The sequence below is a fragment of the Acanthochromis polyacanthus genome, chromosome 9 (assembly GCF_021347895.1).
Source record: "Acanthochromis polyacanthus isolate Apoly-LR-REF ecotype Palm Island chromosome 9, KAUST_Apoly_ChrSc, whole genome shotgun sequence".
Taxonomy (NCBI): domain Eukaryota; kingdom Metazoa; phylum Chordata; class Actinopteri; family Pomacentridae; genus Acanthochromis; species Acanthochromis polyacanthus.
In genome coordinates, this window is record NC_067121.1 from 22,304,622 (window position 1) to 22,356,813 (window position 52,192).

The following is a 52,192-nucleotide window of genomic DNA, read 5'->3' on the forward strand; positions in this document are numbered from 1 at the left end:
GCTATTGACATTTCTTTTAAAAAACTGTATGCAAAGTAGTCTCAGTTACATATTTACCATGTGAGATTGAGTATAATGTAGTTTTAGTGTATAAACATTTGCATAAATTGAGCAGACCAAATAAAACAGCCATCACTGACAAAAACTTGGCCAGTTTACAAATAAATGCATGCAAAATTGGCTATATTTAGAGATTTTACGTAGTTCAGTGGTTTTGTTTTGGAAAAGGGAAATGTCTACAGAAGTTCAAATAATACTTGTTTTATAGACAAGTACCACAAGACACTGAAGGCCTTATGATTGAAACTGAAATCTCAATGCTAAAAATGTTGGAAAATGTATCCAATTTCTCACACATGACAGAAGGCCTAGACTACCGTAGAAGCATCTAGATAAAAGATCTTTGGTAATTTAATCCCACCTCTGCGATAAATTAGGTCTTTATCTCAGTCCATTGTATTGTATTCTTGAACAAAATGAGCCTAACTTCATCTGAAACACGTTGGAAACACCTCAGTGCTGCAAAAACTGCTGCTCTTGAACGCAGCTCGCCTTCTCCGAGCGCAGCCCCTTGTTGCTAAGCAACCTGCACAGAAGATTGACAGCGACTTCAGTTGATTCATGGGGACAAAACTTTAATAATGAGCAACTTTTCAGCGGGCAGCTGCAGCGCTGAAACACGGAGGGACGGCGACTCACTCCAGGTCAACTTGCAGAGAGGTTGCTGCCAAAAGTGTATTAATACAAGTAAGTTGATAGCCAACCTTTTTCGCTTTTACTTTCTGCCATGACAACGACCCCCCCTAGCTCATTAATTTGTCATTAGCTAAGTTAATTAAACGTTCAGTTAACGTTAGCTAAGAGAGCCACATCCGGAGATGAGTGAAGGTGTCCGTGCTGTAACTTTAGCTAGCGTTTGCTAACTTTTTCCTAAAGTTTACCGACAGAAAACTATTTTTGGAGTGTTAAACTAGCTGAAATATTAAGTAATATTTTCATTTTTTTCCCGAGCTTCTGGTTTAGCTTAGACGACGCAGGTAAACTAACGTAAACGTACCTTTCTTTTTTCTACAGGGCGGTGAAAAATAGCGTGAAAAACTCACCATTATTCCCATTTGGAGAAGTTTCAGCAATGCCAGACATTGAACCCCTCAGATTCCCATCCAAGGAAGGACGACCCAGTCAGCAAGGTAAGAAGGACAGCGTTAACTAGCTTAGTTAGTTAGCTGTTAGCCCTACACGTGTTTAAATAGAAATAGATAACATTTCAAGAGTTTTGGTGTTGATTTATTCAAAAAGAATAAATCATCCTTAGCTGTACACTATACATAATTCTGAATCTTTGTCATGTAACAAATAGACATTCTCAACTAAAAAAAGTGTTTGTATGACTCCATGAGCTCAGCATCCTGTATAATGTAGAGACATGTTATGTGTGTATACAGTCCGTAATCCACCAAAGCACACAGAGCCATTAAAAATAAACCATGGACCTTATTATCATATTGATATTTAATGATGCTGAAGAAGAGTCACTATCTGATATCACTTGCAAAACAACACTGCAGGTGGTGATTGGCCGTCAGACTCACATGGGCCTGCTCTGTGGCTATAATACACCCTGCCAGTATGATTTAGAGCTAATTCAGCCCACTACTGACATACTGCCTTAGCACCTTCCCACCCCACATGGCTCTTTCGCAGTGGATTATTCATCTGAGCTGTTCAGCAGCAGATGGTCTTCATTTTAGTTTTCCCTTCAGTTCCTCTGACTGTGTTCTTGGCCTGAGTCAACCCGGTCACTGGCCATTCTACCAATTAAGGGAGCATCACGGCAAGAAAAGTGTTCTCCGTCAGGTGGGGAAAGGTTCCAGATGTCGCTGTCTTCGCCTTTTTACTGAGACAAGTAGACAAACACCCTGAGGCCACACACCACCTTGTGTAATATGTACAGATGTTACTCTGTTGGTGCATATGGACTTGGCCCCTTTGTCAAGGGCCAGTGCTCACATGAAAAGAAATGGAAACATTATCCAGACACGCTTTTGCCCATCTACAACTTGACTTTCCATTTCATCACAGTGCACTGAAGAAGATCTCACAGGGTCTCTCAACTGAGGGAGAAAAAAGGTGCAACTCAGAAGCTTCTTTGAGCCTCTCAGACTTGTTTTGCAGACTGACAGTGGTGCAAGTCAGTGGATTACAACAGCTGAACGATGCGTCTGCTGAGCACAGACATGACCCAAAGGAGAGAGAAGATTTTTTTATTCCTCCTCAACAAGTTGGACCTCGTGACCTTGTTCCTGAACAGTACTATTTGTTTAGCACGCACCAATTGTTAAACACAAAACAGAGTGAAGGAGCCTCACCCATTCATTCGGTTTACCTCAGAAGCAAACCAAAATGTTTGTGAGTTTTTTGAGTAGCCACTGAAGCTATTGCCACTGCTGTTTAATACACAATATTGTGCAAATGGAATATGCACGAGTAAACTAAGGGGGCTTTTAAAAAATAATAGGATGAATAGATTTTGATTCTCAATTCATCTCATACAAAGTGCAGTAAATAGAGAAAACTTCAACCAAGTCTATAGTAGGTGTGATCAATTATTTCAAGTTTCAGAACAGCACCAATTTTCCTACTTGAACAACGTTTTTTAAGATACATGGCAAATCCATTGTTCTCAGAATCTTGGAGAATCTCCCACAGCACTTGTGTTGGTCCAGTCTATCGGTGTCTCTTTTTCGTATAATCCATGATTGACACAATCATGTTGAAATCAGGTCTCTGTGGGGGTGCTGGATTAAATTTTTCTGTGATGTATAAAGTTTTTAATCATCTAAAGTGATTAAAATGCATGTATTGCATATATTTCATAATCTTAGCTGTGCTTGTGCGCACCATCAGTTTAGACAAATAAACCAAAAAGTGGACCTAAATGACATAATGGAAAATTGAATAAATTAAATTAAACCAATGTTATTCTCATGAGTAAACATTTTATAAAAATTACATATAATTTTCTAAAATGTTGAGTAGTTCCTCTTCTACTAGTAGTTGGTATTTAGTTGGGATCATTGCTGTGTTTTATACGGATGCTGAAAAATTTAGGATTTAGTTTCACATATGCAAATGATTTTACCTCTGTCATATCCAGTTTTGTTCCAATCCTCCCACATGACTATCAAGGCCACATATTGGAGTTCTGAGTAGGAGCATAATACAGTAGATTTATGCAAAATGATCCTTATTTGTATATTTTGTGACAGATACTAGATATTATACAAAGCCTGGGCTTATTAAGGTACTTCGTGACTGAATTCAAAGCAATATTTGCAGTAGAATTTGCTGCATGGCCAGAGGTTATTAGCATTAATTTATTTTTATCTGTTAATAGCATCACTTTGGTCTTCCTAAATCTAAACTAGTTTAATTAAAATGCCCAATTTTTCTCAGACATTCATGTACATGTTTATGAATTGCACCAGTTGTCTTTTCCTTTTTCTGCAGCCAGATGGCGCCCTTTCACCACTCAGAATTGTGCCCTTGGGTTTGTCTTGAGACTCTCAAAAATTAGTTGTCTCTGTTCTCTCACTGATGCCTCCAGCATTTTGCAGTCTGTGCAACTAGAATCAAAGTGCAAGTAAAGAACCACAGAACATCTTTCACAGCCAAATAAATTTTAGTAATTACTTTTCAAAATATAATTAATGAAGTCGGGTTAGTGCTTGATAGAACTAAACTCTGTTCTTTTGTGATATTTTTTTCATTAAGAGATGGCTCATCGTTATGTTATTGGGTTTTAAGAGCTGTTTTGTTGTAATCTAATGAATCTAGGTAGGTTGGTTTTTCATTGACTACGATATGTGATGCACATGAGGAAAAATAGATATAAGCAAAGTTTCCAGATCTTAATGTTTTGTCTGTTTCAAGATCAAGCAGATCTCCAAACCGTCTGTACTGGTAGACGTCGCACTTGTGCTCTGCTCAACAGTCCCTCACCGTGTGTCAACAGTGCTATTTACCATATCCAAGAGATGAAGCTGACCGTGGAAAATTGGTGTCAACAGGTAAACTAATGCCATTTATGGTCAAACTTGTAAGGGATTGCAACACAAATGGCTTGATAAATGTAAGAAAAAAAACATTTAAAAGCACGTTTCCCCTATTTATCATATACTAGTCTGGAAAATATCAATCACAGATCAATCAGGACAAGCACCAATACAACAAAACTTTAAGGTAAGGTCTTGCTTTTTTCTCCTATTTGTTTTTGTTATATTCAGTATAAAATATGACACTAGTTCAACTTATTTATGGCAGATTTCAGTCCAGAGACTCAGATCCTGAATCCGTGATGACTACAGAGTTGTATGTTGAAGGCTTTGCAATTAGTGCAAGAGGTAAAGACGTTTTATTCTTAAATAACATCAAATTTTTTCTAAGGTGTCTTCTCTTAATTTCTGTCATGCCATAGAAAAGCAAACATTATTCCCTAGTGCACATGCAGATAATAGAGCTGCAGCACCCAGAATGCCTTGGTGAAGTTCTTAGTTTAGATGTTGCTGGATCACACCTATTGTCTCCATAATAACTAATTACATACTATAAAATCTGAACTCATGCTAATAAAATATCACGGATGAGCTTTACCTATGCTCTGCTGTTGGTCAGAGTATGTTAACGTAGCTTTGGAAAAAAAAATAGTATATCTCGGTTTTGAAGTGAATATGCAGTGCAGTGCAATACAGTGTGCTAATCTTGTAAAGTTGTCCATCCTTCAGAAAGCTGTCCATTATCGCCGCTGCTGAAGAAAATAAATGATGTCATTGGTGAGGTTGTGTATTTGATTGAGCGCTTGGAGGCCGACCGGCAGTATGCAGAGGAAGCTCTCCACAAGGAGAAGAGAAGAAAAAGATTTCTGGAGAAGAAAGTTCACAGTATTTCACTGTGGAAGCAAAAAGAGCATGCTTTAGTTGTCCAAAAAGGTCAGTACTTGTGAAGTGTCACATCTTCTTATATCTGTTAATTTCCTGTGAAGTAGGAAGATTCTGTTTGTCCTTTTAATCCAATGGTTCTCAACCCTGTTCCTCAGGACCCACTGTCCTGCATGTTTTAGATGCTTCCCTGCTCCAACACACCTGATTCAAATGATCAGCTCGTTATCAGGCTTCTGCAGAGGCTTGATGACGAGCTGATCATTTGAATCAGGTGTGTTGGAGCAGGGAAGCATCTAAAACATGCAGGACAGTGGGTCCTGAGGAACAGGGTTGAGAACCACTGCTTTAATCCTGTGAGGAAACTTGTTAATTCTTTTTTGACATTTGTCTTTCCCTAGAGCATGAGGCTTGCATTAGAGACATCACTGAATTAAAGTGGCAGCTTAAACTGGAAAGAGAGAAACTCGACCAAGTCCAGGAGAAACTGATACACGCTGAGGTGTTGAACCAGAACTTACACGAGGAAATCAACTTTGCCAAAAAACAAATTCCTTTTGTGAGGGAAAACCTGGATCTACAGAAAGAAATAATAAATCAGATCAGCACTGCACAAGCAGAGGTACACTCGATAATTGAATGATTGTATTGCTATGAGTATAGTTTTAAACTCACAAAATCGTTATATTTTAAAAACATGGTTAAAAGGTGAAGAATCGTTGAGCATTTTTCCAAGAATTTTCCTGCTGACATGTAACAGTCCAGTTACAAAATACAGTGATTTAGTTAAATCCAGTTTTAACCACAGGCTTTTTTAGCTTTTACTTAAACGTGATGAAGAACTTTCCATTGCAGCTTTTGATGATTTTATTGATAAGCTGTATGTAGTCACTGGAGCTTGGGTTTGCAACTGTAGTTCTATACATATAGGTGCTAAACCACAGCTTTTCGGTGAATTCTCTACAGTGTATTTACATTTTTATGGAACCATGTTAGAATTATCACCAGATACAGTTAATTTTTTACCAAGTGTCGCTCTCAGACACTTGCTCAATCGCAGTCACCCACTCACTCTTGTTTAGCTCTGTTTGTAACTCGCAAGTGGCATGGCACTCGGGATTGTATTGTTTGTGGATGTATTAGTCCACTGTTCCTTCAACTCTTTATTCAGGTCTGTTTTAACAATTGACTGGATTTCCATTAAATGTGGTGCAAATGTTCGTGGTCCCCAGAGGATGAATCCTAATAACTTCAATAATTTTCATTTAGCTTTTCTTAATCTCTTTAGTTTATGACAGGACACATTAAAAAGACCAAATTCAGACTTAGCTGTGCTTTCAGCTTAAAGTTTACATGCAAATATGGTATGAACATGTGTAGCAGCAGATTGAAGAGTGATTGGCAAGAGACATAAGGCTCAATATGCCACAGGTCAACTTTGACTCACCATCAGTGCAGCTGAAAAGGAACACCAGACTGACTCAAGTGAAAAAGAAACAAATGAAATGTTGGTTTTTAATCACATTTCAACAAGTCATTGGTTGTTCCGAGGATGTTACCCCTGAGTAAACCCTGATATTCAAGTGTTTGGAAACTTTAATACCAGGCTTACTGAAAGCACAGGGTTAATATGTAGCCTTGGGCTTTCTGCATTTTCTAAGATTTGTCTATAGCTTGGAAAATAAAAGCCCTTGTAGTGTGAAGTCACTGTGAGAGTAGTGGGTTACTGTGGGTATAAGATTCAGAATATTTAGTGTTAGTGGAGTACGGTTTAAGAACAGGGTAATGCTGTCTTCTTTTATATTAATAGTTACATAGTAATACCAGAGAAAAACAGTAAGCCAATGACACCTGCTCTTTTTGTAATAGGCTGATGAAGTTTGCTCAGAGACCTTAAGCGATCTCACACTGGTTGAGAAGGAGTTAAAAAAGATGGAGCTTGATGCCAACAATAAAAAATATCTTTGGACCATGTACTGTTGGCGATGAAGAATCAGCTGGCAGAGAGATTGTGAGTATCTGTCGAAATGTTGTGAAAACAAATGGTTTCACCATCAAAGAAGTACAACTGAGACACTAGGCGACATCTTTCATAAACAGCTTGAACAGCTTTCATCAGTTCCTCTTAAAATGACTAGTTAAATTACTGGTTAGTCGTAAGCCAGGTTTTATTCTTGCAGTTTTCCAAATGCATTTTCACCATGATATTTTTTAGGTCCTAACCACAGTGCTCACACAACACGGTACACAGTTTTACAAGAGCCTTAGATTGTTGCATAAAACAGAAAGTCAAATGTGCATATTTTCCTTGTGACCACATGCTGTAGATGTGTGTGTATGTAGATACACTACCAGTCAAACGTTTGGACACATCTTCTCATTCAGTGGTTTATAATTAATTATTTTATACATTGTAGATTAATACTGAAGACATCAAAACTATAAAATAATACATATGGAATTATGTTGTAAACAAAAAGGTGTTAATCTTCAGTATTAATCTACAATGTAGAAAATAATACAAATAAATAAAAAGCATTGAATGACAAGATGTGCCCAAACTTTTGGCTGGTAGTGTATGTGTGTAGTAAACATTGCAGCATATGTAATTCTCATGTTTGCATTTAAACTTAGGCCGTGTCAGTGTAAAACATTTTTAGCACTGCATGTAAAATCATATTACAGGATAATTTAACACAGGTTCTATTTCAGTGCACAAGCCAAGGTATATTGAACTGTATGTAACCATAGCAACAATATTTCTGATTGATGCTGCATTACCAGCATTATCTCTCATTGTAACCATTTGTTAAATGACCACGAAGAAGCTTTTGATAATGATTTGAATGCAGGAGACGTGGTACACAAAGAAAATGGATTCTGCATTATTTCAACATTAAGATTTTAGAATCAATACATTTGAGAAAGGGTCTTGTTTCCTACAACAAAATGACAAAACTGTTTATCTTTCTTTAGGGAAGATTTGAACCAGCTGAAGACTGTTGAGAAAGGTCTATGTGCTGAAATACAGGATGCTGAAAAGACCATTGCTCTTACAGAAGAAAAGTGTGCACTTATAACTCAGCATGTCTCTGAAATGATGGAGCTTCAGAAAACTGAAAGAGAAAGGGTAACTCATACTCTTCCTATTTATTACAGTTTTGTGAAAGGTAGCTTTCATTAGTACAAAAGAATAATTCAATTCATGGTTTCCTCTTTTTTTCATTATAGATTTCACTACTGAATCTTCAAATTGAGGATGAAATGCTAAAGAATATGAAATTGAAGGAAAAAGTAATTGCACTGCAAGAAGACACTGAGAGAACTGTAAGATCACAACAGTGTTTAAAGTCACAACTACCCAGTTACTGGACTTCTCTTCAGCCATATTAGTGCTGCTTTTGCTACTTATATGAGCCTTTATGGTTCACTGGGTAGAAAGTGTCAAACAACTGCAAGACTAGTATTTGAGTCTTACTGGAGCTATATATGCTAATAATGTTTAAAGCCTTGACGTGTTGAGGTGTTCTGGACAGGTGTATCTACAAAATGACATGCTGTACATAATGTTATCCACAGAAACTTGAAGGGGAAGCAGAGGTTTCCTGCTTAGAAGAGCAGCTCCGATCAAAACGTGCAACTTTCTCAACTCTCTGTAAAGAAAACATGGAGTATGAAGAGAACGTCGAAGACTACAAGACAAAAATCTGTGAGAGGTGCCGTGTCAAACCTAAACCAGTGAAGAAACATGAAGCATCTCCCTACTCAATGTCACTACTTTGTATGGTAGGCAATTTATGTCTGTTTACCATTTCTTTACTGTGTGATTTTTGTTAGCGAGAAAGCAGTGAAGCAGATGCGTGAGGAGAGGAAGCAGATGCTCCAGAAAATCACTGACAATGACGAGCAGTGGGAAAAGGCCAAGGAGGAAGTGACTCAAGTTGTAGCCGAGCACAGTGTCACTCTGACTAAGCTGGAAGAACAGAAGCAGCTTACCTTCATGGAAGAAAAGAGGGCCAGGGTCAGCGACAACATATGTACATTTTCTATGTATACTTCATGGGCTACAGTGTGCAAGGAAAATGTGAAATAACAAAAGCGTTCTCCACTGTTACTCTATGTTCTTTCTATGCTCTACAGAAAGAGATTGAAAACTTGAGAAACGATCTGACAGGTCAGATGGCTGCCCTGGAACTACTAAAGGTAATTTCATGACGGGTATCGGATTTTTCACTCTGATAGAGCATATTTTCCGCCGTCAGACTGAAAAAAAATGTAGCTAGATCACTCAGGTTCAGTTAAATGAAATCGTCAAAATATATTACTGTTTTTTTTTTTTTTTTTGCAAACTTGTGCAGTTTGTGCGGATCACTCTGACTGCATAAGCTTAAAGTTATGTTGCTAGGAGTAAAGTGATGCTTAAAAAAGCACAGTCTCAATAAAAATCAAACATTATTGTTTCACTTAACACACTGCTGAACTGAACTGCATCATTTTGTGTATTCCCACTCCTGTTTCCTGTCTTTCTTTTTTCTTTTCACCTTTTCTGCATATTGTAACATTTTGGGAAAATGGCATTCCTCCTTGTATTTTTTCATTTTTATCAGGTTCAGTGTGAAAATGTCAATGAAGAATTGAAACAACTGCAAAGCAGTTCGGAGCAAACCAACCAACAACTTCGGAAAGAATTTGAAGATGCATTCGCAGCAACAAAAGCTCTGGAGACAAAAATTGTGGTACTTGAAGATAAATTCCAAAAAAGACAGCAATTTGTAAAATAATGTTTTATAAAGTTCAAGTCAACTACCTTTTTGATTTCTTTTTGTTTTGTCTAGAGAATCAGGAAATTGACAGAAAATTTGGAACAGATTCAGTGTGAACACAAGAAAACATTAGTTAACCTTGAGAAGGAGAAAAAACTCAAACGTGATCACCTGAAAGCTGCTCAGGTAAGAAGGAAAAAGTTGAATGAAGCAGAACAAGATGCTAAGTTAGGCTACTCAGTGAAGCTCATCGAGGACAAAGCTAGTCACAGCTATTTATCATGTTGTTTTTTTGTTGAACAAAATAATCTGTACCCCTAAGCACTTTGCATGAAATGTGTTTTACAGACTATTTTTATTGTATTAATACCACTCTTTGTTTACAGGATTTACACATTGCAACTATAAAGAGATCAGACAACACTCTGGGTAGGATCAGCGACCTTATGAATAAAAGTGAAGAATACCAGAAGGCTTCAGATAACATGGAAAAAAATCTTGAAAGCATGCCAGAAGTCATAGCAGAACTTCAGTAAGTTAGTTATCTACAACAAACAATATAATAATTGCTGCTCTGATCCCATTAATTATTGGCATACAGTAAGGAAAGTAGTATTGTTAGGGATGCCTGATAATGAATTTTTGCCTATATGCCGATATTTTCCTGCTTATTTGCCGGTACTGATGATTACACATAAAAACACAAAATCTTTCCTGTAGGGGAATTAGCAAATTACAGGGTTTTTCCTGGCTTCGAATAGGGCTTTGGGGGGTGACTATGCATGACGGTAAGCATGAGCGGTCTGCGTACAGTAAAGGAAATGAGTCCGTGTTATCTTATTTGACAGTAATCTACGGATTTTCCTGTTATTTCTCACCATTTGATAAGCAAAAAACTCTATTGCGCTTTATTAAATGTCACCCCAATTAATGAAACTTGTTAAAATATGAATTGCTATATTTGTTCTGAATTATTTTCGTGGGTCATATATAAAATACAGTACTTTTCAAATGAGCATTCACTTGGTAAAATGAGAAAACTACTTTAGTTTACACGTAAAACACGGCATATTTGTTTTTATGTAACATTTTAACAGACAACACTGTAACAAAATTGGTAACTTTTAGCTTGCTACAGCCCATTTTTATTTTAGATTTCTGCTGATGTCATTTATCAACCATTACCAATGATAATGCTGCTAACATCATGAATAACTTGTTATATAAAAGACTGGCATTGCCAATTTGCTGGCACAAAGAGATATAAAACCTCTTTGCTAATATTTAAATACACTACCCTTTCCTTAAAAATGAACTACAGTTATTTAGAAGCATAATATCGTTTATGTGTTTGTTTTCTCCTTCCAGAAGTGTTTTTGATGTGTTGGAGTTCAAAAACAAATCAGCTGCCCTCATAATGAGCACCTTGCAGTCTGATATTAATAACTGCCAACAACGAACACAGCGTTCCATGCAGACGCACACTGCTCATGTTACAGCAAGGAAAAAGCAAATGGAAGACACCAAGGTAAAAAAAAAAAATGAAAGAAAAAAGAGCATTCACAATAACTCTCTGTAAATACATGACTTTTTGTGTCAAATACTGTGAAATCAGGAACAAGCTGTAAAAAAACATCTCATTGTTTATTTGTTTGTGGATTAGTGTCAGCACATTGCTTGTCACAATACTTCCCTTAAGATACAGAGAAAAGAGCTGTGTGCAATTAAAATTACAAGCCATGGTCAATCTCGTTTAAGTGCTTTTCCCACAAATGACAACTCACTGTTGTTATAGTCTTTTGTCTGGACGAATTTGATGATGCATGTCGTGGTGAGATGCTGTGCCTATTTTGTTACCTGTAGGCCAACATTTTCAATAGCAATTTTAATGTAAGCATGCAGTTCACTATGCCAAATAAGCATATAATCTGCACTTTTTATTTCTATGTCATAAAATAAGCTCTGGTGAAAACATGAGTCTGCTGTGCACAGAATAGCATGCATTTGAACACTCCTTTGTAAGAGAAACCCCTATTTATTGTAAGGTTTTCATCTGCAGGATTATCAGCCCCTGCCAGAGCCTCTTTGCTGATGGGGGTTTCACATGGCTTATCTAATGTGAAATCGCCATGTGGTATATAGTTTCATTAAACGGTGATCAAGAATGCATTAGTTCAAAACAAGAAAAGGCAATGGAGCTTAAGCCGCCATGCATCCAAGTGCAGCAACTTTAAAGAAGTTGTTGGCGTGAGACAATTTAAGAATTAGAAGTCTTCCTCATAGACACAACTCCCATTAGCCAGATAAAAGTTAGCCATGCAAAAAAGGGTTTAGTCTTTTTCACTTGACGAAATAAGATGATATAACAACAATACTCCTCACCAAATAAAAATATCAGAGAGAGTCTGAACTTGTAGGGAAATTGGTCACTTTAATCACTGGGACCAATATAAAGTACACATAATGTCTACATTAGCATAACATAATAAGCAGAGTGTGCATTCAGAAATCACAGTGCATGAAGCGGAATGGTTAGACACCTTCAAGTATGAGATTTCTTATAAATATGCTGGCCCCGGCTCTTCTTTTCTGCATAATCTGTTATAGGTCAGTATAACTAATAGCTGTTGGAAGTTTATATGTGGCGATTATTCTAGATGTGATTTTTATTAAGATACCCAAATACATGATATATTAAGGTGAAATGCTTTGATTTGTCAGGAATCTATGGTGCTCTCTATTCACCCATACCTATCTGAGAGGATTTCAGCTTTCAAACGTGTACCTATTTTTTGATTTGATCAGGGCTTGTCGTTTGGCGAGGACAAAGTAAACAATGCAAACTGCCGACGCTATCAGTTTCTTATGGGCAATGAAGTGTAATTTGTTCCATTTACACTTCACAACAGCATCAGATGGGCTTTGTCAGTGCTGCATGGAGTAATTAAACCTGAAATCAATAGCAGGCATTTGTCATGTTTACAGCCCCTCTTTCTGCTGGGTTAAACTCATCACTTTAGTGCTGTTCTGTTTTACTGCAGAGACACACTTCATTATGTCTGCAGGTAGAGTTGAGATATTCACACATCCCCTTATCCAGTACTCGAGGAACATTGTTCAAATGAAAAGGGGACATGCAGAGAGACACATACTCAGTGTGATTTATTTGCTTGATTTCCCAGAAAAGTGTCCTTTGTTGTATGCCTTCTATTTATATTGCCTTATTTAACAGAATGCTTTTATCGTGTCCTGTGCACACACAGCAGGTCAGTGGTATCATTTGTATTTTTGAAATGGTCAATGTGGTAGCTATTACTATCTACAGTAGTATGCACATATATTGAATCTCCACTTCTATTTACTGTATAAAATGTGTTCCTGGTATATGTATATAGCTAATTGTGGGTTATGAAAACACTGAAAAATGTGATCATTGATTATATTTTGTACATCTGTAAAGACCATCATGCTGCCCCAGCACACAACTGAGCATTAGTCTCCTACATATAGTCTCCAACATTTTAGTAAAATGGCCATCATACTAAAGCAAGCATTGATTGAATTATTATTGCTCTAATTGTAACATTTTCATTTAACCGTGAGACGTCCCTGGTTGCAATCCTTCAGTGTACTGGTGACAGTTGCGGGCGCACCACTCAGGCACACCAGATTGGTATCAGCGCTGATAGCAGTCTTCTTAATCAGATCAATATTGACTATGACATGACTAAGCCACATTAAATAAGGTTTCTTTGTCTTTGTAATGGCGGAAATCAGGGTGTCTTTCTGTCAGGTAGAAAATTCAGTTTTTAGTGTAGCAACAGTCCTTGGTCTCATGTTGCCTTGTATAAGAAATGAATGCTGCAGTTTCAGTGTAGTGAGGTTACTGATCAGTTCCCAACACTGACAGATATTTTGAATTGATTTACCAGAATCAGTACTGGTAGGCTAAAAGTTTAGATTAGTGCAGCAGTGCAGGGATGTCACACTTGGTTACAGTACTGGTCTGCAGCCAACTTTGCTCTTGATTGTCTCTTAGTGGCTATTTAATAGCTAATGTAAGCCTAATATTTACCTTCACTGTCTAACCTAAACTTCTTCCTTTCACGTGTGTGTGTAGAAAGCGCTAAAAAATGCACTGGAGGAGAACAGACAGCTGGCAAGCAAATATGAGCGTCTTAAGAAGATCCTCATGGAGGCCAAACAGGAGTCAGTGTCTGCACTGAGCAAGAAAAACCATGCACATAAATCTTTTCATTATTACACTCAGGTACGGTTTATATAACCTGTGGTTGAGTTTACTATCTCTTCCTCTCCCTCTCTTTTTAATTATGTCTCATGACTTAAAATCTTTGCTGTTGTCTTATGTTCCCTACTGGTTCATTTTGTGGTATTCCTCTTTGCATGGGCAGTAATTCTAAGAAGGTTTTAGTTGGGCAACCAGTGAGGAGGTTACTGCAGCAATCTAATAATGAGAAGATAACTTGAGTGGAGGAGGATGATGGATGTGACATAATGTAATGATAGCTATGTAGTTTTGCCTCCGAGGGGAGTAAAGCAAGAGGTTGATGGTACATGTACTGTTAATACTATAACTTCTACATTTTCCTGATTATAGGTTTGTAAGGTGGTCAGAGGTGAAATGTTTTATTATGGTTGTGTCACAAATGTTCAACTGGTAAGGAATCAGCAGGAAATGCAGGTTAGGATCAGACAATGAATGTGCTTTCAGTGCTAAAATAGCACCTGAGATCTTGACTAGTTGAGGGAGACAACTCAGCCGCATTTTACTCTTTAATCTTTATAGTTTTTGACACTATTTAACTGGAATAGAATTACACACGACAACCATAACACCAGGAGGAAGCCACAGTGCTCCTGCAATGAAAAATACATATTATTTGTTCCAAAAATGACTAATACCTTTACTTGAGCAATTCCTCATCTAACTGCATGAATGTTATCAAGTGAAAAATGCATGCAAAAATAAAATCCTGTGGACAGGATTTTCCACGCTCATGATCAAAGCCTGATTTTCTTTTACTCCGGATTCCGCCTTCACCATTTTTGTTTGTTTCAACTCTACACTTCTACAACAGCAGCCTCTCGGCTAGTGTTTTATGCTTAAATTCTTTTTTTTTTTATAACAAGCTTATAATCAACAGTGTTTCTGAAATGTAGATGTCGGCCTATCACATTTAATCTGACTTATACAGGAACATTCAACTATACTTCTTTCCTGTTTTAAATGTCCAATTATCCTTATAATGTTTGCATATTATGTCCCAGTTAGTACATATATTACACAATGTGATTGCCCTTAATTGATTTGTTTATAACTGGAGGCAACAAGGTAAATGCATTTAACATTGTCAGGATCATTTGAGAGATCAGAAAATTAGTGCATGTGTGTGGGATGGCTTGCACCACTCATTTGTGCATTTGGAGAGCCCATAATCTCTTTTATTATATTCAACTGAGGGGCACAATGAAACCCATCTCTTAGGTATCATTGAAATATAATCTTGACAGCAGGCACCCCTGACATAGAGTTCAAGTGACAAGCTTAAAACAACCTTCACTACCATTTCAAGACAGGTACTATACAACACACAGTGCCCTAAATATATACTGACATGTAGTGCAAACATACAAAAAAGATCTTTGTTATATATTCAGGTGTAAGATTACTTCTGTTATAAATACATTTCCTATCTTGTTTATCCAAAGCAATGCATGCAGACAGCATCTAAAACAAGGAAAGCTAAACAACTAAAAAGGATTCTTGGAGGTTTAAATTAAAAATTGTGATTCAAACTTTTCTAAACCATTACAGCTTTTATATAATATTCACATGTTAAAATAGAGGTTCATTAGCATCACTTCACACATAAACAATATTTTACACTGAAAGTAATAACCTCAAACTACAACTAAAATGTGGAGCATCTAGTGGAAGTCTTGTTTCTTTATTCGAGTAAAGTGTTGCTTGCTATATGCCTTGAATGTATCAGTATGTAACTTAGTACCTGTAACACTGCATTCAAGTACAAAATGGAGGTAGCTGTGCTTTATGTTAGTATTTTTATATTATACTGGTTTGCTTTAGTTGCTTTACAGATAAATATTTTATGCACAAAACGTACAATTGTTTCACAAAATATATTGCACGGTTTTAGATTGAACTATTAAGCACTGTAGAGTAAAAAATTGTTAAAATTTGCTCCTCCACTGCTTACTGCAATGCTAAACTGAAACCTACACAGCCAGATAAATCGTGCAGGTCACTCACAAGGCCTGCATGAGCACTTTTACTTGAGGGAAATTATCAGTGCAGGACTTTTACCTATATTGTGTTATCAATTTGTTTTTGTTTTCCTACTTTTGCTTTTGCTATTTGTCCAGCACTAATAGTATCACATTATTAATTTATATTAATATACAATGAATACTATAGAAAATAGATGAATAGATTAGCTGTATGTATTACCACTGTTACTCAGGGTACTTGTAACCTAACAATTATCAACAAGATAATTCATATCAGAAAATGGGGAGCATGATTAGGCACACAAACAGGCTGGTTTCTGTGCTATGCCACACACCATGATAACAGGTGGGATAAAGGAACGTCAAGTACAGCATATTACCTCAGCAGGAATACAGGCTGCAGCTGAATACACATGTACTTCAGATACAGATTATTTAACTTCACCTAATAGCTCCATTCAGCTGCACAACTTACAGTGTTGCATATCTAGTGGTATAAAAACATAAATAAGTACATCCTATTAATGAACCAATCAAGATACACCCAAGGCAGTTTATTTAATATTAGTGTTAGTAATTTATCTTTTAAAGACAGGACGCAGTTACGTCAAATGTATTTGCATTAGAATATTCATCAAAAGTCAACAAGTATAAATACACTCAAATGTGCAAAATTCTCATGTGTAAGGGGGAAATATACAGGATTAATTAGCATCTGATATCATTTGCCAGTCTCATCAAAATCCTTTTGAATCTACTGTACATGTAAGCATTGCTTTGTTTATATGGAGGCTTTCAGCTCTTGGGTTTTAACAGGGTACACCATAAAGAGCATTCTTGTTATTGTCTTTCCTTCAGGAGCTGATGACTGAGCTAATTCGCTTTAGTTTTCAATGCACTGGGGAACACATTGCCAAGCAATGATAAGCTTTGTAGGAAGAGTAGAGAGATGGAGGGGGAAGAAAAGCAATGGCATCTATCAGAATTTAAACCTCTTTGCTTGAAACTGTGTTCAAATAATAAAGCAAGCAGCATGTCTTTCCAAGAGACTAGGAATAATTTCTGGTTTCAGTGGGGGGTTCATGACTCTGTGTGTATGTGTAAAATATGTCTTGAGGGGATTGGTATAAAGTTAAACTGGGTGAAGTAGAAATATTTTACTCATCAGCTTTGCAGTCACAGAGTTTGCCTCGGCTAGAACAAAACTGCTGAAGCATTTAGAGAAAATTAACCCCCCATCCTGGCAGCCAGATGTGACTGGATTCTGATGAGTGCACACGAGTGGGCAGAGAAACCAAGAGACTGTGAAATTCCTGTCAGGCCCGTGTACTGCAGAATGGGCTATTGACTGCTTTCTCTATTCCCCTCCATCATTCTTCTTGAACACTGCCATTAATTTCCTCTCCTGCCTTACCAATTCCTTTTCTCTGCCTTCTCTCCCCCTAGCTCTCTTTGTTGCAGAAGAGGATGCACAAAGCTTTGGTGAAATACTTCAAACAACGCAGCCTCTACAGCCAGGCTGAACTGGACCGGTGCCAGGCTCTTTCTCAAGAGACCGACCAGAAAATAAAAACAGCCCAGGTATTTGTACATATACATGTAAAACAGGCTGGAAAACTGCACAAACTGTCACCATTCATTTAAATGGCAAATCCCTTTATTAAACTTTCATCCCAGTCTAGGTATTCTACTGGATGGCAGCATATTCTTTTGCATACTACAGTAACTCCATGTTATGCTTGGCATTGTTTGAGCCTCATCCGGCTAGTCGGTTGCCTTGTGTCTTCTTTGCCAAGCAAGAGCAGCCAGGCAAACACCCACCAAGGCTTTGTGCCTCACTGCTATGGCAGAGTTAAAGACGCCAGTCTTACATTACAGTCTATACATTCACTCATCAGATCACAGACTGATGTGATGGATGATGTGTGTGCTACAGTGCCTATTGAGTGACCCTGTGTCTAAGGCTAGCTCTTCCTCTCCAGATAGCTCTGTATATGCACTTTGTGTCTGGTCACATTACAATAACATTAGAGCTCATTTTGTGTTTAGCAGAGGTGTTTTTGACTTTACAGCTAATTTAGAGTTCATTATACCACATGAAAGATATCTATGTGTTACAGCTTCTTTTTTGTGAATAGGATAACCTTCGGTCCGTCTTGCAGAAGAGTAGGAGCATATTCTGCAAGGTTGAAAAGTAGGGATCTTCAATTAGAGGATAATCGGTGTCTAATCTGTGCTGTGATGTGCGATGAGGTCAAAGCGGACAGAGGGACAGTGATGAATCTTTATGAAATGTCCTGTCCAGCATTACCGCAGAGCCAGGTGGCATGCAACCATACTATGAACTACTTCCACTTTTTACTTTCTCGTTACCTTAACAGTCGAACATTCCAAATCAATAAGTAGCCATGTTTGCTGGTTGCATTTGGTTCATTTGGTCTAAAATTCCTGTTTTGATTTGTTTGTTAATTTAATCCAAATTCAACTTTATTAAATATGCTGGAGGCAAAATATGCCAAAATTTGATTAGAGGTTTTCCAGGGGAGTACCTAATGAAAATACTATTAAGTGGTTTCCTTCTGAGTTCCTCCTCCTCTGACTGCTGACATGTTTTTTTGATGGGTCTGGTCCAGACATTACAGGGAGCAGCCATGTCTCAGCGGCCCAGCCTCAAAAGGCCCCAGCAGATCACAGCTCAAGGCAGGGAGGAGTGGGGCACAGGGGGAGGAGCTATCAGAGAGCTGCAGAGTGTGAAGGACAAAAGAGCTGGAGTATTCAAGCGCACCACACCGTCACCCGTCACAGCTCAGCACAGGGTCCATCAGAGCAGGCAGTACTCACTTTAAACAGGCTCCTGATGAAGAGTCCAGCTCAGGTTCTATCCTCCACAAAGTACACCTGGAGAAAAACCTTTATGATTTAAAGAAAAAACCTTAACGTCTGCAGTATACAGTCTGCATGATTACTTAGATATTAAACCCTTGACTGAGAGCTTAAGGTCCACAAAGACATGCACAGGCAGTATAGACGTAGTGATAATGCAGTGTCAGAGCTAAATACAAAGACTCCAAGAACTATAACATGATGCACAGATTATCAATATCAGTTGCAAATTTAGAAGAAAGAAATGAATAAATCAATAGAACTGATACCAGTTGTAACTGGAGTTAAACCAGGCTGAATCCTGATGAGGCCTGTACTAATCCATCATGTCCACTTAACCCCACAAGCAGAACATAAGAGAGGTCAGGTAAGCGCTTTCACAGCTAAAGTGCTTGAAACGGAAGCCAAATGGCAGTTTGCTCAAAAGTAGCTTGAGGGAAGTAAGGCCGGGGGAACCCTAGGGTGGGTGGGTGGGTGGAAGTGGGTGGGGGTAGGAGTTGGGGGGAGGCGGCAGGCTGTCATCCTGTTACACTCCTGCCAGAACTGGCAGTTCAGCTTTGTGTTCTGCGAGTTTACACTAGGGATGGCATAATTGACAATGGCTAACAGCGGAGAGCAGTGCAGAGCCTTGTTGAATGGCCAGTAATGATTGGAGCAGACGCCCACTGCCCCAGTCCCAGGGGACAGTAATCCAAGATCCTGTTTCTGATATAATTGTTAGTCAGAGAATTTCTGCATGGCTAGGCTGGTTCAGATTCCCAAGCTGGTTGACAGTGCCAGGCAGTTTAATAGAAAAACTGGATGCTGAGGTTTTTAAAACATAAGAGCACTGAACCTGGACGTGGTTCACCAGGAGCGTCTTGTTCTCCTTCCCCACAAAAATAAGAACAAGAGGGTAACTTTACTCTCACAGCTGTAGACTCATCAGTTGAGTGTGAGATGCACATAGAATGAGGATTTAGTTCTAGTGCCTTATGCAAAAACAGCATTCTCTTAATTAGCCTGTTTTCATTTCTGCTGTTTGTCTCTTATTCCAACAGGAGGGGTTGTCAGAAGATATTCAGCTCATCTCAGCGCTCCTACAATCCTTGACAGATGACTCTACTACTACCGATGATGCTGGGTTGAACAAACAAGCCAGTCCAGATGCTGCTGGATCGAATGAGTAGATGCCTGCAGTTCAAATAGCAGTGTAATTGGACATTCACCTGTACCAGACAACTTACTTACCCTAGCACGCTTCAGTATTCCCCCCCTCTTTACTTGCAGCAAATCCATAACAATGAAACAGGTGACTTTCATGCTGCTGTCAGGACTGATCTAATTTTAGCTGGGTGAATGATTGCAATTGGCTTTGCCTCATCAGATAATTAATCTATGTCACCATTAATTGGAAAAGAGAATAATTACAGGCAGTGTTGACAGAAATTCTACGCTTCTCCAGATTCCAAGATCTAATTACAACTAGTGAAACCCCATGACCTTAACTAGCACTTAGTACACCTTGGCCACCTTGACCATGCCCATGTGAAGACCACTATCTCTTCAAAGACCCTGTTTTTGTTATCGCACCCCGCTCTCCTCCACTGTCTTCACTCACTGAAAGCTGTCTCCCTCAATCACTTTTCAATATTCAATCTTAATTTTGTGGAAGTTTAGCATTTTCAATGAGCTGGAGATGAATGATTAATGAATAAATTTAAATGCTTCATTTTGTCCATGGATCATTAGTTAAGTCCTTTGTGGGAAGGACCTGAGAAAGGAGTGAAAATTATTGAGACATTAGCCTGGAGCAATCCAGGGGTAAATAGTGTGCACAAAAGGATGTTGTGTGCGCACTATCCACTGACTTTCTAAAAAACCCTGGGGAAACGCTGTTTTCAATTTGGAATCTTAACTGAATCACATTTAGTACTTGTAGAAAATTGATTTTTGTTTCATCATGTTTAAACAATGTCATACTAATGGTACACAAAACAATGTCTGCTCCATATGGACTTTCAAACTTACGTACAGATGTTTTTAGATTTCTAAAAACATGCCCTAAATATGATCACATCTGATAAACATAGTAATTCCCACAAAAAGGGAAATAAGGAAATAACAATGGACTCATTTTCCTTGAAAGTGTATAACTGCTGCTGATAATCTTTGTAATTTTAGTGATGTCAAGGTCAGTTCTTTGAGCTTGCTGCTTGGAAATACTTTACTGGTGTGCTTCTGTCTGTGTTGATAGAGATGCTGTTGTTTTGTTGATACGGCAGATGCCTCCCCTACTAGTGGCGACAGAAGGGGGCAGTATGGACACAACAACCTTGGAAAGATCACTGACTGCAACATGGGCCGGTTTTGTATCTTAACATAGCTGTTACTAAGGCTTTCATGTCAAACTAAGCACTAATACCTATCAGACAAGTGGAATAATAATTCATTAATTATGAAAAAAAAAAAACTTTATCTGATCTTATATCTGCAAAAAAGTAAACTTTGGCAAAGTTTTCTTATGTAGATTTTGGACTTATATTGTTGCACAGTCACAAACATACAAAACATTCAGCATGATGAGACTAATGTGATCGGCTGCATGCAAAGCAATGAAAGCACTAGCTCCCCAAAAGCACCTTGAAGAGAAAAATGTTCAGTCCATCTCATATTCTTTACTGACTGTACGGCCATATCTCAAATGAAAGTGCCTCTCAAACACATTTATCTACTCTGCTTGCATCTAATCAATCCCCTAAATAAATGAAAGTGAGCCACAACTAGATGTCATCACATTTATCTGCAGGCATGCCTCAAAGTGCACACACCTAAATGCTGCTACTCTAAAGAGGGTGGACGGAGGAAATACTAATGGGAGTAGTTGACAGCTTAGACGCATCTTTTTTATGTTTGATGATTGTTTCAGTATGATGAGGATAAAATATACAGCCCACACCTCGCTGTATATCCTGTGATATGTCAAAGCTGCTTCAGAAGATTTTTTTTTTTTTTTTGTAGTTTTGTATAAAGGCATATTTTGCCGGAGACATGTTGGGAAAATCTGATTTACAGGCAGCATGATTCTCAATTTCAGCCTGGCGCCACCATGCAGACGATGGGTCCGTTTCATTTGGATTCACCTCAGTAATCACTTCTGATCACTGAAGTGAAGCCGAGTGAATCAGAGCAACGTTCTGTCTTCTCAAGCTAACCACAATTCTGCTTTGAGATCTTTTTAAAATCCAGGAAAATGGAGGTGTCCTCTCAAACCGTCCTGTCTTTGTCCATGAGAAAGTGGAGAGTTGAGCCATGGAGCTGATGGAGTCAAGGAAAGAATGTGAGTTGAGAGAGGTGCTACTGTGTCTAAAATATCAATGAGGGACATGCTGCCAAGTTTTGGAGCACACAAGAGGAAATAGGTTTTCTGTTAACATAGACACAACCCAGGCAGTTTTAGACTGCTTTATGTAGTTACTGCTTATATCTTCTATTCCCTGGACTTCATTTTATTTTAATAAAATAATTCTAAATGCACTCTGCTGCTTATTCAATCCACTATTTGTGTAGCATAGTCTGTTATTAGGGAGTGTGTTCTTTAAAGTTTAGGTAACTGCAGGCTCTGTCATTCAGTCATACTGTGCGGCTGAACAATACACTGGAACTGTGTGCTTGCCCAGGTGAATCCTTAATGTGGAGCTCAGCAGAAAACATGACAAACAAATTCATCAGTATAACAATACATGTTCCTTGTGTTTCCACACTCATTTGATTTCAAAGATATTTATCTTAAGAGGATAATAATTTGTGAAAGTCTCTGACATTTGTGGCTAGCTAGCATGATAATAAATCCGTGGCTTGGAACATTTTTTAGTTAATTAGAGTCAATCAATCCAAACTTTGCTCACTTACCGGTGTGAAACCGGAGTATAATGAGCAGAAATCAGCATGGTGATTGGAAAACACAAATTACAGCTGTTAAAGAGAAACTCATCCACTTTTCTTCTGTTGATGCCAATGCCTGCTGCGAGGATTTAAAATTAGCATGGCATTCCTTTAATGGATGTTGGGGGAATGTGCTCCTCTATAATTAAAAAACCTGTTAATATCCTCGAAGGCTAAAATAAGAGGGGTTAGTATGATTACACGACAGCTCTTGAAAAGGACATATTGGTCAGTTGACTATTGAACAAAAAGGTGTCCTGTATTAATTTAATTTTCTTTTACCATGGAACTAGTTTGTTTCAATTACAGAAACATAAACCTAAATTATGTACAGTGTATCCTACTTATATATTAGTGATATTTTTTCTGTGTTTATCCATATTATGAGCAAATGAAGTAACACTACATAATGATGTGTGACCATACCAGTGAGGTGGTCAGCACCGCTGCTTCAGTAAGATCATGTGGCACGTTAATGAACTGCCCTGATATATGGTGCAGTCTTTGCTGTTAAAGGCTGTGTATATCTCTATGGTCAGGGTTACATTCATATATTCTTGACATATTCCATGCACCTAATATTCATTGTGTAATGGCGTGAATAATGTCCCGATGATGTTAACACCATGCAACAATAGGATCTTTATCTGATCTAGGTGCCCAGACAGTAGTGTGACATGACCTGGCTGCTGGTGACCACAATGTATATGACCTCACCGCTGGATGTAATTTCCTCTCAAGAGCTCTTGGAAAGGGAGAGCTTATGTTGTTGAGCTCATGTCGTCAAGGCTGGTAACAGCAGCTTGCCATTGTATTAATTATTGTCAGGGAATCCAAGGGGTGTAGATAATACAGAATGCACTGGTTGGTCCCATTTGTTTCACTTGTCAGTGGAGTGAATAATTGGGAGTGCTGACCATATTAGACACAGAGAATTTCTAAAAGATACGACTCAAACAGTTGCAACACAAAAGTATGGCTTGGAAATTAAAAAGCTTAATGTCTGAGAATTTCAAATCAGTATGGAATAATTTGCTGGTTTCTCATTGCCAAAGGAATTTACTGAAGTTAAACTCTGACAACAGTGACTCTGATTCACAAGGAAACACGCAGTTCAGTATAATGTGTTAAATTAGGGAAGCTGTGTTTATTATATTTAATTTCTCTAATAAAGATTATACACAGTGTCTCCACAGAATATTTCTTTTGGTAAGCATTAGCACTGATTAGTGTTTGATATTTTACACCCTGACTTTATTCTTTAAAGGCTTGAGAACATTGATACAGTTTTAGGAGAAGGGGGTTGATAATACAATGGGGCTCATCTTGCAATTCTCCCAAGGAATAACTATCAGTCCTGCTACAGCGGCTTCAGCGTCCCTAGGTGACCGCGCCACTGAGCCCGTGTTCGCTCCATCGCACCCCACTCCACGCCTGCTGCCACCCTGAAGGTAGATGCATCACGCTGGGGAGACTGCGCAACAGCAGCCCCCTCTCCCTCCAGCCCCCGAACCTTCTCCACGGCACAGTGGCCTCCTGCGGCCCCTACACCACTTCAGGTCTCCACTAAAGTCCCGGTCCCAACAGCCCAAAGTCTCCCTCAGGTGAGTCTCCATACCACCTCCATGTGTCCTCCCACCTGAACTGCACAACTGGTATCCTTTTGTCATTTGAGAATGCCACACACACATGCATACTGTACACACACACACACTCCTGTGCTCACTCTGGAGGGGACACCGCCTGTTCCTTTCTGCTCACCTCCCGGCTGCCGGCTGACTCTCTGAGCCGTGTCTGTGGTGGCTGCGCCATGTGTGGGGATCTAGGGGTTTAAAACAGCAGGCCTCCCGTACTCCCTGAATGGCAAATATAAGTGTTTCCAATTTATTACACAGTGGACGTTTTAGGAGTCATCTCTGAGTAACTTTGATCTGAAATGACAAGCACGTGCTAATCAGTCCCAATATCAAAATAAATGTAAAATAATGAGGGTAGCTGCATCTGTTCCAATTCTGAAATTCATCATGATCAACTAAATCTAGGAATATTACACTTTTACTGACCCTTCCACCTATTTTTCACACAGATAATTAAACTAGTGCTTTAAATTAACTAATTTATTCTGTCCATGTTTCCTTTTTGTGATTAACTGTTGCCATTTAAAGTTAGAGTTGTTGGGACTGAAACAGGAACCCCATCAAAAAACCTTTTAATGCTCTATAGTCATTGTTTCTAGATCCAAATGAGTCACATCACAGAATAATATTCACACATAACTGTAAGCTCTTCAAAGCAGATTAAATGCATAGAGACAGATGTTGACTGAAAAGACCCCAGCTTGTGTTTAGACATACAGTTAACTAGAATTGAGGGGAGGAGCCTTTAATTTAAATGTAACTGCTAAAAGCCTTATAATTAGTATTTACTGTAACATGCAGTTTGCATTAATTTTGTCTCACTAAGGTTTCTCTGAAGAGGCTCCTTGCAGTATCCCCCGCCCCCCACCTCTTTAATATTTATTTTTCAATAAAAAAAAATCCTTTAAGCTATAACACTTTTACTGAAACACAAATTACAACTTTCACTTTATAGGTTGCCATACCACACCACACTTAGTTAACAAAATATTTTACAAACAAGATGATATCACCCTCTCCATGATATTAATATGATATGTTCTCTGATCTGTAAACAGCTGGTTATCTTGCTTTTCCACGATAAGAGAAAGTGCTGAGGATTTACGCTTGGTGAGCACATTTGGGCTGAATCTTTCACACGTCACAAATTGCAGATGGGAAGCAGTGATCTTGAACAGCCGATCACATTTCCGTGACCATCTGACACCTTCCATTTAGGAAAATAATACTTTCTATCTTAGCATACCCCTCTGCAACAGCCAGCAAAAGGAATTATGCCTGGTAGACTTTGCTATTCACAACTTTGGAGCTTCTCCTTTTGTTTTGTTTCATTGCTCTGATTAGATTAAATGTTCACTCTTTAATCAGCTACTCAAGGCTGCAGTAATGCTGACAGTTTGTGTTTGGTATTATTTTTCTGTGTTGTGATGGGCTTAAAATTGTGTTCTTTTAAGCAATGATAACACATGATATAAGCAATATATAGAAAGTTGTTTAGTATATGGTAAAATGGGGAGTATAATATACATTTCAGTGTACATAGTAGTTGGTCAGTGTCTAGGATTTTTGTGTACCCCTGAAATCTCACATTATGACTGCAACTACAGTACTGAAATATAAAGTAACTGCTGTTATTTATTCTAACATCTCCCCCTTGTTTCCATAATGTTGAAGACAAAAAAAGAGTTTTTACCCATAGAGGTAGATATGGTATCTGAGTAATATGACAGATAAAAATGAGTTGGGTTAACTGGTACAGAGAGTTGTAAATCACTGTAGTGTGATTCTTTGTCTCAAAGGGTTTAATTAGTCTAGAAATTCTTCTCTTATCTGATGACCCCCCTCCCTCTGCACACTGCAACAACTTACAACCATGAACGCCCTGCAATCTGAAGACCAGTGGCCTCAGGAGACTGAGTTGCTACAAAGAGCTGAAAGAGTTGGAAATGGTCATTTTATTGCGTTAGAATAGCTCGCTCGAGACTTGGGTAATGTAGTGCTAACTGAGAGCTAGTAAAGATAACAGTATGTGACTCCAAAGTGAAATACAGTGAATTACTGTAGTGCTCTGCAGTGACAAGCCCTCTGAAAATGAGGTAACGTAATAATAGTAGTAAACAACGATACAAACTGCTTTCATAGCGGTTTCAAGCCACTAATTAATATTACAGTACTATAGTTTTACTTCAGTGGTGATGATTATTTGAGATGCAGTGCACAATCTAATCAGTCATCTCACAAGGCTCATGTAGAATGAATTTTCTCAGTATAACTACAAGTGGGGGATACACAGGCTGTGTGCTTGTCAAGCACTCAAACATCAAACAATGTTATGGTTACATCTATTATAAATGCTACCTATATGTGGCCTGTTATTGCTTGACGGTAGCATGGTGTTGCTCTATTTCATAGTACATGAACAAACCCATTTATCCCTATCTGTCATTTCATAACTTGTGAGCTATCTGTCACTTGTGGTCCCATGGGAGTCCGGTATGTAAGTTTATTTACTCTAATTGAGCTCTTTATGTAATTGACAGTTTATTCTGTCCTAATAAGTCATTTCTAACACTTTTGTTAATTGGATTCACAAGGCTTTTATTTTGGTGTTTTGGGAGGGTTATATTACCTGATATTTGTGTAAAGGGTTATATGAAGGAATCTTAATTTAGACAGTAAAATATTAACATTGTTTCTAAGTTTTGACATATTAAAAATCAAGACTTCAAGTTGGAGGAAGATTATATAATGTGTCTGGCATGATAGTAAAGTGATCTGATAGATTTTGTAGTATAGCACTGTATTTAGTGCCTCATAGATGTTGGTTTGCTGTGGTGGTAACAGTGTTTGGTGCAAATTAGAAGTTTAAGTGAGCAACCAGGAGTCTTATTCTTACTGTGTAATTCTTCAAGTAACTTATTATAGTGAATTCAGAGACTTGGTGAATTTGTGGAGGTGAAAACATGCAGGTATATAGAATCTAAATATACAGCACACCACTGTGCACTGATGGATGCTGTCTTAGGTTTCAACCCTTTGTGTTTTAGGGCCTGAAGGTAGGCCTCAGGTTGTTATACAGTGAACCGATCAGACAAGATAATAATTCATAAAACACTGCATGTTTTGTGGGACTTCTTTTCTCCTTGTTGTTTTATAAACTTCACATCACTTTGGGAATGCGTGGGTTTCATGGTGTGTTGGCTCTGATGCTTTTGTCACATTCAAATAGAAAAGGGGGGTATTTTTATATGCTTTAATTCAACATTATAAACACCGTGTGTGCATCGTGGTGCATATGGTATTAATGATACAGATGCAAAAAAAACAACAAACTTGAGTTTGTGTAGAGCACCTTCTTTTGAAGGACTAGCAGAAGCAGAATGAGATGAGGGGTTATTTTGGCGATGGAGATTAAGGCAGGGGCTTTTTGTCATTTGTGCGAGACAAGCCATTCATCCATCCAGTTCACAGCCAAAAAAAGGCTGGTCCCAGAAATTAGCAGTTTCAGCTCAGCAGCAAAGTCGTCGGGCTGTGAAGGCAGAGAGAAATTGACTAATTAGCAATGCGCACTAAAACTTGACGGTTCTCTCTATAACAGCGAGGGAAAGACTCGGTTTTTCTCCCCCTTTCTCTTTTCTTTCTTCCATAGATGTTTGAAATCGCAGTCATTTACGCTCGACAGTTTTTACAATAGCCTTGAGCCATAATTTTGCGAGTCTCTCCAGCATCCATACCCCTGCATGGTCTCTCTCCACCGGCCATGCACGACCGTTTCTCTCCCCAACCGTGGATTTCCTATTACTCTCGTTACGACTCACTGAGCCCCAGGCCCAAGGATAATGATGTGTTGTTTCTTGGTAGCATAATTTGTCACACGTATATTTCTTCTTCTTCTTCTCTTGCAGAAAGCACAGCTCCCTCTCACACACTCACACACTTCTTGTTAATTCAGAAGAACAAATGATCAACGTCAACAAATAACCTGAAATAGTGACTTTATGAGTTGGAATCAATGGTTATTTTGAGTCACCACCGACCATAGACTTTAAAGGAAAAGGACATTTCTTAAAAGGAGAACAAAGGAAAATTCAAGTGAGATTATTGGGAACCTGAAGCTTACTTTCTTTTTTTGTGAAGAGCTGAAGTCAGGTAAGTTTGGCTCCTTCTCAGGCAAGCTGCTCACATCATTTAGTTGTGACAGGCGCTTTTAGAGAATCTGGCGACAACGTTACTGCACGCTTGTGTCAAGTTTACACACATTACGCACATAGAAATCGCTTTTTCGTACAGCATGAGAAACAACACATGTGCATATTGCATTTAACTTTACCGAAAGCTGCATTTTCAGTGGATATTTTTCGATACTCACGTCCGCGTAACTCAGGCTGGCTAAAAGCGAAACGCACCCGTACTGCTGCTGACGGCTCGGAGACAAACTAATTGCTTTTGTATGACTCCGTAAATCTGTGCGATGTGTAATGTCCTCATTGTGGGGTGTGCAGCAACACAGGAGAAAGGAGAAGTGTTGGCTGAATGCTGCATGTTCCCCGTCCACCGTGGCGGTTCGTCTCTTTTTCCTTATCCGACAACTTCAGCCGCGTTACCGAAAGGGGGGAGACGCGCTGCAGCATCTCCGTATCCTCGTTTTGTTTTGACAGCGCCCTTCAAAACCTCAGCCTCCATTTAAACCACCTTGTTCTTGAGTTAAGAATGAATAAGAGTGGCACGCTGTGGGAACTACTGCGTTTTTGTTTGTTGCTTTACGACCAGAGCTCAAAGTTGAAAGCGACTGAAGCCGTATTGGATGTAGATTCTCGCCGGCTGCTTTGGCATGACGGTTATTCCCCGCTGGACGGACGGCCGATCTGTTCAATAACTTATTCGTCAAATCGTTTTCTGTTGTAATAGTTTGACTGATAGCGTCTGTAGGCTACCTGTGTCGTGCAAATAAATGACCTGAGGTAAATGGCTTGCATGGTTTATTTGTTGCCTAGGTGGCGTTCACAGTCAGGAAGTCATGTCCAGATCGGGTGATAGAACATCCACCTTTGACCCAACACACAGTGACACCCTGCTGCATGGGCTCAATCTCTTATGGAGAAAACAGCTTTTCTGTGATGTGACTCTCACTGCCCAGGGACAGCAGTTCCACTGCCACAAAGCTGTGTTGGCATCCTGCTCCCAGTATTTCAGATCTCTCTTCTCCTCCCATAATGTAATCAACAATGAGGGAAGCAAAGGGGACCAGGGCAGTAGTGGGACCCCTTCATCCTCTCCTGATGACAAGCTGGTGACCCCCAGTGCCAGGCCTATCAATAACCTGGTACTCCAGGGCTGCTCCTCCATTGGACTACGATTAGTGCTGGAGTACCTGTATACTGCCAATGTTACTCTTTCCCTGGACACGGTGGAAGAGGTGCTGTCAGTCAGCAAGATCCTCAACATCCCCCAGATTACCAAGCTTAGTGTGCAGTTTCTCAATGACCAGATCTCCGTGCAGAACTACAAGCAGATCTGCAAGATTGCTGCACTCCATGGACTGGATGAGACCAAGAAACTGGCCAACAAGTACCTGGTGGAGGACGTGCTGCTGCTGAACTTTGAGGAGATGTGTGCCATGCTAGATGCTCTGCCACCCCCGGTGGAGTCAGAGCTGGCTCTCTTCCAGATGTCAGTCCTCTGGCTGGAGCATGACCGGGAGACTCGCATGCACTATGCACCGGACCTTATGAAGAGGCTGCGTTTTGCCCTTATACCTGCCCCAGAGCTGGTGGAGAGGGTGCAGTCTGTTGACTTCATGAGGAGTGACCCTGTGTGCCAGAAACTACTCCTGGATGCCATGAACTACCACCTAATGCCCTTCAGGCAGCACTGCAGGCAGACCATGGCCAGCAGGTGAGGAAGACACAGACAGACAGAGATGCAAACAGACAAGCACACAGACATGAATTCATGCAAACACAACACAATGAGCTTATTCAGAGTAGATGGAAGGTGATTAAATGCCTCCCACTTGTTAAATTTGAACAAATTAGAGAGTCAAGCATTGCGCAGTTGCTTTTATATTGGTCCCACTGCCTGTGTAGTGTAGAGCATATACATGGTCAGTTAGAGGTGTGAGCGTGGATGCCCAGTTTACGAAGGTTGTGGGGCTATTCCTGATAGACAGCTGTCAGGGCTCTTGATACACTCTATGCCATACTGTATCCATAATTACAATGTTACCTTATGTTTTCCTGAAGAAAACAACTCTTTTATTTCCTCACACATCTGTGTAATTGCTCTCTAATCAGTGTAGACAAGATGCAGCAATCTAGATAAAGGTTATGCATTTGATTTGTAGCAGCTCTCATGAATACAATTTGAAATGCTGCAATTAAATTGTTACCAGAATTACATGGTAACTGCATAACACTTATGATGCAAGTACAAGGGAACACCATTATTGATGTACATAATTAGGGAAATTTAATATGAGTAAATAGAGTTTAGTGTGTTTGAGTGTGTAGTATATCTGCGAAAAATATTAATTTTGACTGAGAGACAATTGGACAATAGTCAGATATTCACGTTAGATGCACATGCCTCACTCACAGAAAAATAGACCAAGTTTCATTGCTTACGTCCATGTTTGTCCTGATCAGCACTTTAAGAAGCTGGCAAGTAGATGGGCATTGTCAGTAAGTTGAGTGATTGACAGTGCTTTTGTCAGGTTGCGTTCACAGAGCTGATTGGCAGTCAAGGGTGGCATTTTTTTAACGTGCAGATAGCATCAGCATTCAGTTTTTAAAATCACTGCATAAATTTGTAAGAAGAGGAAGAACAATAAAGAGTCTAAACATGACAATGGCATTTAGCTGAAATAACCTGAACACTGAATCACTCTGAGCGTACCTATCTGTACATCATCCCAATAATATATCTATTTCCACATATGGACCTAAATGAGCAAGGAATCAGGAATCCTCATAATTAGTTTCACATGCTACTGTTTCTCTCCTCTCAATTAATCACCATTATCTATGTCCAGGGGCTCATTTGCATATGAATAACCCCAAAACACTTCCGAGTGGGCCAGTATCAGGGAGAATATAGCGAGACGACGGCGATTTAACCAAGCATAAAAAAGTAAAATATGAGGAAGGGAGTAAGGTGAATGTGTCTGAATATAAAGGCCAGCTACTATTAATGTTTTTACTGCATATTGTGATAAATTAGTAGATTTGTGTTCAAATCCATTAGGAGCCAGATAATGGTCATTAATGTACAGTAAAGTGTGTAGCTTTGAGGTTATATTTCATATACGAACAGCAGGAAATATCTTACAATTGGCTCGGGGATGTCACATGAATCACTATAGCCAATGAAATGGAGACATTGTATAGGCAGGTTTATGTTCTCAATTGTGCTTTTAGCCTCCAGCATGGCACCCTGCAGGACTGTCCTCGCTTCACAGCTAATTGAAAAGATATCTTTGGAGTACAATAACCATTCAATAACACATCAAAATGATACATACACTGCTGAGCAATTTTTGTTAATCATTATAAATGTGGCCACATATCGCCTGATTAGTACTCTCGAGTTCAGTAATAGTACTTGGACAAGGAGCAGTTATTCATTTAACCATGCATTTATTTATTTCATTGGCTGATTAATTCATTCATACATTGTGAATTTCCAAAGTGAAAAATCTGAATACTCCAGGAGAGAGCTGTTAATACTATCAAAGTAATTATGTAAATTAAGGAATTAAAGGTGTTGAGGTTGAGGTTGTGCTTATTTTGGCTTTTAGATGTTTTATTTCAGGGCTTAATACCTGTTTTGTTCTATGTTCTCTAACACTTGTTCACACACCCACACTTTTTGACATTACAGAATCCGTTCCAATAAGAGGATGCTGTTACTGGTGGGTGGTTTGCCTCCTGGACCTGATCGTCTCCCCAGCAATTTGGTCCAGTACTATGATGACGATAAAAAGACATGGAAGATCCTCACAAGTGAGTAGCAAAGGCTCGGGGTTTCTTTTTTTTCTTTTAGTTTTTTTTTTTTGTACCTGAGGCATCTTGTGTTAGTGGCTTTTATGATGAGAAATAGTTGTTCCTATGGATGACTTTAACACAGGTTAATTTCCACGGAAAATGAGGGGAAGGAGTTCCCTAAATCCTTCAGGTAATAATGTATCACTATCACTTTTAATATAAGTTTTTAATCAGAGCGTGACTTCACAGCACTGTGGAGCGTCATGCCCGGTTTCCCTTGTTTTTGCTGAAATATGCTGGCAGGATGCATGATGAGATTTACTTGAATCTAATGATCTATTGTGGCAGAGTTGGAACAATAAGGAGTGATATCTTTCATCAATAGCTTTTAAGTGCTGCTTCAATCATAGGAATCAATACATAAGATTAAATTATCCCATACATGCTAATACATGGCATGGCAGTTAGCCTGTTGACCTGGTGTCGCTATTGATATTGGGTTTATATGAGGTGAGCTAAATATAAAAGAGAGGTTAGTGGGACACGGGAGCTGTAATATTGACTGAATTACAAAAACAACAACAAAAAGATAATAAAGATGCACCTAATAGATGGTATAGTTTTATACTGTTGTATGTTTTGTTATATTGATTTTATGATAGCATATTAAAAGTAAGTTGTCCTCATTTCGCAGGAAATTAGTTCTATTGAAAAAATTTTGAGTGTATAAAGAACATATTTGTGAATTTACAAACACATCCCTACAGCATTCACCTCTACAAAGTGCCCTTCTGTCTCTCTGTCTTCCCTGACCTTTAAGGCTCACCACTATATTGCTGCCATGTTGCAAAGGTCAAAAAAGAGCTAATGGGAAACCACATTTTTCCTTTGCATCATTTTCGCTGGACATATTGAATTTTTGTCCTTTGTTTTGGATGGAGTCGTATCTCAGCAGCACCTCTCCATTCGTACATATTAGCCATCAGGCTATTTTCTGTCAGCTGGGCCCTGTGCAGTTTATATTCTCACTTTGTGTCTTGACAAATATGGTTTCATGTTTTGTTGTTGTGTCTTCAATTCACCAGCAGTCTTGACATGTTTTTTTTCTCTCTCTGCTCAAATCATAGCAGCTCTTGGCAGCAGTCTGCTGTTTTAGCTCATGTTTGTCCAGAACTATCAGGGTTCGTTTTTACTGAAGGAGGCATGCATGCATACACAACAGCCTGAAGCTCACTGGTGTTTATATTGTCATTTTCTCATTAAACTCACACTCATGGGTATAAACTGCAACAAGCAAAAGGTCAATAGGGATTTCCATCACTCAAAAACTAAAAAGTTAACACTCAAATGGTCCGTGGCCAAGTGGAAGGACAAAACTGCAAAATCATCCCCTTAACACATCAGTGACCATCTGATGTAGCCTCCTCACAATGGATGTGGAATAGAAGATTATTAACATTCAATCATAACTTTTCAATGAGGCGAAACCTGAGAGGGACAGTCTTTGATTAAGACATTCATCAACACAATTTTGGGGAGAATCTGATCCCTCTCGTTGTGTCAGATATATCCTCTGCCCGGTGATTCCAGTGTAAAGTTTGCCATCTAGTGTACCCACAGCAGCGTGGACGAACACAAGACAAAGACAGGCACAGATTCGACCACTATTCTTTTTCTATTCTTTACACAAACCTGATATTAAAATCTCAGATTTAGGTATGGACCTCATCCATGCAGCGTGGTTTAGAACAAAGGAATTCAGCTCAGCGGGAAAATTGTAATGGTGTTAAAGGCACATCAGAGCTCGAGCAGCAGTGGTGCATTAGCTGTGGAGTCATTCAACCGACCCTGACTGTGCCTCTATGCAGAGGTTTCTGACTCCCTCTAGTGAGCCCTAGAGCTCACTGTAGACTAGAGTGATGGCGTCCATCTCATAGAGGACGTGCTCATCCTGCCCTCCCATGGCTGTTCACCCCCTGGGGTTAGTGGGAGATTTAGGGGAGAAGAGACAAATAGCTAGATTAATTTGATACACTTTCTCAGGTAATAATTCACAGAAAAGTTTCACACATTGTAGATACAAAAATAACTGATGTATTTTTTCTCTGCACAGGACTATTCCAGTGGTGTCAGTTATTATAGCCTGCTAATTATTCCACTGTTTACCTGCATCCCAAATGCCCCACATCCTCTCACAGTACTCCAGATACTGTAGCCTGTGACGTACTGTAAAGCAGTAATCTTCTTTTCACATGGGTACAAGATGATTTTAAGTATGAGTACAATTCACTAGACATCAAATAAAAAGCCGCCCATCCATGTCCTATATACTGCTGACTGAATGATAATGTAAATAGCATGTAAGGGAATTTGGCAGTCGTATGGCACTCGTCTTTGAGGTGCACTGGAGGCAGGCAACCTAATCCCCTCGTTTGAGATAAAGCTGTGTTTAGTGTATGTAGTATTAGTTCCTATCTGAGACTTCTCTCCCATAGAGGACCGGCACATGTCAGCCAGCTAGAGTGAGATTGCAGGGAGAGGCCAATTGGAAAGAAATGAGATTCAAGGCTGTCTAATTTTGCAGCAACTGTGATCCATCAGGCGGTGGGGAGGTGACAGTGGAAATGACTGATGGAGACAGACAGGTGGGCTTTAACATTTCACTGATTTGTGCTCAAAAAGCACCGGGCCTGAGATTTATTGAGTGAACACGATCATGTTCATTATGACTGTCACCTAAGACCATTTCTCTACATCTCAATGGGGTCACTTCAGCAAAAGAAGATGGAGGAGAGGAGGGAGTACAAATACATACACAAGGGAAAATCCTACATGAGGGGTCCCGCTGCAGCTGTGGACCGTTATAATGTGCTAACATGTGATCATCAGGAGCATTGTACACTGAGGTTAATATTTATTGGACATAGTCGACATATTACTTGAAGAATCATTGCTATGGAATATTGTAATAGAAAAAGAAAAAAGTACGCTGTTGTGTTGAGGGATTCAGACTTTGCAATACTTACTAACAGTTAAGTCCCCAAAATAACAACTTTCTCACCTTATTAGATAGATAACTACTTAAACAGGTACAAGTCTGCAACTAACTTTTTTTTTTTACATTTTATGTTTACTTTTGTGTTTTTTCTAAACGCTACTTTTGTGATTAATTGGAAAATCTTTTTGTCTGTTAATGAGTGAAAAGAATGTCCATCAAAACCCAAATATATTCAGTTGACTGTCATTGAAGACACATTTTTTCTCCTTTGTAGAGCTGGAACTCTAAAGACCTTTCTACTTTAAGAAACACTGAATTAAATCAATAATTGAATAATAATAATTGAATTTTGTCAGTGATAGATAGATAGATATTGTCATTGCAGCAGCCAGTGCATCGTTTCGCTGCCTTATACTTTAATTTGTTCCAGTTTAAGAGTCAATAGGCTTGATTGCCTGCATGGTTAAAAGGTTACAAAACAAAAGCAGTGAGTAGAAAAAAAAATAATCCTACAACATTGACTCACACTGAGGATTATAAAATCGTCGTATATATTTAGCCTGTTGTGAAGAGAACAGTGCAAATCAAATCAGTCTTGATATGAATATTTACTATGAACACTTCTGCGGCAATATAGAACATCAGCACGACGCGTCAGTCACTAAACGGGAAGAACAACCAGGTGAAATATTGCTTGTTAAAAGGTTTACATAATATGTTGGAGATGTTCAGTGAGTAAGAGCCTCGGTTCATTATGATGAACACTGAGCGTCCTCAGTAGTAACAAGGATTAACCACTGGGCTAAAGCAGGAGACAACATTTTTTTTGTTCTGTTCAGTGCCAGATTGATGTAGTTCTCCAGGTGCAGTGAAGACACAGGTGTTGTGTTTTTATTACATTTTGTTTGAGTATTATTTTAATCCATTTAAGAATGCATTTTGTTTGTGTAAGTTTAGAGTTGTATCTGAGAACAGGTGTAAGTTTGCCCTTTTAACATACGTTAACAGGTGCATCAGTTTATGTTGATATTATACACTACCAGTCAAAAGTTTGGATACACCTTCTCATTCAATGATTTTTATTTAACCATTTTAAACATTGTAGAGTAGTACTAAAGACATCAAAACTATAAAAGGATATATATGGAATTATGTTGTAAACAAAAAAGTGTTGATGATCAGTATTAATCAACAATGTAGAAAGTAATACAAATAAATAAAAAGCACTGCATTAGAAGCTGTGTCCGAACTTTTGACTGGTAGTGTGTGTACATAAAAGTGTGTTCTTGTTAACAATACGAGGAGGGGCTTGTTATGCAACTGACAAGCTATCAACACAAGATAAAGAGTGGATCTTTCATATTTATGGATGAATCAAAAGTGTTCCTGCATTTCAAAAACAAATGTTATTGACATAGTATTTCTTTTTTTTGTTATGTTTTTGAGGGACAATTCTATTGAGTTCATTCAAACTGGGTTCTTATTTAATTTCAACTAAGTACTAATTACCTGATCAACTGATTGTGTGGGCATAGGACTGTACATCCTGTAATGTGGCCTAAAAAAACAAGTTTACAGTCCTCTTTTTGGTGTTCATATCTTCGTGTTTGCATTGATTTATATTTATATTGATGATTACAGTAGACTTAGGAAAAATCAAATTAAGCTTTGACGCCAGGCCAAGATTAGCTGACATACTGTTTATGTACTACTGACCTTTATCATTCACGTGTTTTAGTGACTGACAGTCTGATTTCTGTTTGTCATGTAGTAATGCCTTACAACAGCGCACATCACTGCGTGGTGGAGGTGGAGAACTTCCTGCTGCTGCTGGGTGGAGAGGACCAGTGGAACCCCAACGGTACAGTACTACCACAAAGCACTTTTTCAGTCTTGTTTTCCAGTGGTTTCACAAATCGAAATATTCATTGTTTACCCAATTTAGAGAACACTCTTAGTCAGAGTTGATGTAAGTTCAAACCCATCAGAGTTAATGTAACACTTTCAGATAGTTTCAAACACTCAGACTAGAGCCAGATCAGCTCTGAGTGGACAAACAACACTCCAATCAACACTTGTCAATAATTGGCTCAGAACAATAACTGTTGTTAGCACTGAAATATTTGCGATGTAGAAGTGTGAAGAGTACTTTTTGTAAAACGGTGGTAACACGGTGCTATAGTAAGAGACAAAAACTGTAAATGATCAAAGAATAAAATGGATACTGTCTTTTTGCTTTTCCGCCAAGTATCACAATATGACAGTAGAAGTGCATTGCATGTAGTGAAATTAAATGTGTTTGTTTAGCACCGAGAGTAAAAATCAACTGAATACAAACACACATCACAAGAGGCAATTTAAGTTGTTTTGATCTGAACATTATCCTCCAAAACAAGATCGCTCTGTGATTGGAAAAATAAGCCTTCAGTCAGCACGAGTTCACTCTAATGGCAGTGAAAGGCATCACATATTGTAGTAACACTTAAAATCATCATGTGTGGGTGGTGACTGATGAAGACTTGGCAATGTCACAGTTGTGAATTTTATTGGTATGCAGGAAAGACTTTAGATTAAAAGTGAACACTGCCTTCATATGCCTAAACTGCACATTGCTGTACAGACATTACTCACTCAGCTAAATCATTTGAGTTGTGTTATTTATGTTGATTTCTATCTGTGTTGCAGGAAAACACAGCACTAATTTTGTCAGCCGCTATGATCCCAGATTCAACAGTTGGATACAGCTGCCTCCTATGCAGGAGAGGTGAGCTTCTTTTTTTTTTGCTATTTGAATTGTGAGGGATTTTGGGGAAAAAATCCTTCAGCATTTATGTCTGTTTGAGAAAAATTAGTGCGATCCCTGGGATTAATTTCCATATTTTATGACAAATTGCAACCCAATACAACACATGCGAGAAAATAATTAAACCAGGTTACTATTATTATTTAAAGAATTACAACTTGCACAAATACAATACATCTCTGGCTGCACAGGTATTCACACCATCAGAAGTGTTATCCATATGCTTAAAACTCAAAAGTCTTTTTTGTCGTGCTTTCAGCTCTCTAGTTGTAATTTAACTTCAAACATTTTTGCTGTGATGTTTAACCCTTGAACACCAAGCTTGTGGGAAACAGTGTTAGGTAAAGAGAAAACAAATACTGAATCAACAACAGCATTAGACTATTTTTCAAAATCCTTATCTAGTTAGCTAAAGCTTTTCATGAGGCTATATACAGACTTGTACAGTGTTTTCTTTTACTCTTCATCTGCTGTAATTAGAAGTTAATAAATTGCTACCTCGAAAAGTCCATTACACTGGCATAAAAACAGAGACATCACAGCTTGTAAACATGCAGCTAGTTAATTTATTTCTTGTCTTAGACCGTTTTCCTGAATGGCTACTTAACAGGAACTGGGGGGAAAACCTAGTGTGACTCACCAAATGTAAACTGCATCCAGCGTGCCACTCGTTGCTCGTTTTAGTCGGCTTTGTATCCCCCTTGCCGCTCAAAATCCACTTTGCTACAGGGCATCATACAGAAAATGCAAAGTTTTTCCAAGGATTAGGATCTTCTAGTAATGCAGGCCTGATAGTTTTTTCAGGGGATTATCTGCACGCAAGTATTTCATCGAACAATTCCACCTGTCACTATTTTGAAGAAACACCGAACTCGCATCCTTTGCTTAGCTCTGACGGTTGTGACTAGTTTAAAAAAATACAAACAAGCCAAAGCGTTTTTTTTCTACAGCAGAATGATAATGAAGTGCAGCCAGACCATTATGTGCGACAGAATGGGCTGGCTAGGCGAGACAAGGGAAAAGCCAACAATGAATCTTGTCATTTCGAGTTTAATAATGTTGTCTGGGTGACACTTCTTCCTCAGGAGAGCCAGTTTCTTTGCCTGCCGCCTGGATAAGCACCTGTACGTGATTGGAGGTAGGAACGAGACGGGCTACCTCTCCAGTGTGGAGTCCTACAACCTGGAGACGAATGAGTGGAACTATGTGTCGTCTCTGCCGCAGCCTCTGGCCGCCCATGCAGGAGCAGTACACAACGGCAAGATCTACATATCAGGTCAGGACACAAGCTGTCACTCAGACACATTGTCTTCATTCTGCCGTTTTTATTTACCTGCCTGCGCATTTGTCAGGTCAATTCCAAGAAGAAATGTGCTACATACAGTATACAATAGATTTTTGCAAAAGTTAAAAGATGATAATGCTTATTTTTACTCCTGCAACAAGTAGCTTTCATATCATAAAGATAAAGATGCAAAATCCTAGCACAGGTGACATCTAATGTCAAACATTAACATTGGTATAAGCAAAAGTAATAAAGGTTGTATAATACGGGCATTGATCTTGATAAACAGTTTTAAAAGAATCAAAATCAGTACATTAGAATAGTATGTACACTACCGTTCAAAAGTTTGGGGTCACCCAGATAATTTCATGTTTTCCATAAAAACTAACACTTTTATTCATGTGCTAACATAACAGCGCAAGGATTTTTCTAATCATCAATTAGCCTTTCAACACCATTAGCTAACACAATGTAGCATTAGAACACAGGAGTGATGGTTGCTGGAAATGTTCCTCTGTACCCCTATGGAGATATTCCATTAAAAACCAGCCGTATCCAGCTAGAATAGTCATTTAGCACATTAACAATATCCAGACTCTATTTCTGATTAATTTAGTGTTATCTTCATTGACAAACTGCTTTTCTGATCCCAAATTTTTTGAACGATAGTGTACATTCCTCTTCTTTGTCAAAACTTGCTGCGGCTGGACTGCCAGCAGTTCATTTGGACATTCACATGTGTTTTGGTATCTGTGGATAAAGTAGCCTTGAGCTGCTAGCCCTAAAAAAATTGCTTCCTTCTTTCTATTAGCACATTGTGAGATGTTTTTCATTTTTAAATGTGTAATTTTCAGCCTCAGCCGCCATTACGTGCTGCCCTCTTTAGAGCAGTCAAAGGCTATATAAGATATTTCTGTTTTATATATGCTTTCACTCTCCTCATGACCTGTAAACAGACTTTAATGTGTAAAGTCAGTCGAGTTTCCCTGTTTCCTAAGTACATTACTTGCAGTTGGCCCAGCTGAGTGCTATGTTTCAGACAAAATATTGAGGTTCAAATTTAAAGCAGTCTTTTCAGTGGATGGACTGAAACAATTCTACTTGACTTCTAAATGACAAGAAGAAACCACTGCTATACCTTTTTGGTTTGATTGTCACCAGGCAGAATTTTCAAGCATGTAAGGTACTGTCGGGTTAATGGTGCTATGACATGTTTAAAACCAACTCAGTATAATTCAGTTCACTTTAATGTATAACCAGTGTACAGTCTATCCAGTACTTTTACTGCTTGTCTTGAAATCTGAAATCATATCTTTTGTTTTCGTCACATTCAAGCCAGTCAGCCGCTATCACGTCAGTGCAGAACATCATAAACTGAAATCCTCCTCTTCCCAAAGCTGACTATCACTGAATCATCTGTACACCAGTCTTTAGAATATGAATATAAAAGATGGGAACAAAGGCACCAGCCTTGAACCAAACCTGTGTTTGAAAAGAGCTGGCTAGAGAAGCTGCCATTAATTCTGACGCATCATCATCTATTAGTTAAAAAACAAGGTCTTTTTTTTTAAATTAGAGCCGACAAGTTGGACAAAGCTGGTGGATAGTATTAAAAACAGGAGAACAATTAGTGAATTGAGTGATTTACATTTTAAAAATGGGCTACCTTAACTGATAGCTTCACTAAATATACATTTTGTCTTGCAGACAGTACTGCTCAAGTATCCAATGTGTCAGTCTGTACTGTGTGCTTTTTTGGTACTCATGTCATACTGCTGTTTACCTGTTGCAGGAGGAGTGCACAATGGCGAGTATGTGTCCTGGCTCTACTGTTATGACCCTATAATGGATGTGTGGGCTAGGAAACAGGATATGAACACAAAGCGTGCCATTCATGCCCTGGCTGGAATGAATGATCGCCTATATGCTATTGGTGGAAACCATTTGAAAGGTAAGCACTCGAGCATTTCAGAAAATAAAGAGGAAACAGGTCAAGACTGATACCTATTTTCAAAACAGTGTGAAAATCATGTTGCCATTATGAACAGGCGGTGGCCTTCTTTGCCCTGTGAAACCTACAGTTCCTGTTCTCTTTCAAGTCTTCAGCATTCATGGTGGAAAATGCAAAAAACAAACAACGCGTGTTGTGTATTTGTATTTGATCAGCAAAACTGAATGCCAGCGTTTGAATGGGAAGCATGAAAAGCTGAGCTTCTAGTGTTTTCTTTGAAATACGGTCCTTTACTACTCGGCTTGATTTAAAAGGACTGCTAAATGTACAATTAGCTCTTCACAGCTTCAGATTCACTTCATGAATACTTTCCAAAGGTGCCCTCAGATCTGTCAGTGTGACCGTCCACGTTCAAACTTCTATTTTCTCACGCTGATTACTTACTGTGGGCGTGTATCTGAGCATGACATCTGTGGTTTGGGTGTTTGAGGAGGGTGTGGGTTATTGATGGAAGCACAAGCTTTCAGATATAATGAATCAGGCTTCAAAAACCCTGAGCGAGAACAAAGTACAACAAAGATTCCTTGGACTGATCCGGATGTCAATATTTCATTTGTTTTATCCTTTATTTACCTATATGTGGAGGTGGTTGTGCTGCAGGCAAGCAAGTTTAAAATAAAACACAGCTGATTCGAAAGTACCCATCGGGTATGTGTGAAACTCTACATTAAAAAAACATGCATTTATGGCTACTTGTATAACAATCAAACAGATCAAATCAAGCAAATCAAAAAAATTCACTTACCTTAAAAACTCTGAATCACCAGAACTGTGCGGTGGTTTGATTAGATTTTATCTCCAGTGGCCTGGCAGCGCACGCAAATGACTCACCGATTGTCTTTAGATTTTGATTCAAATGTTTTTAAATCCTGATTGGTGCACAGATGCACATGGTATCACCTTTTACCAACCCTCCCACTGAAAAACCACTAAAAAGAGAACAGAGAAAACGACACATACATAAACAAAGATGTTCAATGTTGGCAGGGTTTTTTGTTTTGTTCATGTAGGAACCCATTTCTTAGACCTACAGTGACAAGGCATTCGAACTGAAGAACATATTTGTCCTCCTCTTTCTCATGTAGGCTTCTCCCATCTAGACGTCATGCTGGTCGAGTGTTACGACCCAAAAGCTGACCAGTGGAACATCCTGCAGACGCCCATTCTGGAGGGTCGCAGTGGTCCAGGCTGTGCCGTTTTGGATGACAGTATCTTCCTTGTGGGGGGCTACAGCTGGAGCATGGTACTGAATACAGTATATATGCTCCATTTTTGTTAATGTCAACATAAAATAATCTCCATAATAGTTTGTCACTTCCCTGTCTATGGCACAGAACAGAAGCATGCTACTTAAACAGGACAAAACAGATTTGTTCAATCCAGCTGCAGATTAATATGCATTTGGCACTCAACCATGCTGCTTTGGACTACATGCATTTCTATAAAGCTGAGTCTCCACAGCACGGCAGGAAATCCAAACGGCACTAAGAGGAATGAAGAGAATGACTTAATTTTCTTTTTTCCTCAGGGGGCCTATAAGTCTTCGACCATCTGCTACAGCCCAGAAAAAGGAACATGGACAGAGTTGGAGGGAGAGGTGGCAGAGCCTTTGGCGGGCCCAGCCTGTTCCACCGTCATACTGCCCGCCTGCCTTCCTTTTAACAAATGACAACTAATCCAACTGCTGGGTGGTGAGGGTGAGGAGCAGCAGAGTGACTGGGGGGAGGACCACCAATAAGCAAAACAGTCGTCGACGATTTTGTGACAAACCCTGCAGTCGTACGTCGGGGGTGTGTATAAATTATTTTTTTACAGGTTTGACCAGAGCACTTTCGTTATTCTCTACTGAAGAATTGAGGAAAAAAAAAAAGAATTGTGTAACTCATGTATTTAAACTCATCTGTGTTCTGAGAAATGGTCAGTTCCATATTTGATTTAATTTAAACGGATAGTAAATGTTTTTGGCTTCTCTTCTATAGCACGCATAGTGTTGAGCTGAATTATAGCTTTCAAATCCATTGTATCTTGTATTCAGTAGCGGCATAATTCCAGCAAAATGCAGTGTTGTTTCACCAACCGACTTTGGGAGATTAAGTTCCACCAGGGCTGGGTGAGTTACATTAACTGTGATGATCAAAGTGTATAAATATTCTTCATCACTTGCGTTACTACTCATCGTTCTTTGACTGGATTGCTCACCTATCCCGGAGTATTACCTGGTTCGATAATTATTAACAGTTTTGTTGTCTTTTTCTGAAAACGAACACAAAAAGAGACATTCCTGGAACACTTTTCCTAACAGCTGTCATTATTTATCTAATGTGGTGTGAACAGAAGTGCATACCTGGAAGCGGGTATAAAGAGGTCCAAGCACTCAGCAAGCAACCAGGACACCTTAAAAAAAAAGACATATTTACACAGTGACCTTTATGTGGATGTGTCCAGATCACCCAGCCCTAATTTTTAAACTATTGTCTTAATAATGTACAACCAGACTGAGGTTTCTGTGCCACTTGCTGAACAGAGAGTTCTGTACAAGTTGTCTGCTTGACACAAAATCTTACCAAATGTTTGTGACAACTATTCTTCATGCCACAGGCAAGACAATTTAAAGATTACCATTAATTTTTAATATTCCCATGAGGCACTAATGGTAATTATACAATGATAGTACAATCAAATTGCAATTGCTAGTCAGTATATTTCAGGGTAGCATGTTTGGGTAAATGGATGAACTGATGTAGAGAACATTTGTTTAATTTGTCCTTCTGTACAAGATAATGTTAACCGGCCTGTCTATGAGGCCACGATGCATTACCTTGGTGAGATTTTAATCTTTAATGTACGAAAAACAAACAAGCATACAGTGGTCTTTAATGCACTAATAGTGAACTTTTAATTCAGCAGACAAAGTTCACTGAAATGTAAATGAATTAATGTGCTGTGTTTAAAAAGAAAAAAGAAAAAAGAGAGATATCTTCAGTACAAATGAATCTAAGTCCAGTCTTGTCTACGTTATTAGGTTCAAAACCCTGACTCTAAATATTGATGCAGTACCTGTTGAATTCTGTAAAAAAAAAAAATCTTGATTTCATTCTTGTACATAATCGCCTGCCGTGAAACATTTTTGTGCACTTAACCTTGGATTTATTCTCAAATCCTGTTATGTCCTTTGCATTTTAGAATATGAAAATAAAATGATTCTTGATGATTAAAACATCTGTTTCAGATTGTGGCATTAAAGACAGAAAAGTTGCTTCATTTGAATTTTTTATGCAGGAGGCTCATCACAGTTGTTGCCCTTCAGCTGTACTAAACTTCTCACAGCCATATGCAACACAAGACTCATAAAATTAAAATGGATAACACATTTAATAAACACAATAAGATTTGAATGACTACTGCCACAAAAACATATAATACTCCTGGTATATTTTAAAATTATTCTCAAATGCTCTTTATATTTTGAATACATACAACACTACCATTCATAAGTTTGGGGTCACTTAGAAATGTCCTTAATTTTGAAAGAATTCATTTCAATGAAGATAACATTAAATTAATCAGAAATACAGTCTAGATATTTTTAATGTGGTAAATGACTATTCTAGCTAGAAATGGCTTTTTTTTTTGTAAATTCTATTTATTACACTTTTACATTATTTGTTTTACAACACAAGACAAATGTACAAACAAAGCAGTACACAGTAAACAAACAGACATTTAGGAAAAAATGCTGCAAGACAACTAATCAGAGTCACTGAGGTCATCAGTTGCAGTTTATAAAATTAATTGAGGCCTTGTAAGTCAGTAAGCCGCAAGAAAGGGAAGTAGCTACTGTTAATGACATCAGCCACACCTGCGCTTTACCTGTTATGACATGTCAAAATGTCTGCTAATCCTAATCCTGCAAAGAGGCTTTATCAAGTTAGTCAGAGATGTATTGTGGTGTGTTAGCTTCTTGTCTGCTAATTTGACCTTTAATGCTGCATTTTACATATTAAACACGACATGTATATCTGTAGATACACTATATTGCCAAAAGTATTCGCTCACCTGCCTTGACTCGCATATGAACTTAAGTGACATCCCATTCCTAATCCATAGGGTTCAATATGACATTGGTCCACCCCTTGCAGATATAACAGCTTCAACTCTTCTGGGAAAGCTGTCCACAAGGTTTAGGAGTGTGTTTCTAGGAATCTTGACGATTCTTCCATCAGTTCACACACTGATGTTGGACCACAAGGCCTGGCTCTCAGTCTGTGCTCTAATTCATCCCAAAGGTGTTCTATCAGGTTGAGATCAGGATTCTGTGCAGGCCAGTCAAGTTCATCCACACCAGACTCTGTCATCCATGTCTTTATGGACCTTGCTTTGTGCAGTGGTGCACAGTCATGTTGGAAGAGGAAGGGGCCAGCTCCAAACTGTTCCCACAAAGTTGGGAGCATGGAATTGTCCAAAATGTCTTGGTATGCTGAAGCATTCAGAGTTCCTTTCACTGAAACTAAGGGGCCAAGCCCAGCTCCTGAAAAACAACCCCAAACCATAATCCCCCCTCCACCAAACTTCACACTTGGCACAATGCAGTTCGACAAGTATCGTTCTCCTGGCAACCGCCAAACCCAGACTAGTCCATCAGATTGCAAGATGGAGCACATCTGCGATTGGTCACTCCAGAGAACATGTCTCCACTGCTCTAGAGTCCAGTGGCAGCGTGCTTTACACCACTGTATCCAACACTTTGCATTGCACTTGGTGATGTATGGCTTGGATGCAGCTGCTCGGCCGTGGAAACCCATTCCATGAAGCTATCTGCTGAAGCACTGTTCTTGAGCTAATCATGAAGGCCACATGAAGTTTGGAGGTCTATAGCGATTGACTCTGCAGAAAGTTGGCGACCTCTTGCACTATGCACCTCAGCATCCGCTGACCCCGCTCCATCAGTTTACGTTGCCGACCACTTTGTGGCTGAGTTGCTGTCGTTCCCACATACTTCCACTTTCTTTATAATACAGCTGACAGTTGACTGTGGAATATTTAGGAGGAAGGAAATCTCACGACTGGGTTTGTTGCACAGGTGCCATCCTATCACAGTTCCACGCTGGAATTCACTGAGCTCCTGAGAGCGACCCATTCTTTCACAAATGTTTGTCAAAGCAGTCTGCATGCCTAGGTGCTTGATTTGATACACCTGTGGCCATGGAAGTGATTGGAACACCTGATTCTGATTGTTTGGATGGGTGAGCGAATACTTTTGGCAATATAGTGTATTTAAATGTTAATGCTAAATGGTAGCTCTAAAGGCACTGTTAACTGCCAGGTGCTCAAAATCAGTATACAGCTGTCACTGATCAGATTTAGCTGGGCCTAGCTTTCTTGTAAACTGAATCTGTTACCTGGAACAGCCTACAAAATGAATGCATTACTGAAGCAAAGACAGACTCTGTGATGAATGTCACTGCTTAATAAGTTCAGTTTTATTCTTGATGTATGTGCTGAGGTGCATTTGGGCTGTGATGCGATGGCTCAGCTTAGAGTCTGGTTGACCACAAATCTTTGAAATTAAGTGAATAAAATGAATCAGAGAAATGACTCACAATATCCACCTCTCGTCCCAGTACAGATCCAGGCCTCCAAGTTGAAACCTACATGATTTTTTGTTGTTGTTGTAGGTGGGACTAAGAATGAGGGCATTTCTTTATTGTGCAGAAGGTGGCAAAAGTGACAAAGAATATACACCAAAAAACTGAAACAAGTGAAGATGCGTTCAACACAGTTGTACTGGAAGCTGCAAAACAGTTTATAGAAACCAAGTCCTAAATCTGGATTTGTTACAATAACTGATTGGTTGCAGAAAAGTAACAGCACATACCCAGCTGAAAATGGCTAACAAGGACAAAGATGATGTTTTCAGGTGAGGTTCAAATGGATATTCCACGTCTCACTGCTCATTGGAACCTCTACCTAAAAAAAGTCCCCATGAAAGCAGTTGAGTGTGTTCTATGGCTTATTCAGAGTATTTGGGCAACTGTTTCTGAAAACATAATTTGATGTTAAGTTCTTACAGAGTCATTCCATCTCATTTCAACAAATCTGAGGAAATTTTGTTGCATGACCTCCTCTGATCATCTCCAAACTTTTTTTTTAACTATCCCAACATAAGAATAGATTACTTGCAAAGTTTTAACATCATATGATTGCTATTTGCTAAGTTATAAAATATTTAAATCCCTATTTTTCCACTCGGAAATTGATATGTTAGGTAGAAAGGCTTGATTTAGGAAGATAATACTGGGAACTGACTGATGATATAGACTTACAAGTGATCTGAAGGGTTCAAACACCTTAACAATAGAGCAGGAAAAAAAAATTTGGAATGAATATACCCATTTCTCTGTGGTACAGGGCAATTTAAAAATTTGGCGAAAATGGCATTTTTCAAGAATTTAGGCATTTTTTTCACAAATTTTAATAAGTAACAAGGTTCATATGTTATAAAAATCTCAAAGTACCTTAAAAGTTCTCTCTAACCTAAAAATATCCAAGAGCTAGCTAGTCTCCTTAGACCTCAAAACGATGCCTATTTATGAAACAGACTGAAAAACACCATACATATATTGGCACAGAAACCAATGTGGGACATGGAGTAGAAACATGAAACTTTGTCTGTATAACAATAAACATCCGAATAATTGATATCTGAAGTATCAACATTGTTTCTTGAATCCTTCATGGCCAATTTAACCAAGAAATGCACTATGTTTTATAGGCGTTTTTTTAGGAATTCTAACTAATATATTGCAGTTAAAATGAGTTATATTGCCTTAGGTCCCATGTAAAACATGTAATTTGTCCCCAACTTATCACACCACTATTTCTGTCCTTTGAACTGCTTGAATTTCTCTGAAATCAGGCCATCATCTGCACCAGATATGTGGTACTGTCCACCACGGCGTGTTGAAGGAGCAGTGATTGGACAGAGGATGTGGGCTGTAGGCACCCACACTACGTCATCCTTTCTAGGCCATGTGAACTTCTTGCTGGGACCTTTTGGGTGCATGAATTTCACTTGCAAATCTTCAAATTCAGCTGATAAGTCAAATACGATACCGAGGCTGTCCTGAGAATGCAGTCTGGGAGTGATGCCATTTCTTCTTATTCAGTTACTGTATGAAAGAAAAAACAATGTCTATATAATAATTAACTTCAGATATGCCCTTTGTAACTTATACTACGATGCTGATGCTTCAGATTCATCTTTCATCTTTAGTTGGTCATGTAAATGGTTCCTAAAAACAAAAACGAGGATCAAAATGTATAGTAAATTGATTCAGCAGTTGCTCATCTTTGGCACAAGAAACAAATATGAAAGTAAGTTCACACATACTTCACACATACTAGTTCCTCCAAAAAAAATTTGAACCGCGTACCATGTATCCCACATGCACTTTTTAATGCCTAAAGTTAGGCTATTTTGGGTCTACACCTGAGTTCAACAGCCTATAAATCAATAAATAAGCTTTATTTTAATGTTTTAAAACTTTTACCTTATGCAACTTTCATTAGTAAAGAAGAAAATTCATTCTTTCAATGTCTTTTCACAAGAATAAGTCCTAAAATAGAGGCATGAAAAACCCAAAATAAAGTCGCCCATGAAATAATAAGGATATTTTGGGAAATTCCACAGTCCAGTATTTTTTTATTTTCATTCATTTCTATACTTTTCTCACCAGAAGGGTAAAAGTTTTGGAAGGGGAAAAAATTCTGACCATGTAAAAGGAGTATAAATTGCTTTTTTTAGTAGTTTAAAACCCTAAAATCATAGGCGAGGATTAAGTTTGGACTGACTATGGGTATTAGATTAGATCATTACTGCTTATACTGTATGTTTATAACCATAATACTTTGCATTTGTTCATAAAATTACCCAAATAAAGCCCAAAAAAATTTTTGGGAGGATCTGAGAAAGTGGTGCAACAAGCATTTGTTGAATTGACATGGAATGACTCTACAGTGTAATTATTTTACTGCTTTGATGAGCAATAAACAAATTTCATGCTTATGATCAGCATGATCATAAGCATCCTCTGGTAAATTCACAACCATCTACTGATGCCCCTTACCATATGGACTTCAGGAGATGATAGGGGATGATAAACTGTGACCTGCTGGTTGGGTCCTCTCTGCTCTCATGTTTCTTAGATGTTTGTCTCCTGATGCTGCCTTAAGTCAGCCAGTCCATGAGCAACAGAAAACACAGTTTGCCCTGTACCCACTGTCAGGGGTTCCAGTCTTCCCACTCACGTCTGTACATTTGCAAATGTTTTCGTTTCTGTGGACGTGGTGGAGTTTCGCGTGCAGCAGCGTCTGTCACCAGGCAACCAGAGACAGGACCATACACCTGACAGGACCGGGCAGGACCGGACCGACAGAGACATCTGAGGTATATCTACTTTACCTCGCATCGGGTCCTCGCTATATAGGTCCTACAAAGTTTAAATTGGCTGCCATTAATATTTCTTGTGTTTTATTTTGCTCATTGTACTGTTCTGAGTGTGCCACAGACGTGTTGGAAACATTTATGAAAAAACGGATAAATCTGTGTCCCGTATTGATTCAATACGCACAGAAGGACTCCTTGGGTGTGCACAGCCCTCAATAGCATAATGTAGGAAACAGCTTGAAATAAACATGATAGGTTAATTTGCCATGAGGACAGGTGATGGTCACAGTCACAATGAAGAAAAAAAAAATTTCGACATGAAGCTTAAGCAATGACACCATGGTTGGTTGGTGTCATTTTTGAGCGGACTTGCAGACAAAAAAAAAGAAAAAAGAAGGACTCCTGTCTATGACCTTATTAGCTGTGTAAATACCATTATATACAGTCTATGGTAAATACGGATGTGAATCGCATCATTGGCAGGAGCAGCCAGTCACCGGTCACTCACTGGCTCACATTGAAAAATTGTACAGAATGAATTATGTGTTTATTTGCAATTTTATTTTTTTGGGTTGTTTTTTGTGCACAGCACAGATTTTCTGTGCGTGGAGACCGTGTCAGCAGTGCACAATTGCGCACATGCGCAGCTAAGAGGGAACAGTGACTGTGACGTCACATTCTGATCAGAACGTGATAATGTGGCTCACGCATAGACCATATATGGAATCACGCCTGTGATGTCATTGGTGACATCACAGCTTATGAGTCTAGAACTGGAGCTCTGACAGCTTTGAAAACAGCAGAAGAGGACACTGTTCTAGGACTGAACGACTGTGGGACAATATTGACTTGACAAATTTCACGTACGGCATATAAGGCTATATTATCGCATCATTATGGTTTCTTGGTTGAAACCTGGGACTCTTATTGTCAGCAGCACAAACTCGTATTACGTTGAAAAGTACCTGGGAGAGGGAGGCTATGGGGTAGTGGCCAAGTGTTTCAACGTCGAAACTGAAGAGGTTGTTGCTATAAAAGTGTTCCACGAATATGTTGACAAAGAAGAGGTCGAACAGGAGCTTGAGTGCTTGAAAAAATACTGCCTTCCAGAATGTTTGGAATTTTTTGCATTCCCACAAAAACTGCAGCCTGGTGCCTATGGAAGATTTGCATTTGGGACAATTTGTACAGCTGATTTTTAATGGAATATCTACATAGGAGTACAGAGGAACATTTCCAGCAACCATCACTCCTGTGCTCTAATGCTACATTGTGTTAGCTAATGGTGTTGAAAGGCTAATTGATGATTAGAAAACCCTTGTGCAGTTATGTTAGTACATGAATAAAAGTGTGAGTTTTCATGGAAAACATGAAATTGCCTGGGTGACCCCAAACTTTTGAATGGTAATGTACATCTACAATCTTTCTTTGGCTCAACTGTTCTCCACACAAGTCAGGGAAAAAAGCAATCTGAGAGAATGCAAAGCAACACTGAGATCTCTCTGAATTACTGAAACACAACTTTATCAAAACTCAGACACATAATAAATGCCAAGTGTTCACAGCTCATAAGGACATTAAAAATATTTTGGAACAACTTTCATTTCTGCTCACTGAGCACTTTACTTCTAGTTGTGTGTCAGACTCTAACCAGCCTTTGATATTCATCTGAGGACTCCACACTCGTTGCCTTGGTTATTTCACATGAAATAATGCCGCTGTGATCTCACGACAAATCCATTAACTTGCAGATCACCTCTTCAGCCATTAACACTCCTCCCAGATTGACTGTCTTAGATAATAAAGACATGACTTCTGAGCCTACAAAAGGTAGAATGATTAATAAATCTAAGCCTGAAACACAGCATCACACCACGTAGGAGTTGGTAATATGTGAAGCAGCAAGCATACAAAGCAAACCTGATGTTTACCCTCAGGGCGGCCTCTCATGCCAGACCAGATTTGATTTTCCAACCATTTACTACCAACTGTCTCATGCACCGAACAGCGTCTCCCTACACGTCCACCTGATGTTTGTTCTTTCAGTGGAGGCAGTTTGTCTGCTTGGCGTCTCCATTTCATGCATCCTCTTGGCCTTGTGCCTCGAGGATAAGACAGCAATTATTTCCTCACAGAGATGATTCTGCTAGATTACATAAATCCATGGCTAATTCTCACAATATGGTACCGAGACATTAGAAAACAGTCACTAAATCCTTGAGGACATGTCTGACAATGACCACAGTCCAGCAG

At 38.9% G+C, this 52,192-nt stretch overlaps 2 protein-coding genes across 3 annotated transcripts; both read left to right on the top strand.

The window, feature by feature from the left end:
* The first annotated feature begins 842 nt into the window (after nt 1-842).
* Nucleotides 843-22,369, top strand: LOC110958118 (coiled-coil domain-containing protein 178). Its single transcript, XM_022204459.2, is given in 21 exon segments — nt 843-986; nt 1,075-1,190; nt 3,934-4,070; nt 4,184-4,242; nt 4,324-4,403; nt 4,785-4,988; nt 5,339-5,559; nt 6,807-6,888; nt 6,891-6,948; nt 7,914-8,067; nt 8,169-8,264; nt 8,517-8,653; nt 8,775-8,958; nt 9,078-9,140; nt 9,545-9,673; nt 9,773-9,886; nt 10,087-10,232; nt 11,069-11,228; nt 13,821-13,970; nt 17,417-17,551; nt 19,894-22,369. Coding segments are annotated over 20 exon segments (2,496 nt in total). The 5' UTR covers nt 843-986; nt 1,075-1,132; the 3' UTR covers nt 20,023-22,369.
* A 5,534-nt stretch (nt 22,370-27,903) lies between these two features.
* Nucleotides 27,904-44,754, top strand: klhl14 (kelch-like family member 14). Of its 2 annotated transcripts, XM_022204458.2 has the most exons (9): nt 27,904-28,563; nt 29,409-30,309; nt 32,293-32,414; nt 37,166-37,255; nt 38,080-38,158; nt 39,283-39,473; nt 41,275-41,433; nt 42,579-42,736; nt 43,022-44,754. In XM_022204458.2, the coding sequence occupies exons 2-9, from the start codon at nt 29,432-29,434 to the stop codon at nt 43,160-43,162; spliced, it is 1,818 nt and encodes a 605-aa protein (XP_022060150.1). In that variant the 5' UTR covers nt 27,904-28,563; nt 29,409-29,431; the 3' UTR covers nt 43,163-44,754. The 2 variants fall into 2 exon arrangements, with proteins under 2 accessions (XP_022060150.1, XP_051809544.1); XM_051953584.1 differs by lacking the exon at nt 27,904-28,563 and having other exon boundaries at nt 28,614-30,309.
* Nucleotides 44,755-52,192: the final 7,438 nt, after the last annotated feature.

What these genes read in the sequence shown, in the direction of transcription:
- klhl14 (XM_022204458.2), top strand. Translation starts at nt 29,432, where the DNA reads ATGTCCAGATCGGGTGATAGAACATCCACCTTTGACCCAACACACAGT. An exon ending in AGGCAGACCATGGCCAGCAG is followed by an intron (nt 30,310 to 32,292) that starts GTGAGGAAGACA and finishes TTGACATTACAG; the next exon opens with AATCCGTTCCAATAAGAGGA. An exon ending in CTGCCTCCTATGCAGGAGAG is followed by an intron (nt 38,159 to 39,282) that starts GTGAGCTTCTTT and finishes CTTCTTCCTCAG; the next exon opens with GAGAGCCAGTTTCTTTGCCT.